This window comes from Leopardus geoffroyi, chromosome D4, assembly GCF_018350155.1.
Source record: "Leopardus geoffroyi isolate Oge1 chromosome D4, O.geoffroyi_Oge1_pat1.0, whole genome shotgun sequence".
Classification (NCBI taxonomy): Eukaryota; Metazoa; Chordata; class Mammalia; order Carnivora; family Felidae; genus Leopardus; species Leopardus geoffroyi.
The window spans coordinates 27,404,702-27,476,790 of record NC_059342.1 but is presented as its reverse complement, the minus strand read 5'-3'; the positions used below and the strand labels follow the sequence as shown (position 1 = coordinate 27,476,790).

Genomic DNA, 72,089 nt, shown 5'->3' with positions numbered 1-72,089 from the left:
GCATAACCTAGGCTGTGCTTTCTATATCCAGTCTTTCCTTTGTTCTTGCTTATTTTCTGAGCCTCATTTTTCAGCCTCCTTGTCAATGACATGAGCCACCCGATACCCCCCAAAAATCAATTCTCCATCTGCTTAGGTTGGTTTCTATTGTTTGCAGCTCAGAACTTCAACAGGTACACACCCTACTAGAAAAACGTGCAAATATGAGTAGGCGAGTCGTAAAGGCAAAATACGAAATAACCAATGAGGACAGCACCTGTCTTGTAGACCACAATGCTGATGGTGTTCATATGTAACACAACAGAAATTAGGAAATAATTGACAATATCCATCCTCACAGTGGGGAGGATGCAGAAAACAGGTACTTGCCAGCATTATTTCTGGGAACGCATGCTACGTGATCTTTGCGCAAAGCAATTTGACATTGTGTATCAAAAGATAAAATTTCAAAAAAAAGACAAAATTTCATGCTCGGCAATTCCACTTCTTGGATTCCCACCTAAGGACGTAGTCAGGAAATAATGTGGAAAGACATATGTATCTGGAGGACCACTGCCCCAATGTGTACCACAGCACAAAAAAAGAAAAACTGAATGTATGGTGTTCCATAAAATAAAACAATACACTGTCACTTAGTAGCTAATTCAAGGTGGCACTATTTGATCTGGCAGGATATCTGAAGACTCCTAGCACACCGAAAACCAGAGAACAGAGCCTCAGGACTGGTGGGATTCCACTTCTGTGCATGAGACTTTCTAGATATGTTGAATTCATTTATGACTTCCTTGAAAAACACCCCAAGACAACCATGATTTTACATATCCTCCAAATACTAATTCATTTCTTATCATTATAGCTCTATGATAGAGGTCCTTGTATTATCTCCATTTTACAGATGAGAACACTGAGGCAAGTTAACTAGTCCAGGGTCCCAAGCTGACAAGCAGGATAAAGAGGGTTCGAATCCAGGAAACCTGGATCCATACCCCGAGCATTTACTAATGAGCCTTTCAAAACCGTACCCCAAAAATTTAGTAGGGCCTATATCTCTGTCTAGTTGGAAGTTGGATGTTTTCTCTTTTGTCTGTTGTATTTTCCTTTATTTATTATCTATTTTTAATCCATTATGTCTTTTTGTTCTGTTTCACAGTTTACGTGTATTAGCTACTTACAGAAAGACCTTCCAATAGGTCTGCTTACACGCAGAACAATCCAACGGCCAGACGATCCCCTTACTACCATCTGAACGTCACTCTTCCACTCAGTGTCACATGCAGCACTGGAGTGGATGTCTACTACCCACTGGAGTGGATGTCTACTAAAATGAAAATGGGGACAACTAAGTTGACTTGAAATCATTCCACCTTGAATGTGCCAGAGAACCTTCTAGGGAAGAAGAACAGGCATGCCAGGAACCTGAAGAGAAAATAAAATATATAAGAAGAGGGGACTTTCTGCTAATCTGGGAGGAACATCATCCAGAGGAGAGAGTGAGTCATGCACTCAAGGCTCTCACCACAGGGTCAACAAGAAGGAGCAGAACACAGGGAGAGCAGCAGGAGTTTATATTCCTCTTAAAGAGCACAAATGCCTAGTCTTACTCTTTGCTTTTGTTGTTGTTAATGGGAACACTTATAATGGTAATGACAACAATGATGTGATGTTGATGAAGTAGGTAACTTCAAAAGGTAATTTGTAATGTAGAACATTAAGCTTTTAAAAATACGTCTGGGGTAATCAACAAACTCATACAGTTTCTTATAGGCATTTTAAATAGCCTTTTTTTTTTTCACTTCTCAGTCCCTTCTCTCTTCTCACTACCCTGTGCCTGAGGCTGTCATACTGGAAGGGCCTTGATGGGCACCTCGAGACAGGAGAGGAAACCAAATGATTTAGTACACCAGGCTGGACAGCTGCGAGGAGGAGATCAGCTGGGTGGTGTGGAAATTCCCAACTCTCTCGCTGATGCTCTTCCCAGAATGGGTCATGGGGAGGGCCACTTACCCCACGTCCTGGACCCCACAGGGAACACAATAGCTGACAACCAGCATCCAGAGAAGAGGAAAAGAAAAATAGGAACTTATCGAGAGAGTGAACACGTAGGAATATTCCATATTGTTGTATTGTTGTATTGTAATTATTCCTATTTCACTGGTAAAAAAAAAAAAAAAAAATTGAAGACTTAGAGAGGTTAAGTATCAAAGGGCCAAGAGGAGGGAAAAGCAAACCGGGGGTCAAAGGGCACAGGTTTCTATATTTACATTTTTGAGGAATTTCCATACTGCTGTCCATGGTGGCTGAGAGAATTGGTATTCCCACCGACAGATTAAAAATGGAAATAGCATATAATCCAGCGATCCCACTTCTGGGTATATATCCAAAGGAGATGGAAACCAGATATCAAAAAGACAGCTGTACTCCCATGTTATTGCAGCATGATTTACAAGAGGCAACAGGTGGCAACAACCTAAGGGTCCGCCAATCGATGAATGAATAAAGAAGCCGGGTAAATGTACAGTGGAATATTATTTAGCCACAGGACTGCCATTTGCAATGACCTGGCTGGGCTTTGAGAACATTGCACTGAGACAAGTCAGCTTGGAGAAAGGCCGAAACTGCATGATATCATTTATACTCACGCGTGGAGTCTGAACAAGCTGACTTCATAGACACAGACCGTAAAATAGTGGTGGCCAGGAGCTGGGGCTCGGGCAACTGAGGAGATGTTGTTTAATGATACAAACGTGCACGTAGCAGATGGGTAAATTCTGGAGACCTAATGCAAAGCGGAGTGATTGCACTCAACAATACTGATTTTATACCTCAAAGTTGCTAGAAGGCTAGATTGTAAACGTTCTCACCACAAAAAAGCAATGGCACAGGTGGTACCAGGTGGTAATCATACCGCACTATGTAAATGTGTCAAACCAACATCTTCGTGCTCCTTAAACTTACACGACATTGTATGCCAATCATACCTCAATAAAAAAGGGAGGGGCGCCTGGGTGGCGCAGTCGGTTGAGCGTCCGACTTCAGCCAGGTCACGATCTCACGGTCCGTGAGTTCGAGCCCCGCGTCGGGCTCTGGCCTGATGGCTCAGAGCCTGGAGCCTGTTTCCGATTCTGTGTCTCCCTCTCTCTCTGCCCCTCCCCCGTTCATGCTCTGTCTCTCTCTGTCCCAAAAATAAATAAACGTTGAAAAAAAAAATTAAAAAAAAAAAAAAAAAAGGGAGCTCTGGTTTCCCTTCTCCTAGGGAAAGGGGGGCCCCTGTGATTCTGGAAGATGCCATCTCCGCCCCGTGGAGAAACTGTGGCCCAATCCAAAAGACTCAGAGAGCGACTCCCTAACCCACATGCCCTTGTATAATCAAATCCTCCCAAGCTCAGTTTCCTTGCTGACGCCTGGAACTAAGAACCCACCCTGTGGTTTGGGGGCCTGAGTGAGATGGTGAGTTTGAGCTGCTGCACATGCTGACGGACAGAGACCCAGTGCTCAAGAAGGAAGATCTGTCATTGTTATGATTATTAGTAGTTATAGGATTGTTATTCCAATTATTTATCTAAAATGTTTTCATAGGTACAGAGTATAGCATTGGATGTATGTACTTGATTGATTTATCTAAACCCCTGTTATGGGGCATGAATCTTGTTCACAAACCCTCTACCGTTAATCCTGTTAATGACCTTGGGGAAAGCAAGCACAAATACAACAATGGGGAAGGAACATGGTTTACTGCACCACCAGGAGTTCCTGGTTCTCTCTTGGGGGCCCCTCTGTTTCAATGATGGAGGGAACGCTCCAGGGCCTTCGCTCAACCTTAAATCAATGCAAAGGGAACCAGGACTCCACGCAGCTCGGGAGGCCTGCCCAGAGCATTTGTAGGCTGGGGAGAGTCCAAATGGAGATGCCACGTAACTACTTAGAAGTTACAAACCAAGCTCACGTATTGCTCAATATGTAATCTCCACCTCTCCTCCTTCCGTCATGCTTCAGAGGCCGGGTTTCAATGCAGGCTTCTCAGATTCCTTGGTGTTCCATGCTAAAACTGGCAATGAGGAGAAGCAAGCCTCAGCTCTCCACCTGCCCTTCCTCTCTTACCACTCGAACTCCATTCCACAGCACGCAGAGCTGAGTGGACTCCCCAGCCTGCACATCTAAGATCTGTCCACACCTAACATCAGACAACTGCCCCTGTGCCACCGCCAGGCATAGGGCCATGCACGCTGGTCTGCCCAAGGAGAACAGACATGGAGAAGAGTCCCATGTAGGCTCTGGAAGTAGGCTCAAGGTCACTGGATAGGGAATTCTGGGGTCTAAAAGAGGGGCATTCTAGAAGGGAATTCTAGAAATGTTATACTCCCTTCTAGACTGCATTCTGGGAGGGCACATCCCCTGAACCTCCTGATGTCTTCATCTTACGAGAAAGAACAAGGCTAGAGGAAGATCAGAGTAGAGCCCTATAAAGCAAGGGTCTTACAACAGAGGTCCCTTGCCCAGGTCTAAGCGAGAGCAGAATTTCTCAGGGGAAGTCCTCTCATCTGGCTGGTAAACTTACAGACTACTATTGGGAATCGAACTCAAGTAGATACTTTCATTCATTTATTCAGCGAGTATTTTTCCAACCATCAACTACATGTCAAGTGCACTTATAAAAGAGAAACAAGGCTAAAAAGACAGTCCTTGCTTTCACGGCACTTATATTCTTTCTCCATGCCATGGTAACTGGACAGGTGATGATAAGCACTGTGAAGCTATTAAAGCAGGGTTTGTGTGATAGAATGGGGATCAGCAGGCTCATTTATGTTGAGTGTTCAGGAAAGACCTCTTTGAGGAGGTGACATTTGAGCTAAGGCCTAAACGTCAAGATGGATCCAGCCTTGTGAAGTCCTGGAGGCAGAGGGGATAACAGGTGCAAAGGACCCAAGGCAGGAGAAAGCTTATGGTATTGGATAACAGAAGGAAAGCCAGTGGGCTTAGCCTAGTGAGCAAAAGGGCAGGAGGTGAGGACAGAGAGGTTGCCAACACTAAATTGAGGAGGGTATAGGTAAATACCCTATAGGTACCGATATTTTATGGTATTTAGATTATTGTTCAAAATGCCACGAAAAACCACTAGGTATCCTAAGCCAGAAGAGATGTGACCTGATTTATGTTTTTAAAGAGCATGCTATACAAAGAATGAAGGGGGAAATAAAGCTGGGAACAGGCACACCAAACAAGAGGCACAGCCCAGGTAAAAGGATGTGGTTTCTGGGACTAGGTCGGTAGCTTTGAAGCTAGGAAGACATGAGATAAGGAATAAGTCAGGATATGTATTTTGGAGCTACCCTTGAAAGAACTTGGTAATAGATTGCATATGGAAGGTAAGGGAGGGAGAGGAGCCCCAGACGACTCTCAGATTAGGATCTGCTCAATTGTTCAGATAGTAGTCCCATTAATGGAGATGTGGCAAAGGGCGGAAAGTGAGAAAATCCAAGGGGGTCTGGGAAGTGCAGGGGCCCATGTGGACTGTTCAGTGAACAGCCACCATCTCTGCCACCGTGGGCCATGTGCACAATAGAAGGGAGGGAATCAATCCTGGAACGCTTCCCACCCAGCCACCCATGTCCCTTTCCCATCCACCTTTCCTCTGCTAACTCAAGCTTCTCCTCTGTCTCATTTCCTCAGGACTCGGCTCTCCATCACTCATCTCTCTCCCTCCCGCTGCTCCTCCCCCACTCGCGCTTTTTCTCTCTCTCTCCCTCTCAAAATAAATAAATAAACTTAAAAAAAAAAAAAAGAATTAATAGAGCCTGAAGGAGACACCGCTTCCTTGGGAATCTGCTTTCATCCACTAACGGACAAAGCAAGTCCATATAATGCTACCATTTCTGGCCCAGGAGCAGGAAGAGGGAGGTGATCACATGCCAATTGTACATTTCTCTTACTTGTGTGACAATAATGGCTTCCTTTTATTGGGTGCTTATTCCATATTGCCACTATTATTTTTGTCATTATTACGATTACTTTGAAAAGTGGCACAGTCAAGTCAAATCCCAAATCTGAGGCTTAGTGACCTCAAGCAAAGTTACTTACCCTCTCAATCCTGTTTCCACGACCATTTAAAATGAGGCTAAAACCACGCCCCTCGTAGCCTTGAGACTCCAACAGTCTCAACAGTCTCGTAACAGAAGAAAGGCTAAGCGTCGTGGTTCCAGGGTGGCAACCCCAGCTGGTACGCGGGCCATTCTTTCCTGAGAGGAAGAGAGAGAAGCTGGTGGAGGAGAAAAAGACCGTGAAGTCATTCTGACCAAAGACTTTGAAGCAGGGCCTGCCCTTATTCCGGGTCTGTGGTGCAGCTGCAAACTGAGCCTGAGCCGCTCGGACCCACACAGAGCAACCAAAGCCCCTCACCAAATGGCCTGTCGACACCCGGTTCCCTCCCAGGACCCCCCACCGCGCCCAATTCCCTACGAATCCATGCTTGGAGACCCGGGAACGTTTAGTGCAAGGGTAAGAGACTGGCGGCGTGTTAGGAATATTGACACAGCAGTGGTTTAATTAAATCTTTGGTGGAAAAACACAGCTAAGAGGTGGGGCCAGCTCACCAGGCATCTGAGTCCCTGCCATCCTCTGGTACCAACACCGGAGTTAATACCATCACTCTTGCCATGATGTCACTCTCAAAGGGGCTGAACTGTCATTTGAAAACACCGCCCGGCTCTTGAAACCAGTCACCTTCTTCAGAGAAACTCCACGGGCAGAAATTCTGGGTGTGACATAAGCCAAAGCAGAGGCCTGGATGAAGTGGCCCGCTGGGGGGGGGCGAGATGTGAGGTAGCAGGAATGGGATGATGGGGACAGATGAGTCCCAGGAGTTGGGGAACTCACATTCCTGTCCTCTCAAGTCGCCCACAGCCTGGCCTCAGATCTCTCCCAGGAGGGCCCATCTCTACCGTCACTTTGAGTTTAAGAATCTGGGACTGTAAATGAGACGGCCATGTGAGGCATGTCAAGGCACAGGGAGGACACCGGCAGACGGGACCGTCGGGCCTTTGGCACAAGCCTCCAAAGCCTCCATCACCTCCCCCCTCCAAACCCAGGCAGAGCATGTTTCTCAATTCACGCCCTTTGTAATAATAATATCTGGCATTTATTCAGCTTTTAAAATATATTAGACTTGCACTGTCCAACGGAGTAGCTACCAGCCCCCCAGGACTGTTCAGTACTTAAAATGTGACTAGTTGAATTGAGATAGTCTTGCTAGAAGTATAAAATATACATCAGATTCTGAAGACTGGTTTAAAAAAATATAATATACTGTATTAGTAAATTTTATAATGATTATATGGTAGAATTCAATATTTTAGGTATATAAAGTTAAATAGGATGTTATTAAAATTAATTTCTTGGGGCGCCTGGGTGGTGCAGTCGGTTAAGCGTCCGACTTCAGCCAGGTCACGATCTCATGGTCCATGAGTTCGAGCCCCGCGTCAGGCTCTGGGTTGATGGCTCAGAGCCTGGAGCCTGTTTCCGATTCTGTGTCTCCCTCTCTCTCTGCCCCTCCCCCGTTCATGCTCTGTCTCTCTCTGTCCCAAAAATAAATAAACGTTGAAAAAAAAATTAAAAAAAAATTAATTTCTTTATTTTTTAAATGTGGCCCCGAGAAAATTTTATACTACATTTGTGGCTTGCATACTTCCCTTAGGAACAGTTGTTATTGGATTCATGATTAGAAAACCACGTTATGATTGGGGATCTTCACTCTACTGGCTTCCAGCCTGCTCCACCCTAAAAGGCTGAACTGAATTGTCTACCCGGGGGAACCTAGCTGGCTCAGTCAGTTAAGCTTCCAACATCAGTTCAGGTCATGATCTCATGGTTCATGAGTTCAAGCCCTGCATTGGGCTCTGTGCTGACAGCTGGGGGCTTGTATCTCCCTCTCTCTCTGCCCCTCCCCTGCTCACACTCTGTCTCTCTCTCCCTCAAAATAAATAAACATTAAAAAAAAAAATAAAGATTTTGAATTGTCTACCCAGATTGGTTCCTGGTTCTTTGACTTCTGGTTGGGTTCACTCAATGGGGAATAAGAGATTGAGGAGGGGATATTGACTCCCCTGGCTCCCTGCCCAAGGAACACAAGCTAGTCTGTCTCTGTGCTGTAGGGGCCTGGCTGGTGGCCCTTCCCACTAAGCTCTCTGTTTCCATGTTTCGATACATATTCCTGCCATGGCACCTAAGCCTTCCCATTCCAAGTCTCCAGGCTGATACACTATCGTTGGTGATTTCTCTACACCATCGTTGGTGATTTCTCTACACCCTGCCCACATCTTTGTAAACAATCTTTTTACTAAACCCTCCCAGATTCCCCATTTGAACGTGCCATGTGTTTCCTCCCTGACTCACACAAGATTCTTTTGTGGACTGCTCCAAGAAACCAGATACCATGTAACATATTGTCCTACAGGAAAACTCATTCCAAGGAGCAAGTCAGATTGCCAGGAACTTACCTACTCCCAATGTTGCCCCAGCTGGAGGAGAGGCTCTCACCCTCCTATGTTGAGTGGATTGGGGGGGGGGGGTGGGGGGGGTGGCGATGAACTGCCTCAAACTCCCAAGGTTCCAACAGTGCCATGGGACCAGATGGGAAGGCTCCAAAGTATCCAGCATGAAAACCAGCAATCGTGCATGGTCAAGGGAAGCAGCTGGATCCCTTCAGTTATTATGTTCATGTACAAGGATTGAGCTCAACTGAGAGTTTAAAACTCACGGTTGGCTTGAGTAATATGCATGTTTATGTGCATAAAAACAACAACGCAGTCATGATGTATTTATTGAGTGACTCTCATGCACTAGGCATTGTACTTATGGGACATTACGCCCATATCTCTTTAATCCTCAAGACGGTCAAGAAACATGTATACTTTTCTTGGTTGATGGATGTATATATATAATATCAAACAATCAGCAATTAAAATTTGATCTTAAAGGTACAATTGGGACACAGCTCAACTCTCTCCACAAACTGAGATCCGGAGAAATTAAGTAGCTTACTTGTAAAGGTACATTGGAAAGCTATGGTGGAACTCAGTGGCTTTCATGCCAGACCCTCATGATCTCCATCTGACTGATGGGCTATCCTTCTTCAAGGTGTGAGCCATTTGATATTTTCTAGCTGAGAATTAAACACATAGATAATATGCCTGTCCATGAAGAAATGCCCCCCACCCCCAGTTCAAGCAATGAATTCATCCCATTTACAGATAACACAAATATGTTATAAAAGGAGCAGAACCCAGGGGATTCTGTCATGCTCACTATGGGAACAGTCACACTGACTGTTGAGAGTCCCTGTAACAAAGAATGCCATTTCTGGCAGGCTGGAGAGAGCAGACCAAGATGGCCAGGGGACAGCAGACATGTTTATGAAGAAGAAAAATGAGCAAGGCAAATGTGCTGTCATATTCAGTTCAATTTCAGCTTCGTCTATGGGGAAACTAGTTTCACTGTCCTCAGATGGCTCAGAGGGATCTCACAGACCTTCAGGAGGAGCCATGGAATGTGCATTCGTGATGGATGCTTCAGGATCTGGCCGTAGTCTCTTCCTTCAGACTATTGTCTATTTCACATGTCCTATCAACTCTTGGGAGACCTGGGGGGATTTCTCTTGCCCCCAAGCCTGATCCCGGATCCCTTTCAGGAATGGCTGGTAAGATCTCTGGAAGGGAGAAACTACCCTTTTGTCCTCTCTTCCCATCCCGCCTCATTCAACACTAAACACTCGTCAACACAGTGTGCTCCCAAGCTCTGATACTCTGGACATGCCAGAAAGAAAGAAGCCAGGAAACACTATCCCTCTTGAGCTCTCTTGCCCTGGTCTCATGGTTTACGCAGCACTGAGATGGTGCCAGAACACTTGCGAATCCTATTAGTGTTCCCTGGAGGCTCCCCACATTTGAGCCAAAAACTGACTCATGGATGATCAGTTTCATGGTACTAAACCCCAATCCCATGACAGCATCATACCTCATCGGCTCTGACGTTCTCCTTTGTAACTGAATCTTTAACAGAATTAGGTTTCTCTCACAACCACTCTCTCAAGCAATATTGGCTGCACTGGGTAATTCGCCTATGAAGGTCATAATTTATAATCTGGGTATTGTACTGAAAAGGACAGACAATACAGCATTACAGATCATGACATGCTGTAGTTAGAAATCCTAGGAAAGTCTAATTGCATATTCATTTATTTTTACCAGGTTAGATTTCTTTTATAAGCAGGAAATTTCCTGAATGTTTGCCGCCACCCCTCCATGGGTGTTATATGTGCTTGTATTTATTTTAAATTTAGAAGAAAAATAAATTAGTATTTCAGGAGGAAATTTATGTTGAGCTTTGCAGCTCATTCTACAATTTTTTTAGTTTCAAGTTCAATGCTAGCCCGGTAATACTGATATTAAGAAAAGACCAATTATGATGGGGAAACTGGGTGGCTCAGTCGGTTAAGTGTCCAACTTTCTGCTCATGATCTCATGGCTCGTGAATTCGAGCCCTGCATCATGCTCACTGCTGTCCGTGCAGAGCCTGTTTCAGATTTTCTGTCTCTCTTTCTCTCTGCCCCTCACTGCTCACAGGCACAGGTACACACACGGGGGCATGTGCTCTCTCTCTCTCTCTCAAAAACAAACAAATTTTTTTTTTCAAAAAGCCCAGTGATGATAATAGAATTATAATTGCTTAACATTTAGCACTTAGTGTTTAAAAGTCCCTGTTCTAAGTACTAAACACCCATTATCTTGATTAACCTTCACAATAATTTTGTAAAAGAGGACTATTATTAAGCCATTTTATTAATGAGGAAACTGGAACTTTAAGAGTTCAAGGTCACCTGGCTGAGTGTGGCAAAGTCAGGATTCAGGTCAGGCCTTGGGCATCAGAACCCTGTTCTTAACCTGTACACAAAAGTGGAGGAGAAGAAAATGAGATTAGATTGAAATGTCCCATGTTTTTGGCTTATGTTTCTTTCCCACTTTTCACCTTTCTGCAATATCTGGAAGTCAGAGATGTACAACTAAAGTCTCAAAGCAATTTTGAGTCAGATGCAGTGGACCTCAAAAGAACTGGGCGGGTTTTTATTTGAAGCTTTATTTGTTAAATCATAGTTCATCTCTGAAGAGAAAGATTACACTGCAAAAAAGAAAAAAAAAATGATAACACCTAACATTCAGCCCAACATAGGCAACGTGGAAATCTCTGGGATTACATAATACCTTCCCACATGAGGGATTTATTTATGCTGCAGAAAGGTGGTGGTGGTGATGTGTGTGTGTATAAAAGAGAGCAGAGGGCGTTTAAGAGAAAGAAATGAAAAACAGAGAGTTTCATTGCTTGTATTTTTGAGAGTTGAACCTATAGAACCAGACTTCCTGTCCCAGGCCAAGTTCACAGTGAGATAAACTGTGTATTTAAATGATGGGTGTGTGTGCATGTGTTGGTTGGCAATGTTTTGGTGACAGAGTCAAGATGAGGTGAACTATCATTCCATTATGAAGAGGTTAGTGTGAATCTCTCAGATTTCCTCTAGTTTAAAATTTGGGGAAGGGTTGTAAGCCCCGCCCCACCAAGGGGAAAATGAACCTACTCACGCATTTGTTCATTAATGTAAAACTTCATTTATTCCTCCTTAAAATACTCACGTTAATCACATTTGAGAGAGTCTGAAATTACATACCACTTAAGTTCAATAGAGTATATACATATATTTTCATACTTTTGTAGAAAAAAATAGTAATATAATGCAATACATTTTATAAAATGTTACATATCACATCATATTAAATACCTCACCAACTATACATATGTAGTATTTAATTTCATCTTACACACAAATATTAATAGTGTAATTTAGGTGATTTTAATTGTGTCCTTGTATTTTTTTGGTTCTTCTAAATTTTCTACAATAAAAATATATGACTTACGTGCTTGGATGACAGAACAATGAGCAAATTGCCCTACTTCCTCATTTCCCAAATGGAAAGCCCATTTGCCAAGTCTGCTGAAGTTCAACCTATGTGAGCTTGTTGAAAACCTCTTCCTCTTTAAACTTCTGTGTCTCCACTTATCAAATACTTTCAGACCAAGTGGAGGAATGGACTCTGAACTCCCCTACACACGCGCACGCGCACACACACACACACACACACGCACACACTCACACTGGAGAATGGAGAAGGTATCATCATGAGTGGCTCATTTTGACAGCCATGGCTTCCCGAAGCCCACTGTGGAAATGGGGTCTCTGAGGACTAGTGGAGCCTGTTCTATCCACGCCCACCCCTGCACCCACCACTCACTTCATATTAATGAAAACTGCAGGAGAGCCCAGGCTGCCTTGCTAACACACGGAGGACACAGCAGACTAACTCAATGTAATGTAATGCATTTTAACCCTTCCACTGAAAAAGACACTCTACAGAGAATCCTAAACTGCTAGGTTGGTGCTGTTTTCTAGAGGATTGGGGCCGTCAGCTACAGCTGGAATGAAAGAAAGGGTGAGGAGGTTGTTACTAATGGGACAGTGTATTTTCTAAAGACACACACCAAACAGAAATCTCTCTAGGCAATCAGGGATGCCGCAGACACTGGGCTGGCTCTTTGGGGTGAGTCAACTGGCTTGTGCCGAGAATGTGCCAAGACACCTGCCATTCTAAATGCAGGGCAGTATTGAGAATCATGTGCCCGCTGTTAGGACTAGCTGAGTGTCCCTCAGCTGCACTATTAGGTTGGTTCTTCTTGTTAAAATAGTTGGGAAATTTAAGAGTCTTTTAGTAATCTTTAATAAGCTTTCAATATGTTGCAAGCATCAAAAGACACACATGTCCACTAAGGCCATAGCATGAGCCTAGGTCCAAGAAATATGCCACAATAAGAAATGATCTTAGTCTCTCTAACAACTTGGCAGAAGTAAGACTAAAGAACACAAAATCATCAGAAAATGCCATAAGAGAGCATATTATATATATATATATATATATATATATATATGTATATGTATATATGTATATTATAGATATATATATGCACACATCTATCTGGCAGGTATATATATAATGAGTGTTAATTTGCCCAACAATGCTTGAGTATAAGAAGTGTACCACTTTCTTATTTCTCCAGAGCAAATAAATCTGGTTGCAGGCTCCTACTTATGTGACTAGCAGAACATCTGATGCCCGTATTTATGGGTTTCCTTCTGTCCCCCATCACATTAGAGAAGAGTCCCTTGTTATCTTGGCCCCTAGTCTATGAGACACCAGGTTCTCTCCCTTCTTTTACTTATAAGCCTGCTGCTGAGTAAGCCCACATTTATCACGAGTCAGTCATAAGCACACAATGGATAGGCAAAAATAATACAACGGTTTTCAAGATGTGGAGGAGTTCAGCCCCAGACTGGGCAATGGGAGACTCTCCCTTCCCCTTTCAAGGCTTGAGTATTGGACATCGGTCCCCAGACAACCACTAGACATTCCCTCAGTGGAACCGACCCCTCCTGGGAGATGTGGGGTGGGCTTGGGTCTTTGACATGCCCAGCCAATGTGAAACAAGGCAAAAAATACCTCGATAGGTAATCCCCAGGTATTTGTGAATATGTGGTAACAAGATGACAGTACCTTGCAAAACACAGGGTCATATTTAAGACAAATGATTTCCCTACATAATGCTAGACTGAACTGAATAGAATTAACAACAGCTTTTCCCAGGTCATAGCACATGCTTGGCTGGAAAGCCCAGGCTGGCCTGCACTACAGGCCTTGGCGACTTCAAGGCCAACTTCCCCTTGGCGAATGAGAAATGCCTCTGGGTCACCAAGCCTTTGTTGAAGCCAGAGTGCACATTTTCAGGGTGCAGCCCTTCCTTCTCTCTCTCTCTCTCTCTAACTCCACCTCCATCTCTAACTCCACTTCCATCTCTATGTCTCTATCTCTATCTACCTCTATCTCTATCATCTCTATCTCTATCTCTATCTCTGACTTCAATAATCTTTCTTCATTGGACCTTTCTCCTAAAGACAGGAATGGAGTAACATCATGCTTCCAGGCCATCCCCAAACTTCCTCCAACGCTTTCCTCTCTGGGATTCTACAAGTCCCTGGTTTCTTGTATTCCTTTATCCAAGGCATGATCTATCTGGCAGATCTTGTGTGTACCTCCTCCTGGGAGAGAGGGCGGTGGTGGTGAGTCTCCCCTCAGACAGACCTGGAATTAAGCATGAATTCCAGTTCCAGTAAGTTCTAGTAAGTTCTAGTAAGTTCCAGTAAGTTCTAGTAAGTAAGAACTTACTAGCTGTGAGATAGTAGACGATTTCTTAGCCCCTTAGATGCCATTTCCTGAGCTGTGCAATGCCAATTCTTCCCTCTGAGCGTGGTTGTGAGTGTGGAATGTGGTGCTCGGTGAATTCCTCAAACATCTCCCCTCCCTGACCAGGCAAAAGGATGTTATAAGAAATGCTCCCTCGTGTTTGAGTGCAGGGAATCCACAGCATCTTACTCATTCTTATTACAAACTTTTGGGGCAGAGGAAAGACTGTATTGTGGTGGTGGGGGTGGGAGGGTGGGGGGGACTGTTTAACTTTCTACAGATGATAGAATCTCCCCTCTAAATTCCACTCAGGCAAGCTCAGCATTCTTTAAAGATAGTTTTATGATGATGTTTTGCCAGCTACTTCACATTCTTAGGCTTTAGGAAGTTACTACCACCTGCAAGAAATGGTTTGGCAATGTGGGCAGCCTCCTGCCAGCACTTAGAGGCAAGTGGTTAATTTTCCAGAAATACATGGTGGTCAGCCAACATAGTGTTCTTCCCCACAGATGAGACAGTTCAAATTCTCCTACTTCTGGGCAAAGAAAGAAATCTTCGAGGATATCATACCATTGGTTAATTCGGGTCAGTCCAGTGTAGCATGGTATTGGGAAATCATTTGTCTCCCACCTCTGGGCAGAGAGAAGTCTTTGAAGATAGCATATCCTTCCTCTGTCCCTTTGAGAGGAGAATTAGAGGACTTCTGCATAGCGTGGGATGGTAGCCTCAGTCCCTCGGGTTTGGGTCACTGGAGATGCGACACAGCTGTCTGGTCGATTTCATAGGGCTACAAAGTCTTTGCAGCTCCTCCCGTTGAAAGTGGCATCTGTTTCCCCATCTCTCCACTATCGGCCGGCATGTGAGTTGACTTGATCAATAGCATGTTAGGGAATTCCTGTTGTGTGAAATCTGGAGCCTTGGAATAAAGAAACATTGTAGCTTCTGCCCTTGCCATTTTGGAAGGATACCTTGTGGCTGCCACGTCAGGAAGCTGGTCTAGCCTCCTGGAGGATGGGAGAGTGCATAGAGGAGAACCCGGGTATTCAGGACAAGAGCCGGTATCACCCACCATCTTGGACCCTCTGGCCCAGCTGACCCCCTACGTGAATGACCTCATACAAAACCAACAGAAGAACTGCTTTGCCAACCACAGAAGCTTTAAAAATAATATCTTATTACTATCTTAAGTCACTAAGTTTGGGGGTGCTTTGTATACAGGAAAGGCTAACAGAAAATGTCCAAGAGGAGCATTTTCCATAAGAATCCAACTCTTCAATCTTGATCCCCATGTATTAAGAATAAAGGCAGAGCAAGTCTCAGGCATAAGTAGATGAGGCCTCCACCCACAGAATGAGATTTGGAGTCCGAGATAAAACTTTCCCCTAATTAATATGACTAACCTGGCTTCATACCTTAAATGGCCACCCTCAAATCTTGTAAGTTCAGCATTGTGTTTCTCCAGAAAGTTCCTGTTGAAATGCAAATATGTCAAAAGGATGACAGGGTAAGATATTAATTTATTTCTAATAATCTAGACCTCAGTTAAAATAGCTTTGTAGTTAAGTAATAATTTTTGACCACAGGGTTAACAAAGGGTACAAAGATTAAAATAACACAACAACGATTACACTCTCATGACAACAGCAGAGTGCAATCTTTTAGGGAAGAGACACGTAGGCTTTTTGTACCTTTGTCAAGGAACTGGGAGAGCAATGGAAATCGGCAGAAAAAGAAACTACTTGTGACTGGTAAAACTGGGAAGTATTCATAGCAAAAGTGACATTTGATCAGGGATATTCAAGTACAGTGAAGATTTAGAAGGACAGAGATAACCCATATAGGGTATCCATCCAAAAGGAATGAAATCCGGATCTCAAAGAGATATCTGCTCCCCTGGATCCATTGCAGCATTATTCAAAATAGCCAACATATGGAAATAACCTAAGTGCCCATCAGTGGATGAATGGATTAAAAAAAAAAAAAAAACAAAAAACAAAAAACCTGGTATACGTATACAGTGGAATATGATTCAGCCACGAAAAAGGAGGATATCCTGTCATTTGCAACATGGATGGACCCTGAGCCCATTATGCTAAGTGAAATAAGTCAGACAGAGAAAGACACATACTATATGCTGGCACTTACACGTGGAATCTAAAAAAGCTGAACTCATGGAAACAGAGAGGAGAGTGGTGATTGCCAGGGGCTGGGGGGGAAGAGGGAGGAGCGGGCCGAATGAGGAGATGTTGGTCAAAGCATGCAAACTTCCAGTTATAAGATGAATACATCCTGGGGTGCAGTGCATAGCATGGTGCCTATAGTTAATTAACAAAACTCCATCGTATACTTGAAAGTTGCATCCTGAGAAACTTAACAGAAACCCATGGGGGAGGGGAAGGAAAAAAAAAAAAAAGAGGTTAGAGTGGAAGAGAGCCAAAGCATAAGAGACTCTTAAAAAACTGAGAACAAACTGAGGGTTGATGGGGGGGTGGGAGGGAGGGGAGGGTGGGTGATGGGTATTGAGGAGGGCACCTTTTGGGATGAGCACTGGGTGTTGTATGGAAACCAATTTGACAATAAACTTCATATATTGAAAAAAAGAAGGGGGGGGAAGAAAGTTGCTAAGAGAGGAGATCGTAAATATTCCCACCACAAAAAGAAATGGTAATTAACTGAGGTAATGGACATGTTAGTTAACTCTACAGCGGTAATCACTTCACAATATATTAAGTGCATCAAATCAATATGTTGCACACTTTAAACTTACACAATGTTGTAGGTCAATTATATCTCAATAAAGCTAGAAAGAAGATAACCAATGTAGCTTGTACAATTAAATATATAAATTAAATGTATAGTGATAGTGTAAGTGTAGGCAATTTTATATATAATTACATCATAATTTATATATAATTATATATTATATGTTGTATATATTAATAATGTATAATGGGATATATTCTATTCATGTATGTAATATACTACATACATATATTATACGTATATATGTATTATATGTATAATAATATATTTATGTAATTATATTCATATACTGTGTATAATACTTGTGTGTGCATATAATTAATAGTGCATAATAATAGTGTGTGTCTGTAATTAATAGTGTATATATAGTTACATATATTATATACATTATTAATACATGCAATATATGTATGTATTGTGTGTATATATACAATATATATTAATATATTATATATTAATACTATATAATGTAACATATACACATGCATAACATATTACATATACATATATTTCATGCATATAACATGTGTATAATTATTATATAATATATGCATAATATATAATTATATGCATATACTGTGTCAAATAATAGTGTGTGTGTGCACAGCAAAGGCCAGAGATGAGGGGTCTTAGACAATTTTATTGACAGGGAGAGACCTGAGCAAGTGGTTTGTCTCTGAGGAGGCGGAGCCCAACTGCCGAGCCTGGAGGGTGGCCCGGGCCTCCGGGCAGCATCGTGAGCACCTTAAGGGAAGGGACGTGCTTGGGAGAAACAACCGGCCCGTGAGGAGGGTAACCTAGAAGCCTGGCATTTAGCACGAGCCTAGTTCAGAGCAAGCGGTCAATACATACCTGTGTAATTGAGTTTAGTAGGGAGGATGCAGGAGCTCCTCCCCCCAGCGCGTGGAGCTACATCGCCCACGTCAGACCCTCGATTACCTGTGCCGCTGCTGCTGGTTGTCTCTGCTCCTCACGGTTCTGAGGTCTTCGGCTGTTTGTTCTTTCCGACCTTCCTATGACCTTGTCCTCTCATCCTCTGCACCAGCTCCGTATAGCATGAAGAATCAGCTCATCTACATTCCTCTAACTCAGCCAACAGTGATGAGTAAGTACACGCACGCACACAAATACGTAGCTGGCAAAATTAAAGGGGCCGTTTTTTATTTGTGAGAAAGTTCTTTAACTTTCTATCTCATACCGGCCCTCCCACTCAATAAAGCCTTTCTTTAAGGCAAATGGTTCTCAACTGGGGACGATCTGCACCCTCCCCCCTGGCGGGGGGGAGGGGATTTGCTAATACTTGTGACATTTGTATCGTCACAACTGGAAGGATGCTATAGGCATCTACTAGGTAGAGGCCAGGGATGCTGCTGACGGATGATGGGATCTTTTAAAATATTTTTAACGTTCATTTATTTTTGAGACAGAGAGAGGCAGGGCACGAGCAGGGGAGGGGCAGAAAGAGGGAGACAAAGAATCTGAAACAGGCTCCAGGCTCCGAGCTGTCTTCACAGAGCCCGATGGGGGGCTTGAACTCATGAACCAGGAGATCATGACCTGAGCCAAAGTCGAATGCTTAACCAATGGAGCCACTCAGGGGCCCCTGAAGGATGATGTTTTAACCAATTTATCCCATAACAATAAGCTTCTCTTTTTGGAACGGCTTTAGATTTACAGAAAAATCATAAAGATAGGATGGGGAGGTCCCATATGATCCACCCTCAATTTCCCTATGATTAACAGCTTTTACCAGCATGGTACATTTATTGTAATTAATGAATTAATATTAGTAGATTATTATTAACTACAGTCCAAACTTAATTCAGATTTCCTTAGTTTTCATCTAGTGCCCTTTTTCTATTTGATCATGGCATCCAGTATAGTACATTATATTTAGTTATATGTATATATCCTTGTTCTTCCTCAGTTCCCCTTGGCTGTGATAGTTTCTCAGACTCGTCTTCGTTTTGATGACTTTGACAGTTGGAGGAGTATTGGGCAGGTGCTTTGCCCAGTGTTTCTCAATTGGGATTTGTCTGATGTTTCTCTCATGACTAGTCTGGGGTTATGCATTTTTAGAGGAAAGACCAATAGAAATAAAGCACCGTTTTCATCACATCATATCAAATACCATCAACCTGACTTAATGACTGTTGATGTTGACCTGATCACCTGGTGGAGGCAGAGATTTTCAAGTTTCTCCATCGGAAAGCTGCTTCCCCCTGCCTCCTTTTTCCATACTGTCCCCTTCGAAGGAAGTCACCACGTGTGGCCCACACTTAAGAAGCAAGGAATTATGCTCCACCTCCTGGATTATCTACATAAATTACTTGGAATGCTTCAGCACATGAAATTTGCCTCTTCCTCTTCACTTACTTAATCATTTGTTTATATCAATCTGGACTCACGGATATTTATTTTATGTTCTGGATATAATGCCATATTATTTTGATGCTCCATTTTTTCCAGTTTTGGCCATTGGGAGTTCTTTCAGTTGGCTCCTGTGTCCCTGTGGCATACCCCCATTATTAGGTTGTTTTGTTTTGTTTGAGTGTTTCCCTACTTTCTGGCACTACAAGATGCTCTTGGCTAATCTTCTGCATTTCAATACCCCGCTCCAAGAATCAACCATTTACCCAAGGAGTCCTGCTTCCTTTCATTGGAGAATGGTATTCGAAACCAAGATTCGGGCATTGGGTGTGCTTGTTACTACCAAGGCCATCTTTACTTTTCATTTAAAAAAAAAAAACCCTCAGGGCGCCTGGGTGGCGCAGTCGGTTAAGCGTCCGACTTCAGCCAGGTCACGATCTCGCGGTCCGTGAGTTCGAGCCCCGCGTCGGGCTCTGGGCTGATGGCTCAGAGCCTGGAGCCTGTTTCCGATTCTGTGTCTCCCTCTCTCTCTGCCCCTCCCCCGTTCATGCTCTGTCTCTCTCTGTCCCAAAAATAAATAAACGTTGAAAAGAAAAATTTTTTTTTAAATTAAAAAAATAAATAAAAAAATAAACCTTAAGAATATAGTGTGCCTTGAGATATTAGCCAGTAAAAGTATACATGTATATAATCTACAAATATATAAATAGAGTGGGAATACATGTCCCATTTTTTAACCCACCCGTAATAAAAACAATATTTGGGAACCACTGTTCCAAAAGGCTGTCATTCATGAGACTCGGCTCTAACAAACCCGAGTCTCTGTGATTCTCAGTATGATTTCATATTCCCAGGAGACAGAATCTATTGCTCCAGAGCTGAGCTGTCTGCTTCTCAGCCCAGGGTGGTAAGACATGGCTTCCACAGCCCCACCCGTCTGAGTCAGGGGCAGGTCCCCAGGAGCTGGTACTGTGAATTGGGCAGCCTCCCCCAGGGATGCCCACTAAAGAGGGACACAAGGGCAGTGTGGTCAGAAGGAGAGGCAGGAGGAAGCCAGGGGTGCTGGGTAGGTGGATCTGAGCCAACACTGACGCAGACTCACTCTGATTCCTTCCTGGCCACATGCCTGGTTCCATGCCATGGTTCCACCATCACCTTGGGCAGCCATCTCCTGGGTATGTGCCCCCTTTCACAAGGAACATCGAGGGAGAGACTGGGGATTGGCTACTGCCTCTCTGGCATGAGAACAAGAAAGAAACTCTACGCGCCCAAAGCACTCTCTAGGCTGAGAGAGTAATTTGTATCCGTGTAAACAAGAAACACGAAACATTACAGAAATGTGAGGACGACTGGCTGGGGGATGGGTCTACTCCCCTCACCACCCTCACCTCTCACTTTCTCCATGAACTTGGTGCATCTCATTTGTCTTTTAAGCAATCGGTAGGAGAAAGGTAAATGCTGGGCCTCTGTTTCTCCTTTTATAAAATACAGTGGGAGCACCTGGCTGGCTCAGTCGGTAGAGTATGCAACTCTTGATCTCAGGGTCCTGAGTTCAAATCCCACCCCTGTGGATTAAGAAGACTGATAAAAGAGCTTGCTAAAAATAGATGACAGATGATGATAGATGGATGATAGATAGATAGATAGATAGATAGATAAAATACACTGAAAGGGGCACCTGGGTGACTCAGTCGGTTGAGCGTCCGACTTTGGCTTAGGTAATGATCTCGCGGTCTGTGAGTTTGAGCCCCCCATTGGGCTCTGTGCTGACAGCTCACAGCCTGGAGCCTGCCTCGGATTCTGTGTCTCCCTCTCTCTCTGCCCCTCCCCCGCTCATGCTCTGTCTCTCTCTCTCTCTCTGTCAAAAATAAACATTTAAAACAATTTAAAAAAAATACACTGAAAAAGTGCCTTCCTCTTGCAGGGAACCTACCTAGAAACCTTATTGCTACCGCTGGCTATAAATACGACAAACAGGAGTTGCTGACTAGTCCAGGAGTTTGACCTTGATTTTTAAGGTCAAACTGGAAATTCACTGGGATCTTGGCAGTGATTTGGGTGGAGGCCATGCGAACCGGAGGGAGAGATCCAGAACATTTTGTTCCACGTAGGACAGGATTGAGTTACCCCAAAGAGCAGCCTTCTGCCTGAGAAGTGGCCTAGGCTTTTTCAACTTTCCTAAAAGGAGGAGGAAAAACAACATCTGGAAATTGTAAGGTGTCACGACCTGAGATGTCACCTCAGGTCTGTTGAAGAAGTATTCGTGAATACTTGACCGTCTGCGCCCTGACCCGGAGTGGCCAGATCCATCTGGCTTCCAAGCTAGAACCTGCCTTCCACTCTTCCCTCTCGCCTCCGCTGGCCTCACTGAGCAGCCCTCGCGTCCCCAAGGTTTGAAGCTGGCATTCCAGCTGAGAAGACTCCCCCGCCCCACTACTCCTGTCCTCAGCGGATGCTGTCCTCACAAAACACTCACTCCCCACAGCCTGGCCAGGGAAACAAATGCGTGTCTGTCAGTGAATCCACAAGACTTCAGTTTGGGGTTAAAAGCATAGAAAATCATCGTATCGGTTATCAGTGTTGTAGCTCTAATGTTACCCTAGTCAAATCACTGCTGATTAAAACCAGCCCTGTTAATAAACCGCAGGCTTTATTTCCCCTCGAATGTCTATAACCACTTTCTTCAACCCCTATTAAAAGGCGAAACCCAAAGAAAAACACAGCTTTGGAGCCCAAGCGTTGCTTACTCCCCGGAGAAAAAAGAAAACAAGAGAGAATAGCTTTCCCCCCCCCCTCACCATTCCCCCCACTTAATGGAGTCAAACTCTTTTCTGAAGTAGAGAGAGAAATCTGTAAACGGCAGGCGGGCATGATCCGTGGCCTGCAACACTGGATCAGCTGCAAACAGTCCCCCTCCACCTCCTAAAACGAAGTCATTTGCCGGCAATTCCGTGAATCTGACTCATATCCTTACCTCCTTCTCCTCTCGCTTTCCCCTTAAGGGACTGATTTTTCCTCCCATCTAAGCCAAAAAGAATTTCTCTGGATTAAGGAGACTGATGAAAGCATTTTTAATATTTGAGTTCAGGTTTGCAAGCTCCATAAAACCAACGTTTCCCGTCGCCTGCTTTGTCTTCCCACCCCCGGCCCGGTCAGTTGTTTTTCTCCTTCATTTGCTCCACAGAAACCAGCTCAGGACCTTCTCCAGATGGGGTCTCCGGCCCCCTGGCAGCTTCCCCTGCAGAGCTGCCTGCTCTCCACCACCTCAGCTCTGCAGGCCCCAGATGCAGGATGTAACATCTTTGGAAAATCTTGGGGGTGGGGGTGGGGGTAACTTACATGACATCTTCCATGCTGATGCCATATGTCTTTCAAGTCAAGACTGGTTTGACAATGTGCTGAGCTGCTCAGAGGGGAACCCGTTTCAAGCCTGGAGGGGAAAGTTTTGACAATTCATTCCAGGGAAAACTGGAACCTTACCCCCCCCCCCCACCGCCTCCCTGCCTTTGACTCGTAGGAGGTAGAAAGGAGGGGAACAGTGTCTTCCCAGGGCAGGAAGATCATGGTCTTTGTTCTTTATTGTTCCCACATTTGCACCACGGATATACTGCTTTTCCCTTGCTTCCTGGATTAATGGTGGCTTTGCCAGTTTCACCTTCAATTCCAGAAACCTTGAACTTACCACATGTAAACAGGCCTTTGCTGAGGTAACCTCACCAGTTGCTGAAATCCAATTGAATTTATTGGTTCTTGGGAAGCATGGGGCCTCGTTCTAAATAAATAAATAAATAAATAAAAATAAAAGTGCCAATTGGGCCACCCTGCTACTGTTCCAAGGCTGGGGGATGAGGTCTAATCACTCCATTGAGCAACAACCTCATACCGGGCAACTGTTTGGCCTCATTGTCATACCCTGGCTTCCGGGGGAAGCATCGTTGTGAAACAGTAAAAACCATCTGCCATCAAATGCCTCATTCTGACATTTTCCATCTCTTTTCATATCCGGTCCCATCACTGTCCACAAGATAATTGTTTTCAGATGATGGGAATGTATTAAATGGCACACTAACTGAAAGAGTGGGGTGTGCGTCCGTGTGTGTTTTATGATCAGCTCTTCGAAAGAGGGTGTGGCAGATGTCATCTCCAGGTACAATGCCCTGAAGAGACTTACTGACACAGAACAACCAATCAGCGCAATGAATCATGGGACAAGATGGTGCCTCTAATGCAGGAGGGACGAATCCTTTTGTCTAGATGAGGAGATTTTAAAATGTGAGTCCCCTGGGTGGCTCAGTCGGTTAAGTGTCTGACTCTTGATTTCAGCTCAGATTTCATGAGATCAAGCCCCGCTTTGGACTCTGTGCTGACAGCACGGAGCCTGCTTGGGATTCCCTCTCTCCCTCTCTTTCTGCCCCTCACGCATGAGAGAGCTCATGCGTGTGCTCTCTCTCTTTCTCTCTCTCTCTCTCTCTCTCAAAGTGAATACATAAACATTTTTCAAAAATAATTTTAAAAGTGAGATTCCCCTATTTTTCTCAGTGGGTGTGCTCTAACAATGTTAGAATTTATGACATTAATCATAGCTACAATTTTCATTGTAAATATGACCTGGTTTTTATTTGAAGTATTTTATAAGCATAATTCCTAATCGTGTCAATAACACTTTAAAGCAGGTTTATTGGATATCACTTCATAAATGAGAAGTTAAGTCCCAGAGATTCATCAACTTGCCCCCAGCAATGCAGTTATTAAGTGGCGGACTTGAGATTCACGTCAATATCAATGAGCTCTGAGGCTCGTAGTGTGTTGGTTTTAAAATATCTCTACATGGGGCGCCTGGATGGCTCAGTCGGTTGAGCATCCGACTTCGGCTCAGGTCACGATCTTGAGGTCCGTGAGTTCGAGCCCCGCGTCGGGCTCTGGGCTGATGGCTCAGAGCCTGGAGCCTGTTTCCGATTCCGTGTCTCCCTCTCTCTCTGCCCCTCCCCCGTTCATGCTCTGTCTCTCTCTGTCTCAAAAATAAATGCTAAAAAAAAACAAATTTTTTTAAATAAAATATCTCTACAAATGCTTCGACACTTCTCTCAGCAAAGGCAGACGCTAATTTTTGCCCCCTTAAAAGTACATTGTGCTTAGCGGCTCGTTTCTAATAAAGAGAATATGGCGGAAGGCGGGTGTGTGACTCCCAAAATTAGGTCAAGCCACTGTGGCTTCCCGCTTGCTCTCCATCTCTCCTCAGTTCACTCTGGGGGAGGCTGGCTGCCATATCATGAGGACACTCAAGCAGCGCCATGCAGAGGCCCATGTGACAAGGAGCAGAGAATTCCTGCGACAGCCCTGTGACAGAGCCACCTTGGAAGCAGATCTTCCAGCCCCAGCCAAGCCCTCAAATGGCCACAACCCCAGCTGACATTGTGACTGCAGCCTCGTGAGACACCATGAGCCAGAACCACCCAGCGTGGCCACCCTAAATTCTGATCCACAGAAACCACGCAATAACTCTTTGTTGTTTTAATCTGCTAAATGTATGCGAAATTAGATCACTGATGCACATGTTTTTCTCCTAAATCATATTCCCTCAAAAGCAATTCCATTTGTCCTTGTGTGTCCAATGGCATACAAAATTAAGTGGGACAGGGACATAAAAGCCCCTTTCCATCCTTCTCTGGATTCGACACATTTAAAAACATTTACCAAGTGCCCTGTCTGATCACCAGGCCTGTACAAAGAATCACAAAGAGCTGAAGTTGACTGTCTGTGTTTGAATTCATTTTCCCATAGTCCAGACCAAAGACACAAAGCAGTGTTGAGTTCTTGAGTGGGAGTTTCAACCTTCCAAAATTTCCAAACAATAAAAGAGAAGGTCTCATCCCACTAGGCCTTGAATGTTATGGCAAGACCCTTTGTACTGGACTGGTACCACTTGACTAAGAGGCTTGGAGACTGACCACTTGTGATCAGTAGAACACTTTCCCCCGGATGGAATAAATGACCCCCGCGTGTCTCTCAAACTCCCACTGAAGGCTGAGGAAATTTGGGGGTATCCAGACATCCCCATGCTCAGGACTCTCTCAGTGCTTTGCTCCTCTGGGGCTGGGCCCAGCCCTTGATAAAAACACCAAAATAGCCTGAGAAATGTACACGCTGCAAGTGAACTTGCTACCACAGACAGAATCCGATATGACACAGCCAAAAAGTTCAAAGAGCCTGGACAAGTTCCCAAACTTTATCAGGATTTCTGAGACATCCAAACTCATTCTTCCTGTGACTGCTTTTCCAGTGCTTAGAAGTTCTTGCACGGAAGATTAAAAATGTGGAGGTTTTGCCTCTTTATAGAACTGCAAATAAAATATCCCCAAGAGAAGGTCTCCTTAATGAATAAACACATGACTTTCATTTGCCTGGCTCTGCAAAAGTGCTTTTAAAGTAATCCAGGCGAAATCTCCGTAGACCACCACTCGCAGGCTGTTGGCTCCCCCCCAGTCTTAGCATGAGGATAACACACACCATGGTTTTTCCCTTTCTTTTTTTAATCAAATGCATTACAACATGCTATTTCTCCTGGGGCTGGGTTTCTCCAGATGGTTTTCCAGCACCACTGTGGACTCCATTCAGAAGGAAATGGAACAGAGTTTCCCAGTGTAGTGCCTTAAATCAGTTTGTTTTTCCCAGGTCTCTGTGCATGCTGACCTCACGTTTCACTGTGCTCTGAGAGAATTGAGTCTCTGTCACACCACACTGGATCACGCATGTCTGGGACTATGCATTAATGCCAAAATGAAAGTAGCTTCCTTTCCTCATGGTGGGACAGGAAGAGGGAGGAGGCGAATAACCTAAGGCCAAAACAATGCCTTGAGCTTCTTTTGTGCTAGATTCAAAGTAGCCATTTAATAGTTAGCTCAAACCATAAAATATATCTAGGTAAGATTTTTTATGATTCCGTCCAGTTTGTGACCGTCTTGCCTTGAAAATCCTATGACAGCACAGGTAACACAGCAACCTGTTCATTCTGCACGCACCCCACACCATACCAACAGCTCCAGACTAGTCCCAGGCAAAGCTCACGCCTCTCTTTCCTCCAGGATGACCATGGGCCCTAAGTGAAAATCTCCCTTCGGCAGCTGAAAGTAACAGGTCCACTGTTTGTTACTTTCGAAATCCATTACGTCAAGCCCAAAGCGCAGAAGAAACCCTTCCTTCTGGTGACATACATACACAATCCCTGACATCTCCAGAAGACAATTCTTATCTGCATCGATATTAGGCTAATAGATAACATCAACAGACAGCACCGTTTATTAGATAGTTACACTGTGCCAGGCATTGTGCTGTAGGTATCGTGTTAACCCCTCATAACAATCTGTGAAATGGGCCCCTGAAGCTGGCGGGGGGGGGGGGGGCGGGGGAGGTTATCTAATGTCTCCAAAGCCACGGAGTTAACAGGAAGTTGAGTGTAAGGTGCAGGGAACCTAAACCTGAACGAGACACGGGTGAAGAGCAAAAGGGTAGACAGCGAAAATTCCGGCGCCCTATGATAGATCCCAGAGTAGAGTCAGGTGGAAACTGCTGTCCCAGAAAAGGGTGTGAATAACTGGGTCGGGTGCATGGATGGGAAAGGAAGAGAGGAGAAGTTCTCAGAAGCCGGGATGCTTGAGCTGGATCGTGAACACTGAGTAGATGTTGACAAGGCTGACATGGAGAAAGGGCATGGCAAGAGGCTGGAGGCGTATTCTACACAATGACACATCATGCCTCGAGGCCCAAAGAACGTAATGGGGTTCAGAACTGCACATGGCTTGGTTCCATGGGAGCACAGTATATCTGAAAAGAGAGAACGGAGTGAAAACACGGTCAGGTGCCCTGAGATCAGATTTCGAAGGCTTTTTTTTTTTTTTTTTTTTTCAACGTTTATTTATTTTGGGGACAGAGAGAGACAGAGCATGAACAGGGGAGGTGCAGAGAGAGAGGGAGACACAGAATCGGAAACAGGCTCCAGGCTCTGAGCCATCAGCCCAGAGCCCGACGCGGGGCTCGAACTCACGGACCGCGAGATCGTGACCTGGTTGAAGTCGGACGCTCAACCGACTGCGCCACCCAGGCGCCCCAGATTTCGAAGGCTTTTTATGCCCTCCTAAGGGTTCTGCACGTACACCGTGGGTGACAAGCATGCTCTCTGAGGCAGTCACTATAAATCTGTGTCTCGAGAAGTAATCTCTGGACACAGCATGAACTTGAGGCAGGGTGACCAGTTGTTTGTTTTAAGGAATCTGTAACTGAGACTGAGAGGAGGGAGAAATACATAATATATTTAGGAGGAGACAAGATAGCACATGCGAGCACGGAGGCAAGGCAATTAGTGGTGGAAAGCAAGTTGGATTCTGGGGTAGCAGCAGTGCTGCGGGGTGGATGGTAGCAACCTAAAGAATGCAAGGGAAAACAGTGCCGTTTTTGTTGGGGGCGGGGGACATGTAGAGTCAAGGTTGTATTACACTGCGTTTGCTGTGAAACACTGACACCTTCCATCTGAACACCATCAGGAGGTCCCTCTGACAGAATCTGGAAGGTACTGGCCGAGACAGAGCAATCAGTCTGATTCTGAAACCCTTCGGGAGGAAAGCTGACATCCGAATCTTTCGCATCCCTTGAGAGCAGAGTAGAAAGGATCCGTGCGAAACCTGCATCATTCGATGGAGGACGGGGAGCGCTTGGAGCAGAAATCCCCTGCTTTCGCAGCCATCTTCACTGTCCTGCTCCTGTCTCAGCCCCTTAGCCAGACGCTGCGGTCAGGAATCCTCGGTGCACTGAGGTAGGACCCACAGCCCCTCTGCCCAGCTGAAGCCTATACTTGGAAGTAGAGACGCTGTAGAAAGGTCTATAGTTCAACTCAGCGTACATGAATTTGGCACCTGTCATGTACCAGTCACTGCACAGAGCATTGCGACTCGGAGCTAAGACCATGATCCCTGACCAAAAGGAGTTCCCAGACTGTGCAGAAGAGGTGAAGGGTGGGAATAAGTGAAAAAGAGGACATGGAGAAAAAGCAGGTCTGGAGGAGCGCATTAGGGGATAGAGTCCTCCTTGTCCAAGCTCAACCTGACCAAATCCTGCCCACAGTCAAAGACACACCCAGGCCTGGAACCCGTGACACAATCAGAAAAACTTTCATCATCATACCAAGGTGGCCAAAACATTTATTGCCGCGTGTTTCTCCTTCATGACGTCCGTGGTATTTATCGCAGGCAAAATCACTTAGCCACTTGGTGACCATTTACCTCATTTGTCTCCCCAAGCTGGCCTGGGTGTATCTTGCTCGTCACCGTATCCCCTTTGCTTGGCCTAGTCCTGGGTACTGAATTGGTGCTTAGGAAAACACTTGTTAAAGGGAAAGCTTCTAAGGGAATTGAGGGAGGAAAGAGACCGCTTCTTAGGCAAATAGAAGAATATCGTGCCCCGTGAAGGCCAGCCAGCCCCCTCCCCGGCAGACAGATGCCAAGGATGTAGCATTTCACAGGTCAGACTGGCTTCTCAAGTCCTTTCTTCTGGCCTGAAATCTCTCACAAAGATTACCACTCTAAGCACTAAAACTTAAGAATCCGCCTTGAAACAAACATACTCTAGTAAATATTATTCCTCTCCCTGGGATGCATTCCCCATTTATTTCTCCTCTTGGATTTTCATTCCTGAGACTGTATCCTCTCAATGCTTTCTGCCCGTAAATCATCTGTGTCCATTTCAAAGGCTCCAGCTATCCATGACCGCTGGAGAATTACAATGGAACGCAGCTCTTGACTCTGGCCCCTCTGATTCTTGCATGCTGTCCTGGTAATGTGGCTCACTGACAGCAACGTAGAGCTCTGTGGATTAGGTTGGAGCCCGGCTTGCACGGGGGTGAGCTCGTGTGCAGGTGGACTTCTAGGACCTGAAGTAAAGCACAGGGGAAGCGAAAAGGCAGAATTAGCTGACATGTGAAACTTGATTCTGGTTTCAGACATGCTCCATGAAGGCGAGGCATGCAAATTGCCCATCTTTGTTGAGACAGGGCCTCACCCAGCACTTGGCATAGAGTAGGCCGTCGGCAAATGTTTGGTGAACTGAACTGAGCATGTACCACTACCTCAAAGGTTCTAGACATCTGTCTATGGGACCAAGATAGCAAATATCTAAGATGAAATGAAAATTTTCATCCCTAAAAAGCTTATACGGTACTACAAGGCCATACTTCAACTGGCAGAGCCAAGAAAGTTAATAAGCTTTCCACCAAATGTCTTTTGGCTCCAAAGAATGTAGAGTGCCCCAACACACACACACACACACACACACACACACACACACACACACACGCTCTTACGTAAGTGCGTGCACACACCCTCAGGGAACGTGAGAGTTCCAGATAAACAAAGTATGTTCAAGGGAAGGTAAAAATCAGTAAGAAAAGTGAGTGCTGCCTATTAGAGGTACTGAGAACGAGCTGACGGCAGCCAGACTCTAGCTCGTGGATTTCCTTTCTCCACTCCCCTTCTCTGCATGACCAGCACATGCTTAGCTTCCACCACAGAGACTCTCTTGACCATTCTCACACTTAGGTGTGCTGCTTTCTTAGAACCACAACAAACGTGAAGTCAGGCGAAGGGCCAAACAAGCAGGCTCTAGAAAGATAATGCTAGTTGGTGAACCCATGAGACAGGCGCTTAATCTTATATGCCTTTCATCTTCAGAACCTACCAGATGCTAAGTGCTTCCTCTCACTTTGTCTAAAATCCAAATGACAGGCCACACGGAGCATTTCCTCCTCCCAGTTGACCTCACTCACCTTCTACCTCTCGTCCGTGCTCACTGTGCTCCACATACACTGATCCTTCTTCAGTCCCTCGAACAAACCACACGTATCCCACCCCAGGGCCTTTGCAAGTGTTGTGCCTCGTGCCCAGCCTCCCTTGCCCACTTCATGTGACTGACTGCTCATCGTTCAGGTGGAAGGTCACTCGTCTCCTCCCCAGAGAGGAGCCTCCCGACCACTCCATCATCCCCTGGACACCGGTTACTCTCTATTATACTGTGCTGATAGCACATAGAGCTCATCATCATCTAGAATAATGGTATTTGTCGATTTACTTATTTATTCTCTGCTTATTTTCCCCCACTAAGTTGTGAATTCCATAGAAGCACCAGCCTTGCCTTTTTCTGTTAACCTCTGTAACTCCAAACTTTGGTAAAGTGTTGGGTACATAATCGACTCTCAGTTAAGGTCTATTGAATGAATAACTTAAGACCAGATATTTGTGTGATGATATTGACAAATGTGTTCTCTAGATGAGTTAATATATGTAAAATACTCAAAAGAGTGCCTGGAGTATAGAAACCACACAACATGCTATATTTTATTACTATGTCTGCACTTGGGATGGGGTGGGGGGTTCTTATTAGTTTCCATTCCCCTCTCAGACACCTAGTTACAGCTTTTTTTCTACCCCCCTCTTATCAATCCTTTCTTCCTATCCCTCCCTCTATGCATGTGGTCGAAGAATTCCTCCTATTAACTGATGGGCTAAGAAGTATACATGGGACCACTACTTTTTTTCTTAGTATTCCACATATCACACTGGGATATTATCACACCTTACAGATCAGGTCTTTCCTTTAAAGTCAGTGCTAAAGACCGAGCTTTGGCAAAAGTCTAATAATTATCTAACTCTCCTATATTCACTAAAACTATGCATCTACAAAAAGAGCAAAATAAGTAACATTTGTCTTGCTCCAGCCCAGTCCAAGCTTACTGTGTGTTATACCCTCTCCACTTTCCTGGGTAGCCTGTGCCCTCATTGCATGATCTTTCCCAGCTATCCCATTGGAATTCACCTTTGAAAATGAATTTTGTATCAGTCATTTACTATTTAGTAAGAACTGTAGTCAAAGTGCTACAACTGTAGAAGTACTTGTCTCTCATATCTCATTTTTAAATGGTAAAATGAAAGGAAGTCACTGAAGAAGAAATTTCAAGAATCTGTGAGCATATAGGGCAGAAAATATTTGGGAGGAGTAAAGGGAAATTTTTGACTTCTAAATGAGTCATCACTGACCCATCCAACAGATATGAAAAGCCAACGTGGGTCCATGTTTCCTCAGGTGTCCTTAGGTTTTTTGATATTTCAGAGACAACACCTTCGGGTAGAATTCTTTCTAAGGGATTGCCAAATTTACTAATTAAAATCATGCTAAGTGTACTCATCAGGTGGGATGGCATCCCATCGTCCATAGCCCTTTTACAAATATGTGAGGGAAAAAATGACTATAAACTCAAAAGGTCCTAAGATACTTTTAGCTTGTCCCAAACACTGCATTTTCTCCCTGCTTATATTCAGAGATAATAATAGTTAAGAAGCGTATTTTGGAGCAGTCTTTCCCTTTCTTCTAGCTATGGGCCCATCTGTTCTGCATATAAATTTGGCCTCTACCTCCACATCATTACATTGTGAAACAGCGCTGTCTGTGACTTCGCTGCAGCACGCAAGAGATTTCATTGTGAAATTCTCTCGTGGGTGTAGTTGTCTGTTTCAACTCTTTAGCACATTCTCTGGCTATATATATAAGCTGAGATGGAATCTAGGGTTTAGACAAAGTTTCTTATAAACTTGGTTTACTCAACAAACACACATAAACCGCCTCTCCTCTCCCCAAATGTTTCATCAGGATGGATGAAGCCCCTTGCTGAATAGGTAGGTCTTGGCCCTCCCCGAGGAGCATTCTAGAACAAATAAGGAGATGCACACCTACCCTATAGTGCTGACCCCTGGAGTAGGTAAACTGTAGAACAAAAATCATTTATATTCACTAGTCAGCCTCCCTCTCCTTTAAATTACAGGATAGAAAGGACCTCAACATAGATTCTTGGGTTCATTAAGAATGTCACACAATCTTGTAACAGGAGCTTGGAGACCATCTAAATCTTCTCAGTCATAGATGCCAGCCGCTCTGTCACTTCTCTGAGATCATCTGCTTTGTAAGTGGCAGGTCTGGACTCCAAACCAGGTTTCTGCCTCCTTGCATTCAGGGTCCTTCAAAAGCCAAGTATTCTTGGGGTTTTTACTGCAGAGAATATATATATAGTTTGTCAATGCCACCTCTACAGAGCAGGAAGTGAAACAGAAAGTTAGATCACTCTCTAGAATGTTCAGGCAATTCAGGCAAGATGAGAGGATTATTTTCCCTCTAACTGATAAAGAAAAGTCAACTCATGCGAACTCCAACCAAGGAAATGTAAGGCTGTGGGCTTTTACGTTATTTATCTCACTATTTATAAGAAAGTTAATACACTTCGAGAAAGGTACTACAAACTGTGAAATCTCCTGAATATAACTGGTCTCACGGTCATCGTTCCAGAAAGAATATTTGCCTTTCTAGCCCTCAGCTCCTTTTTGCATTGCGTTAGTCCTAGCAAAAGGGAACATTTCCAGTTCCCGCTCACAGCGCAGAATGCCTTCCTCGGATGCTTGCACTTCCAAGTAAAATTTAAGGCCCAGAAGCAGACTCCAATGAATATAGAAACCACACACTCGCTGGAAAGTTCTTACTCACCCTCAACAGTGTTTCCTTTTCCTGGGCTGCCCATGCCTTGAGCTGCACATAAGTGCAGGGACTACACCATCTACAGCCAAGGGAAGGTAAGCATGGTTGTCTTCTTCCACTGCCTGCAGGAGAGGTCTTAGGAGGTGCTACCTCAACACTGTGGACTGCAGAAAGTGATTTTCTTCTCTTTCCCATCCTTCTCACCCCTTCTCAGAAGTAGAGCCCCTTCTAAACTAGAGGCGGAAGTGGGGATCACCAGCAGGAACAGGCTGTCTCTGACTTACCGGTGATATTCACTTTGGGGTTTTGAAACAGAAATCCAGAACAAGGCAATTCCTGAGTTCAGCTTTTTCTTCTGAGCAGGTCCCTCCTCTAAAAATTCATAGTCTCTACTTTCAACCAATTCTTCATTCCCTATGTCTAAGTCACCCATCCTTAGGCCAATGGGTGGCATAGCTCTTTGCCTCATCTAGGGAGAACCATAATTTCTAGTGATCACTCACTCACTCAACAACTATTTGTTAACAATCATACTCTTTGTCAAGCACAAAATAGACACAGTCCTTGACCCTACAGTGGCTTCTAGAGACAGACAATAAACAAGGACAAACCCTAATATAGTATGTATTTTATATTGTAGACATATATATTATTAAATATAATATTTCATGTGTAACTCAATTATATATACACATGCGTATTCACCCTCAAAGCCTGTATTATATATGTATGGCTCTCTCTATATAATATTAAATTATGATATGTGCTATAAGAATAATTTTTTAAGTTTTAGGAGAAAGAATAACTGAGGAAATCCACCTTATATTGAGCGGTGAGGAAAAGGAGGGGACTTTTCATCTAAGACTCACAGAGTGAAGCGGATGAGAAGAAGGATGACAAGACCAGGCAGTGGGAGCAAGATGCACACAGATCCTGAGGAAGGAGAAAGTGCTTGAACTACTTTCTGACCCTTATCAAGATCATTCCTCCTTCTTCTGTGGTTCTCCATATTCTTCCCTTCTTTCCCTGTACCTCTCTCAGCATTTTCTCTGGGCTTTCCTTGGCTATTGATCTAGATCTCTTAGCTCCTTTGAGTCTAAGGACTCTTGAAGATGTCTTCCAGCCATGAGCTCCTTATTCCAGCCTTTCCCTATGAAAAGTCATCTCAAGGGTATTGAATACCCAGCTCAAGGATATTCAAGAAAACATATTTTGCAGAGAAGCTTTTCTTAGAAGTCTTCTGGATGTGAAACAGGTAAATGGCCTGGTCTTGTCTGAGGACAAAGCTTCTTTACACACATGATTGTGTGCAAGGGAAACCCATTTCAAAGGGCCATGAAAGACAGCTCTTTGGAACTGCCTACATATGGAGATATGGAGAAAACCCAAACACGTGAGTATAGACAGATGGTGGCTTTCTTTCTTTCTTTTTTTTTTTTTTTTTCCTTTCTTAAGTAAAAGAAAACTTCAACTAAGAAAGATTTCCTCAAAGGTTCTTAATCTGGGAACCTATAGAATAAAGATCCAAAAAGATCATCAGAATCTATGAACACCCTAAAAATTACATGCGAAAATTTTCTCTACGTCTTGTATGTGAATTTTTCTGGAGAATAGGGGTCCGAAAGTTTCACTGTGTTTCAAAGAGGTCCAGTGGTTTGTGTGAAAACCTGACACTTAAAGAAAAAGATGTTCTGCATGAAGACGTTCTAGCCCTTGTCACTTCCTTCATGCATACCTCTCCTGAAATCCCCAATGGGATTCCATGAAGCCCCCAGGACTCTGCAGAGCACGGTTTTTAAGCTCTTGCTATAAGAACCACCTAAATAAAATCCTAAAATCAAGAGTTTTGAGCTGTTTTTTGTCCATAGACATTCCCTTCAACATCTTTGGATGGCATATTGCAGGCGTGCCAAAATAAGGAACTTATAAAGCAGTTAGGGGAGACTAATGTTTGCTAGTAGCTTGGGGACTTTCGCTCAATCCTTTGTCTAGAAGCAGGCTAGTTCATTCATGAAAATAGGTTAAATATATACCCAGACACATCTCTTAGTTAACTACGATAGCAGGAATTAATGCATCTTCTGAGTCAATAATACCTAAATATTTTAACCTCTCTTAGAGTTATTTTTTTTTAAAAAAAGCTGTTTTATAGTCAAATAAAAATTTTACTTCAGTCCTAAATATACAGAAGATAAAACATGAGGATGAGGGGGAAACATAGGATAGTGTTGATCAAGTTGATACTACCCAAATGATAAGAAAGACCATCATGATCACTTTGATGATTTTAAGCATTCAAAATATTTATCTAAAAAGATTTTGAGATACGAGGCATATGCAAAATGTTGGTAGCAGTCTGGGTTCTTGATGGCAAACAATAGAAATAGGCATTGATTGACTCAAGCAAAACAAGGGATTCATCAAATGGGTGTTAGGTATCTCAAGGAACCTAGGAGAAGCCCAGAGAACAAGAGTTGGAGAGAACCTAGGAAGGCAAAGGACAGCCACAATCTAGCCACCAGAACTATCTCCTTACTGCATGCCCAATGGCACCAGGGACAATGGACACTTGCTGTCATCACCACTCCACCAAAAACCCCTCCAGTCCATGGTGCTGGACACTAGTCCCTGCAGCTGCACCCAGGACTAGTCTCCAACAACCCTGATCACAAAGACCCTCTGGAGATTCAATATCTGACTCAACTTCCACCCATCCTGGAATTCCTTCCAAAACAGGAAACCATTGGGATAGTGGGCAGTTAAATTTTTTTCTTCCAAAAGTCCTTAGCAATATTACACTAGAAGATGTGAGTGAGGGGGCGTTTGGGTGGCTCAGTTGGTTGAGCTTCTGATTTAGGCTCAAGTCATGATCTCATGAGTTGAAGCCCCATATCAAGCTCACTACTGCCAGCCCACAGAGCCCCACTTCAAATCCTCTGTCTCCGCCTCTCTTTCTGCCCCTCCCCCACTCATGTTCTCTCTCTCTCTCTCTCTCTCTCTCTGTCAAAAATAAGTAAGCATAAAAAAAGAAAATGTGAGTGAGGATATAGATGTGGTAAGAAAAAGAACATTTTATGATCTTCACATGGCACTAGGATCTCTTCTAGGAAGCAGCCATAAGTTGAGTTCAATACCTTGTTAATTGCCAAGGTGGAAGGTAAGGCTTGTAAACCTCTCTGGGCCTGAGCCAGGCCTTACAGGAGAGGGGTCATCATGCTGCATAAAGAAAGGAGGCCAGCTGGAGCTGGGACCATCTTTTATTTATGATTTCTATTCCCAAAATACCTAGCTCAAAAGAGATATTTGTACATCTTTAATTGATTTTATTAGTAGTAGAATAAGCTACTTCTGGTCAAATAGCAACTAATTTTCTTCTTTCTCCATCATCTCCTTACAGAAGATTATATCCATTTACATCATTTGTGGGATTTCTCTTTCTTGTAAGTATTGTAAATCAAACCTCAAACCACTAAGGTGGATAGGTCAGGGATCGAGAGCTCCATTTTCCAATAAATGCACCCAAGAATTAAGCAATGGAACCCGCGAAATTTAAAAATCATGGAATTCTATTCAGCTCTACAAGAGAAAAAAATTCTGCCATTTGCAACAACATGGATGAATCTGGAGGACATTTGGCTAAGTAAAAAAAAGCAAAACGAAGAAAAACAAGTACCACGTGGTTTTACTTATATATGGAATCTAAAAGAATCAAACTCATAGAAGCAGAGAGTAGAATGGTGATTGCCAGGGGTGTAGGGGGAGGTGGTAAGGGGTACAAAATTTCATTTCTGAAGATCTAATGTACAGCAATGTGACTATACTTAACAATACTGTATGGTATACTTGAGATTTACTAGGAGAGTAAATCTTAAGTGTTCTTACTACAAGAAAAAAAGAAAAAGAAAATCTATGTGATGTAATGGATTCGTTAATTAGCTTGATTGTGGCCATCATCTCCCGCAACCCACAACCTATACGTATATCAAAACATCAAGTGGCACACTTCAAGGACATACAATTTTATTTGTCAATTATACATCAATAGGAATGGGAGAAAATCACACACACACACACACACACACACACACACAATCACACCAAACATAAAACTGGGAAGGCAAAACTCACTGGGTAATTAGCAGAGAAACCTCACGGAGAGCATGACATTTTGTTGTTAGATGATTCACACGACGCACATTAAGGGCTTGAAGTGGAAAAATATTAAACCACCGGGTCAGTCAGTCCTTCCACACTTGCTGCCAATGTTTACTTCAGTTCCGGTAACACAGTAGACTTGGGTATTTTTCTTTTCAGTAGATTGAAGAATATGAATAACATCTGTGTGTGTGTTGAATACTTGTGGAACAAAAGCTCAGAAATGTGACACTAAAATGAACAAGACTTGGAGGAGCGTGGCTGTTGGACAATCTCAGTTTCCAACTCTTCTGAGATTCAGCACAGAGAAGAAGCAGAGGCCATGACCTGCCCCTCCTAATTTTCAGAGAATGGACAAGGCATCTAGTGTAACATCACACTCCTGGCTATCAAGGCACAGAAAAAAGTATTTCATTTTTCTGGGGAGGAGAGAGAAACTCCTGAAAACAGTTAATGGAAGAACGTATTCTCTGAAGGCTGGAGGCGGCTACAATTGCTTCCGTGTTTTTACTTCTGCATCATGGAGCCATGCTTGGAGGAGAGGGGCTCAGATTCAAACGAGAGGAGTAGAGTTATTTCTGGCAGCAGCCACGAGGGGTTTTGCTGTCCTTGAGGACGGGATGGTAGAGGAGGAAATGATGCCCTCAGAAAGACTCTGCTGCCCAAGATGGGGAAATAGGTGATCAGGTAGCTAGGGAGGAGGAGGGAGGCAACAAGTTCTCTCTGAATATTCTCCAAAAGTGACATCTTTAAAACAAGTTTGTTTGGGTACCACACTGCTATGGTTGTTGTTGGAGCTATGATAAAAAGATAGCTCTTTTATCACTGTGCGAAAGACATTGATAGAAGATTCTGAGACCCACAGATTAGGTAGAGATAAGGTCCCTTATCTCTGAACCTATTTCTACCAGCCCCAGATCTCCCTAGCTCTCCCCCTGCTCACAATATAGCAAAAGAGAAAAACCCAAAGTAGATCATTATAATACAAGGTGGCCACCCCGGTCATCAGGAGCGGAGCACCTGAGGCGGAGAAATGAGTAAGAATCGGGGATTAGGAGAAGACCTTTATTATCAGGGATAACATAAATAAGACTTATATGATGGGTAACATTTAGGACTTTCAGATTCTATTAATCAAGCAGATCCCTACAAGCAGGCTGGAATTAGGCTCTGGGCCAAAGAGATTTGCATGTGTTGGACTGTTCTGTGGTTATTTCCCATCCTTGAGAAGGCCAGATGAAAATACATTCGTAGAAGCAGAAACCAATTCTTTCTTTCCTGGGACATCAGAACAAATGGACTCAGAATGGCACCATTATATTTCTGTTGATTTAAAGAATGGCTTTGTAGGGAACTGTCTCTGAGTTTTCTGCCTTCCTGGGAAATATCACAGATGTGAACCATCTTAAAGAAGGACAGGGATCAAAGTGTTTTTGGATATGCTGCAGAAAACATGAATTTACTGAGGCAACAGAGGGTGAAGGTGTTCGAAAAACTTGTAGCTTTAGCCATAGGCTGCAAGACTCAACACTGATAATGTGGTGTTGGCACGATCTTAACAGAATCCATGGGCAACATGGTTAAAAGACCAAATCATGAATGTCGAAGCTGAATCTGGTTTGTTCAGAAGGTCCCCAGGATGGTGGCCCTAAGTAAACTCTGGTTTCATCAAAGTATTTCTGAGATTATTAACAAAAAATTCCAGAAACTGTTACCAATTTTTCCAGGCCAATCTGATTTCAAATTTTTATTGGAGTCTGCCTTCAGCCAATCATTTCATGTCTCTGAGCCCCAATTTCCTTGCCATAAAATGAAAAGTATTAACTAAATTAACATTTTGCAAATACACCATCCCTCTTTTAATATGCCGTACGGTCTATAATGCATCTTTCAGACACATTGCCTTTATTTTTCTACAGCAAAAAATATGAATTACATGGGTAATACATGAAGATATTTTCTTTGTAAAAGAAATAAAACATCATAAATTAAACTCAACTTCACCACGTACAATCCCACTTTTCTTCTCATCTCTTGTAATTGCCAGTATTAGCTTGTCAACTTTGTAAATATTTTTACTTACACATATTTGCTCATGGGAAATAGATAGCCCTGTTCTGTTTGTGTATTTTCACAGGAGTTGTACTCTATGAAACATATCATTCTGTGATTTCCTTTTTTTTTTTTTTTTTTTTTTAAACTTTTTTTTTTTTTTTTCAACGTTTATTTATTTTTGGGACAGAGAGAGACAGAGCATGAACGGGGGAGGGGCAGAGAGAGAGGGAGACACAGAATCGGAAACAGGCTCCAGGCTCCGAGCCACCAGCCCAGAGCCCGACGCGGGGCTCGAACTCACGGACCGCGAGATCGTGACCTGGCTGAAGTCGGACGCTCAACCGACTGCGCCACCCAGGCGCCCCTGTGATTTCCTTTTTATTTATTCCACAATATACGTGAAGCTCTTCAGTGCCTACAGATCTACCTCATTCCATACTGTGGATGTACCACCATGCTTTTGGGTCACACTCACATTAATGAACATGGACTTGTTCTACTGAACATCTTTGAAAATGCCTCCTTGGGCACACACGAAAACGTATGCTGGAGTAGACAGTGCAAATGAATTTTCTGGGTCATGGACATGAATCCTTTAGATTTGGGGAAATACCAAATCATCCTCCAAAGTTGCTAGACCAGTGAATACCAGCCATTCATGAGAGTTCCCTTTTTCATGGAGAATATTCTTGCTGATACTAAACCTTAAAACCTTTTGCCACCCAGGTGGATGGAAAGTAGCATCTTATTGCGTGACCCTGATTACCAGTGACATGGGACACCTTTTCACACACACCTCTTTGATTTCCGTTTACATGTAGTGCCTGCTCACAGCTCACTGGGTACGGTCTCAGAAACGTCTGAGTTCAAATGTCATCTCTGGTATTTTCTGCTGTGTCAAGTCACTGAATCTCTACGCTCACACTTCCTTCGGCTGTTCAAAAAAGAAAAGAAAGAAGCCTTAACTGTCTTCCTCAGCAAAGAAAACTGAATTCTTCTTGAACACTCTCATAGGGTTTAGCTTGTCAACAGCTATGCAACTGTACCAAGTAGAGTATGATCAGAGGAGCAGAATCACTAACACCAAGAGTGATATAAAATAAGGGATTTATTATGGGGATTTGATCTTACACAATTCTGGGTGATGATTAAACAGTCCATGTAAGGCTGTGCTGTGTGGCGATGACCCTATAGTCAGCAGCGCGGGCAGCTGGGAAAGAAAGGTGGAGGAGAAGGGGGGTGTGGCAAGGACAAACTGGAACCCCTGATACTGAGCTGGAACCCATGAAGGCAAACCGAAATCCACACCGGTCTCTCCAAAATGTCGAATTACATTATGTGACTCCGGTGCCTTTCATCAGAGGGCGAAATGTACTTGGCCCAGAAGTTGAAGAAGCTGAAGGATAACCCAGTGGATCTGGAGAAGCTACTGACAAGGAAGATGAGCGGCCACGTGTGTGAGAGCAACAGCAGCACCAGAGCTCCGCCCCCAGCTTCCAGGGTTAAAAAGAACACTGCCAAACATCGCTTCGTCTTCCCACGCCTTGCAGCCCCGCCAGCCCGGAACTATGCAGGTGGGGAAATCTGGGAAGCACCTGAGCGGAGCACACATGCCACCAACCCAGGACAAATGACAAGCGTGAAATTTGTCGGTTGCGGACCCATTGTCGAAATGTTTGATCTGCGCACATCCTGGTCATTCCATTTGCCAGACTGTGTCCTTCTACGCTTGTCCATGAGGAGTAAGATCAAGGGAGAGAGGTGGTCAAGTTTCTACGTCTTAGCAGGTCAACGAAAAAACTTAAGATTTTGTAAGGGAAGAGGCTGGTGACAAAGGCGGAAATAAAATCCGGGGATCTGCGTGCCATTTTGCAGAGAGTCCGAAGAAGACAGAATTCCCTTCCCTGTGGATCCCAGCCACACATGACCACCTGAAGAATCCCAACCGCATGGATTTCCCCTACTGCCGAGTGAAGTGCACCTTTGTCTTTTGGAACAGACCTATCTTACAGGAAAAGAACTAAAAGTAAGGGCCATAGAAGTACTACACTAATTACGAGCCGGAATGTGTCAGCCAGAAATGAGTTACAAGCTGGCCAGGGCCTGCAAACTATAGTTAGATATTTAATAACGTTCAGGCATGCAGCTGCGAGGACTTCTGGAAGCTTGCCACCTTTTATTATGGTGGCGCCTGGCAACACCCTTGTAGTTTAGAGTCTGTCAGTCTTTCCAGTAGAAACTCCATTTTTTTTTTCAGAACTCTCTAAATCTCCTTTTTCGGTTACATAAATTAGAAACTTGCATGTAGCACGGCCAAAAGGAGGATGTTTTGTGCTGGTTCTCACTGTTATTGTTTTGCTCTGCAGATTGGAATAACCTCAATCCGGATCTACAATTTACTGTACCAAAAAAGAAAGAAAGAAAGAGGAAGGAAGGAGGGAAGGAAGGAGGGAAGGAAGGAAATAAGGAAGGAAGGAAGGAAGGAAGGAAGGAAGGAAAGAAGGGAGGAAGGAAGGAAAGAAGGGAGGAAGGAAGGAAGGAAGGAAGGAAGGAAGGAAGGAAGGAAGGAAAGAAGGGAGAGAGGGAGGGAGGGAGAAAAAGGCAGAGTTAACAGATAGGCTCTCAGCTTGGTTCCAATTTTTCCTACAGAAATGACCTGTTCTTTCCTTTCCCTATCTGGGGCCATATTGAAAAAGGAAAATACACTATAGGCAACGTGTTTTGCCTAAAAAATGGTATCTGTCTTTAGATAAGATAAAAGAAAGCTAAAGATGGGGAAATGTGCCTTCTCATTTCTTAGTTTGGTATAAAATTATTGACCTGGCAACAAAAAAGAAATCAAGGAAGAGCTTTATGCTTCAATATACATGCTTAAGAAGCAATTTTTCATTAGGAAAATTGCATACATAGTTCAGGAATCCTGGATGAAACAGAAAAAACTGCAGTAATTTCTCAGTTCTGGTTATAAGATACATTATAGATTTAATAGCAGCTATTCAGAAGAAATGTGGGGGGGGGGGGGAGAAAGAAGGAAGAAAGATACCACCTCCATAAATGTACACTGGGGTTAAGATGCATCCCAATTTCAGAAGAATAAATATATATATGTATACACACACACACACACACACATATGTGTGTATGTATGTATATATATACATATTTTATATATGTATAATATATATATAATATGAAGAAAGAAATGTCTTAGAATAAAGGAATAGGGCATATAGCTCATTATCATTTACAAACTGCTTTCAATCAAATTTTGCTATATCATTCTTCTCTGCTCTAGGTGAAATACCAGGCAGATTCGATAACTTTTCTAGTGATTTTTCAGGTATCAAAAAGCCAGTTAAGGAATATCTAGGTGACTCAGTTGGTTAAGCATCTGACTCTCGATTTCAGCTCAGGTCATGATTTCACGGTTTGTGAGTTTGAGCCCCACATCAGGCTCCACACGGACAGTGCGCAGCCTGCTTGGGATTCTCTCTGTCTCTGTCTCTCTCTCTCTCTCTCTCTCTCCCCCTCTCTTTCTCTCTCAAAAATAAACTTTTTTTAAAAAGTCAGTTAAACGTAAAGTCAAACTGCCACAGTCTTACGCCATTTAAAATCGCATACCTCTGCTTGTGTCTGAACCAGCTTGGATGTCGACAAAGGTGGAAGGGATAGGATGACTTTTTCTGTGATTTTTTTTTTTTAACCTTGCTCTTTCTCTTCTCCTCCTCCCATCCTCTACTTCCTCTGGCTTCTCCAAGTTTGGAGTGAGGTAAGGATTAAGAGAGAGAGAAAGGTCTTATCAGGCTGATCTTACAGCCAGTTCATTCAAGACAGTCCCAGCTTACTTTGGGAGCTCCCAGTCATGGCTGTTGTCTGCGATATTTCTATGAGGTGTTTGTTACGAACAGTTACACGAAATTCATGAGAAGGGGTCTGGTGGACCTCTGACCTCTATCTACTTCCAGTTCCTGCCATGGTTTTATCTGATAGCATGAGAGAAATACATGGCTAAATCTGAATGGGGACCTGACCTTTTTCGGACACAAAGTGACACTCCCTCTATGGGGACAGCATGAAGTGCATAGTTAGGGATGACCCTACCGGCATCTTGGTTTACCAGGTAGCTATGCTGTGGCCCATGACATAAATTATACTAACAGCCTTCAACATACTGAAAGCCATTAGGCTACCAAATGGAAGGATCAGTGGAAACGCTGAAAATTATAGGCTGCGTGCATGTGAACTATGCATGAGAAACAGGGGCTAAGAAATCTTGATGTGTAGAGAGTAGCGTGAAAGCTAATGTTTCCTCTGTATTATATAGTACAAATCAGCCACTATTTATGTTATTCCTGTATTGTAAATAACAAGAGCCAGATTTCTCACTGTTGTGGACAGAAGTAAAAGTTAAGGAAAGGGAGAAACTAGAATGAACTTATTTGTTGGATTGGAATCAAGTTATGAACGCGTGTACTCAGTATGAACTCATATATATACAAATAGGTATAGAAATGTGTATCTGTTTGCTTATATATACGTTTCCTAGTTCTGTCTACTGGGAGAGCCTAGAAACACTATCTTCCAGCAGTCTGAGCATACCCGGTGCCAGATCTTGGTTTCTATATTCCATTCTCCAATAAAAGGAATCAGAGCTCCCTGGGGGAAAGAATTGATTCTAGAGGTGGGCCAGGAAAAACACAAGAGCCTGGACGATCTTGTGGTGCCAGAAAATAAGGAAGTGTTTGAGAAAGGAGAGGGGCACATCAAAAGGCAAGGACACATTCCAGCGTGTGTGTGTGTGTGTGTGTGTGTGTGTGTGTGAGAGAGAGAGAGAGACATCTTCCTTATCCATTTGTCTATCTATAGACACTTAGGTTGCTTCCATATCTTGGTTATTGTATATGCCATACAATGTAACTCATATTTGGAATCTAACAAACAAAACAAATGAATAAAGAAAGAAACAAAAATTAGAATCAGAGAATAAATACAGAGAACAACTTGATGCTTGCCAGAGGAGAGGGAAGTAGGGCGGTGGGCAAAATGGCGGAGCAGTGTGGGAGATGCAGGTTTCCAGTTATGAAATGAATCAGTCACAAGAATAAAAAGCACAGCATAGAGAATATAGTCAATGATATTATAGTCGCCTTGTACGATGACAGATGGTGGCTACATTTATGGTGAACATGGCATAACGTATAGAGAAATTGAATCACTGTGTTGCACACCTGAATGTAAAATAACATGGTGTGCCAACTATACTCAAAAAAAAAAAAAAAAATTAAGGGGAAGGACACAACCTAGGGGACTCCCCATGGTCAGAGCTGCAACAATTTGATTTAAAAAAATAACTATAGTACTGGGTTATAACCCATAGAATAAAATAATTATCTATAAATGCACAATAATATTAAGGAATTATTGCATCAATAAAGGGGAGGGGGGTGGGGAGTTCTTCTTTACAGAAGAATCCCAATTTATAAATGTAGAAGGAACCAGGGGGAAAAAAAATCACCACTAAGGGGGCACCTGGGTGGCTCAGTCCTTTAAGCATCCAACTCTCGGTTTTGGCTCAGGTCATGATCTCACAGTTTATGAGTTCGAGCCCTGCATCAGGCTTTGAGTTGACAGCTGCTTAGGACCTGACCTGCTTGGGAATCTCTCTCTCTCTCCCTCTCCGTCTCTGCTCCTCCCCTGCTCCCTCACATGCTCGCTCTCTCTCTCTCTCTCTCTCTCTCTCTCTCAAAATAAATAAACTCTTCAAAAAATCACCATTAGGCAAATGCCGCAGTAATAATTGTCGCAGGCAAGAGGTATCAGTGTATGATGCAAAAAACATTGAGCAAAATTTGAGGAGATTCAAGATACCAACATTGTTTCAAAGTATCTCACCCAAGATATTTATCAGTTATATACGGGAAAATAGTAACTTTACAATAGACAAACCCAACAGACACCCTAACCAACTGATTGAGGTTAATATCTGGAGTAACAAAAAAAAAAAAAATGTTAATATCATGCATGCCCTGACAGGCTGCCCTAAGAAGGACACACAACACTTCTGAGATATTCCTGCCCAAAATGCACATCTTCAATATGATCACGAGAAAACATCAGACGAACTCAAACTGAGAGTCATTCTACCAAACAAGTGACCTGTACTCGTCAAGAGTGGGAAGATCATGAAAGACCAAGAATGTACGGCTGTCACGACTGGGGGAGGCCGAGATGACACAGCAAATGAAGGTCATGGGGTTTCATCCTGGAACAGGAAAGGGGGTGAAAGGGCTCTCTCCTGAAATTTGCATGGAGTCTGCAGTTTAGTTACCAACATTGTACAAATGTTCGTATCTTGGTTTGGACCACAGTACTGTGGTTACCAAAGGTGTTAACATTAGGGGAAGCGAACTCTGAACAATTTTTTCAACTTGCAGTTTTGCAATTTGAAAATTATTTCAAAATAAAAACTTTCTTTAAAAATCCCACCGATCAGAAGGATATTTTGTCTTGGTTGTAGGGCACGCACAATTTAATGGCATCCAACATGTTACCATCAATATAGAAGCTAGAGTTACAAAAATTTACAAAGATATATTTCCAGCCAGACAAACTGAATCTTAACATTTTTGTGACAAAGTCGATGCTGAATTCAAAAGAAAAAAAACAAAAATGCAGCATGATGGTGCACACTTTTTTTCTTTGCTGCTCAGTTTTATAAATGTTTGAAATTTTGAAGGGTTATTTTGCAAACTGACATAAATGTCCAACATTTGTATTGAGCTTCTATGTAAATAAGTTAAGTTTTGGTTGGATTTATTTAAGGTCAGGTGGGGAGGGATGCTCGGGTGGCTGAGCGGGTTGAGCATCCAGCCTTTGATTTCGGCTCTGGTCATGATCCCAGGCTGGTGGGATTGAGCCCTGCATCGGGTTCCGCGCTGAGCATGCAGCCTGGTTGAGATTTTCTCTCTCTCGCCCTTTGCCCCCCTCCCCAGCTAGCAAATTCTCTCTCTTCTCTCAAATAAAAAATAAATAAATGAGAAAACAGGTGAGGATCTTTCTTCAAACTATTCAATAAGTATAAGGCCAAAAGCTTCAGCATTTAAAGTTTTTAAGAAATTATAATCATTGAAAAAAAATGTGCAAACAGGCAGTCGGTAACATTTATCACTGTAAAGGCAAAAAAGCAACTAAACAGGGACACCTGGGTGGCTCCGCCAGTTAAGTGTCCAACTTCAGCTCAGGTCATGATCTCATTGTTCTTGAGTTCGGGCCCCGCGTCGGGCTCTGTGCTGACAGCTCGGAGCCTGGAACCTGCTTCAGATTCTGTGTCTCCCTCTCTCTCTGCCCCTCCCCTGCTCGTGCTCTGTTTCTCTCTATCTCAAAAATAAATAAACATTAAACATAAAAAAAAATTTAAATGAAAATAAAAAAGCAACTAAACATATTAAAAGAGCTCAGGTAGCATACAAATTGAGCGATTTCTAGAATTGTATTTTGGACTTCTCAACACGTAAGAAGTACATTTTGAGGAAGCTTCTATTTTTAAATAGATGAATTTCTATTCTTTATCAGAATAAAAAGAAACCGAGAATGCCCCAAATTTTCACATCTCTAAGTTGGTGAAACATTTACATGAATCATAAGTAGAAGCCATTCATTTTATGAGTTTTGTCCTATAAAATATTAATTGAAGAAATGTATTACTCTGAAAATAGTTTGAGAATTTGCAAATATTCTCAAATTTAAATATTTTAAAAGCTAGAATTCAGACTATCTTCCATTTAACTGAATTTTTTGTGCGCTTTCCACTTCCTGCCTGATGTAGTCAGAGCATCTTCTCAATCAAAAAGATCATGGTGTCATAAAAGTACCACTTGAAAGTGTTTCAACACTTCCAATTTTTAACTTCAGCCTTGAGAAAGATTGCAGGCAGTACTATTAAAAAAAATTTAAATAATGAGACTATTTCGAAAACTTCATTCTTCAGAAAAATACAAATGATATAGTATTAGAAACAGAAACAGTTAAAAAGCTGATAAAATTAGGTACACATGTATCCAGATAAATTATCCTGCTTTTGTTTTCTTTAATCTGCAGAGAAGTGATATAAACATGGCTATCTTACATTTACTTTTCTGTGAAAAGAAGTTTTATATTTAAAATAGTTTTTTTAATAGAACTTGAGGTCTACCAAGATGATAAAACTAATTTGTACTGTTGATCGATAAGGAAAATGTCTCCAAAAATTATGCAATTTCAATTATTTTTACCACCACTTTCACTCTGAAAAGCACTCTGGTTTGGGTGATGTGGTGGTCAGTTTCATGTGTCAGCTTGGCTAGACTACAGTCCTCAGTTAGTCAATCAAACATTAATCGAAGTGTTGCTGTGCAGATATTTTGTAGATGTGACTAAAAGGCCATAATCGGTTGACTTTAACTAAGAGAGATTATCCTAGACAGTCTGGGTGGGCCTGGCTCAATCAGTTGAAAGCTTGACGAGCAGCACTGAAGCTTTTCAGCAAAGAAATTGCACCTGTCATCTGCAGTTTTAGCCCCTACCTACCCTTCCTGATGGCCTGCCTTTCAGGGGCTCCAACTTGCCCAGCCAGTCCCCATAATCAGTAAACCAATTCCTTACAATAAGTCTCTTACTCTCTATCTCCTGCTGGTACTGTTTTTCTGGTGAAACCTTGATTGATTCAGATGTTAGATTCTATGGTCACCTTCATCTTTCCCTCACAGGGACATCTGGTATCTGGCACGAGGTCCTCTAGGGAGCCCAAATACTGACTCTTACCCACCGAGATCACCCAGTGGGAACCCCCAATTTGTAATTCTCTAATCTCTGAAATGCCTTTCCTAACTTGCTAGGTACACCTAGAGTAGCTGTTATATAAATTATCTTGACTTGGGGACATTCATCTTTGAGAGTGAAAGAGATGCTATTCACTGGCTGGGGGCCAGAACATGAGCATAACCCAAGCAAATTGCATCTCCTATATGCCTCTCTTAGCCTGTGGCATCCAGCCAGCCATGCTGGCTTCCTCGGGGCAAGTACTTTCAACAGGCTCCTCCACTGGCCCAGGGAAAGCATATACATTTGCACTTTCAGCGGGAGTGCAGATCCCTCCCACTGCAGCCCTGCCTCCTTTCTCTGCCATTATGGCAGCTTCAGCCACAGCCCGTCCATTTTTTTCCAGGGATAAATCAAGTAATAGTCCCAAACTTTCAAACTACAAAGAGCAGGAGGCAAGCTTTCTAGTTGGTGCTCTTGAGTAAATCATGTGATAGTCCCAAACCCCCAAACTCTAAAGAGTAGAAGTCAAGCTTTCTAGATGGTTCTCTTGAGTAAATCAAATAATAGTACCAAACCCCACACTCCAAAAGGTAGAAATCAAGTTCTCTAGAGGTTCTCTTGAGGAAATCAATTAATAGTCTCAAACCTCCAAACTCTAAAGGGTAGACATCAAGCTTTCTAGATGGTTCTCTTGAGTGTCTCCTCACTTGGAGGACTTCCTGCTTTCACCATGGTAGGTATTCAACAACTCTCACCAAAGAACTCCTCCCTGTTGAGTTCTTCCTTCAGTCCTCTAGCCTTCCCTTTTGCATTCTGAAGCTGCCTGCCCAATCTGCTAGCATGCTCCATAAAGCTGGTTTGGTCCTAATTGCTTTTGGCTTGAGGGGCCTTTGAAGACATTGAATCAGCAAGATAAGTTTCCCTTAACACCACCACCTCTATCAGTTAAGCCCTACCACAATCACATCAGACAGGTAGGTAAGTCCTAAGTCTTGTTTAAAAGTGAGAAAATGTGTGTCTTATAAAAAATCACACACAAAAAAAAATCATACAGCTGGTAAGAGACAAAGCCAAAATGAGGAATCAAATCTTCTGACACATAGTCTAACAAACTTCTTATACACCACATTTCTTCTCACTGACAAAACAATTGAAATACCCAGTCTCATAAATATGAAAGATGGGGTCAATCAGCTGTTGATGAAATGGACAAGAAAGAAACAACCTGCATTCAAGTATAATTAAGTATACATTCAAAATGTGCAGATTGATGATGCAATTTCTCCCACACTAACAATTGCCCTATCATTCAGAACATTTCCAGTCTAACTATCCAACAACCAAACCAATATACCTACCAGGGCGGCAACTTCAACTATGAATCAAAGAAAAACAAATAGAAAACAATCTGCTGTCCCTCTCTCTCAATCCAAATAATTAAGCCCCACATACTATTGCTGTCCATTCCAACCCCCTATTTTTATTAGTGTGGGTCACCTTCAATGTTCGAAGAGAATTCTAGACCGAAGGTAAGATGGCAATGGTGTCATTTCGTCATCCACACCTCAACACAGGCAGGACCCCTGAGAAGTTGCCATAATGTCCCCTCCCATGGCATGAGGATGGGCACCCATTCCTAGGATAGAACTGAACTAGTTCAGAGTGAACTTCCCTCTGGGCTTGGGAAAAAAACGAACTCTGACCAGTTGTCTCAGGGAGTCTTCTCATGGGCCATTGATCTAGACCATGACACAAAATGGGGCAGGATCTGTGAGGTATGGGTGTGAGAGACAGGGACAGCCATTCCTCTCTACAAAATCAGAACAGTGGAGCGCTGAAGATTCTCTGGAGAATTACCTTCTCAGCCTTCAAGCTGAGGTGAGGACCAAATACAGCATTCTAAGAAGGAAGGCTGACACATTGAAGGAAAGCGTAGAGAGAGCAAAGCTGACCCTGTCTGTGTAACAGTGTCTTCTTCTCAGAAGGATGGTCCAGGATCCTCTACCTTCTCTCCACAGCTTCTCTTTTGCAAGAGTTGTCACCTGTATTTCCTCAAAACCTTCCCCTTTCTGCCCCCTTTCCATGCTCCGAGGTATCACCTAACTAATTCAGATTCTCCTCACCTCTACTATACTATACATTCTCAATAGGCTCACCTTGAGGGGGGTGACAATTGGGTTTGGGGGCGATGGGAGCATCTTTTTTTTAAGTCTCTTTTTATGTTTAAAGTACAAATATAGATACACTATATAAACATACATACAGTATATCTGAATTTAAAACGTCATGGAGTTGGCAATTAGAAGGAAGGATGTCTAAAAGACTTCTTAGGGAAGTGATAATGAAAAAAAGGATGAGAGACACTAAAGCGGAAGTATCCTGACTGGCCTCCACTTCATTCTCCCCCTCAGCTGCCCAACCCTCCCTCCCTCCACCATTCCAGTGCATCCTAAACTTCCTGACCAGGGGTGCTTCTGGAAGCACCAGTCAAGCCTCGAATAACAAGGCTTACATCTTCCTCAGGCTTACATCTTCCTACTTCAGAACTTGACGCTCATGTCCAGTCAACCCGGAGGACTTCTGATTCCTCCCATACTTTGGATCATGTTGTTCCTTTTTAAAATTTTTTTAAATGTTTATTTATTTTGGAGAGAGAAAGGGAGACAGGGCATGAGCAGGGGAGAGGCAGAGAGAGGGGAGGAGGACACAGAATCGGACACCTCTGCCCTTGAAAGAACTATAATGCTATCAGTGTTCATTTCAAGTACTAACTCCCTTATGCAATCTCTCCGGGACCACCCCAATAAAACTGGTCTTTCCTCTGTCAGACACTCCAGAGCACTTTGTACATTTCTACCACAATCGTTGATGGCATTATGTGAGTCTATTATGTATTTGTTTTAGCCACACACCCCCCGAAGCCACTCCATGTAAAGCTAGGCTTCCTGAGGACAGAAATGATGAATTGATTATCCCTGAAACTGCTACTGCAGCAAGAATGACCACCTATCCATTTGACTTACTCAACACTTAGGAATAGAAGTAATGAAATCCAAACCACACGCTAACCTTTAAGCAAGAGTCATAGGTTCGAAAACACAAAATGATCAGGCGGAAGAACTGGACTGTTGTGGTGACTTTAAAACAATGACATAAATAATCACAGAGAGTTAATAACTTTGTGCTCAAGAAAGTATGAATTGTGACCATCAACCAAGTTGGTGATCATGTTGAAGGTGGTACACATCAGCTGCAATTCATACAACAGTCTGATTGGGGTGAGGGGTGGTTGAGGGGGCGTCATTTGAATTTTAAGGAAGAAGACACTCAACCTCAAACTAATGAAAAGCAGAAAACTGAGTAGAACTGACTCTAAAAGGCCAGGTTCTTCCGTCCATGACATAAGTCCTCTGTAGAGAAGCTAGTTCTGTACAGCAGTTCAGAGGAACAAGATATCTTTGGTAGATGTCACTTTAGTGAAGAGCCTCAACGCGCAGGCTCTAGAATCAAGTGGGTTGAGCTTAACTCCTGGCTCTGTCACACCTCAGCTGCAGGACTTTGGAAACTGAACCTTGTTTTTCTCATCCACAAAATAGGGGAAATGGATAAAGTGGCTCTGGAAGCTTTAGGGGAGAATCCATTTCCTTGCCTTTCCCAGTTTCTAGAGACTGCCTGTATTTCTTGGCTTATGGCCCCTTCTTCATCCTTCAAAGCCAGCAAAAATTGGGAATCCTGGCTCATATGAGATCACTCTAACCTCTTCATTGTCACATGTCCTTCTCTGACTCTCTTCTGCTTCTCTTTTCCACATTTAAGCATCCTGGTTGTCACATTGGGTTTGCCCAAATAATCCAGGATAATCTCCCTATTCTAAGGTCAGCTGACTAACAACCTTAATTCTATCCTCTGCATAACCTAACATAATCACAGGTTCTAGGGATTAAGATATGGGTATCTTCATGGGCCATTATTCTGCCTACCAGACTGTTCCACTAATTAAAAAGAAGAGTAGTTAGTAGTAAGGAGTTGTAGGCAGAGTTGAAGGAGCTAAAGGGAAGGAAAGTCTTTCCTTGACAATTACATATGGAGAAAGGCTAGTGCTCTGGTTAACATAGAGTATATATAATGCAATTATCTCAAGTCAATGGGTCTTTTGAATGGAAAATAGTCAACCAGAGTTCTGAGTTATGGGTTACCGTGCTAATCGTGTTAACTTCAGCATAGCATATGCCCTTTCTGGGGCTTGGTTTTCTCATTTGTCAAATGGAGATGGGACACTCACGGGGAGATTGTGTGGAACAAATAGTACAACGTATCACTTTTTAAGGCAGCGACAGCAATAATAAAAACAAGGATATATGGTGTACTTAACACCAAGTGCTATGGTGAGAGCTTTAACATTAGTCCTGAATCTTCACAACAACCCAATGAGATAGTACTTATTAATTTATCCACTTTACAGGAAAGGAAACTGAGGCTCAGAAAGGCTAAGTAATTTGCCCAGTTTATGTATAGGAGAGCCAGGACTGGAACACCGTTCCATGTTACCCCGAAAATCTCTACTTTTAACAGTTATGATATAGAATAGAATATAAATCTAAGCTATAAAAATTAGTTCAGGAGTACTTCATTCTCTCACTAAAAAAAAAAAAAGAAAAAAGAAAAGAGAAGAGAAGAGAAGAGAAGAGAAACTGAAGTCTTGCACCTGTCCCCCTGTGACATAATTACTGGAAACCCATTATTCCAACCAACCCCCCAGCCAGGGAGAGATTCATTTGTTAACCACCTTTACGGTTCTGCACAGAATGAGGTAACGTGAGGCCTGAGTGTTGTTTGCTTCTGAAAGGGCCGTGAACTGAGACTCCACGTTTCCATCTCAGGGAGCTCTTGCCTCAGTCACATTGCCCTCTCGCATGTAGTTTTCTACCCAGAACAGACGTGTGATTTCCTTTCTAGCCTGAGTCTGTCTTGCCTCCTCCCAGGAAAGCCCGCCATATTGTTTTCCAGAACATTCTTTTCGAACAACAAACAAGCCAAAAATTGTTTCTGTTCTTCACTTCAGCAGAAATTATAAAGCTTCCCCTGCATGCACAATGTCTTTCTTCATGTCTCTGGTAAATTATTTGCACGTGTTGCTACCAGACCAACTGACTCTGCTGAAAGCCCACCCTTCCTCATGCCTGGGATGACCTCTCACCCAAGAGGTCAGTGCCCAAAAGGCAGCATGTGCCAACTGTGCTGTGTGCTCCATTACCCATGAGATTCTGAATAATTGTGGGTAATTACTGAAGCAAATGAGTTATAGCTAATTACTAATGTGGTCTTAATCCCAGCAACAAGCGAATGCAAAAATGCTCACTGACATTTCACTCTCTACTATAATGAATACAGTTTGCAGTTTGAGTTGATTCCAAAATATTCACTGTTATGAACGGTGCCTGAAATCCCAAGGGAATTAGGTAGCTGAGTGTTTAAACATGCAGGATTTTGCTTTCCCCACTTCTAATTTGCTATCAGACATTTTTAAGGGCAACTTCCTTTCTGTGGTACACAACTGCGTGGGCTTTCTGCTGTAGTTTGCAAATGTTATTAAGAGTTACCTGACTCTAGAGCCTGCTGAAAATGCCATATTATAAGAATTTAAGGCATCACTCGGAAGGATAAAATGAACTAATAGATTTTAAAGTCCTTTGGGAAGATAAAAGCACAATACAATTATAAGGTATCATTATTATCCCCCCATAACTATGATCTATAATGCCCCATAAAAAATAGAATTTGCTAATTGTTGCATCTAATGTTGTCAGTGATAATCAGTACATGCCTGGATAACTGTAAAATGTAGCCTTTTTTGAACAAGTAATCCAAGAGTATTTCCTCTCATTCCCTAAATCCATATTTTAATTGCTCTGATTTGGGGATGCTTCCAACTTTTTAGGAGAGAGTTAACTTTGAGACTGAACACAGTGGAGATAAGAGCATGGAACATGATATATAGCAAAGCCAAGACTAAAACCCAGGTCTTCCGATAAGTAGCTAAATGCCCCTGGGCAAAGCATGTATTCATTCTGAGTTATAGTTTTCATATCTTCTAAAAATGGGACTGATAACTGACACCTAAGAATACTGCAGGGATGAAATGAAATATAAAGGAAAAAGCACTTTGGAATGTTAAATGTACATGAAATCAAGACTTCTATGAACAGAATATGGTACTCCTAACAACACTAAAAGCTTCATCATGAAATGAGGACAATTAGCTTCCTTTCCTGTCAAAACTGCTTTAACACCACGTTTCTGCATGTCAGGGTTTAGGCAAGAGTGAAAATTTTGTTTGAGCTGCAAAACCAAACGGAAGAAATGACATTGTTAGCAAATCTCTCTGATTTGAGACCAAAGGAAGAATGCCTGTTTAGGGACTTGCACATCTCCAAAGTTTGTTGAATTTGGTTTGCAGCCTATGCCACCTTTTACATCCAGAAGTTTCTCTAGATTGTGAAATAAGCGCTATTCTGTAGAGACGCTGGCTTCCATCAAACGAGAGACTTCCAAAAAGAATCCCTCCATCTTAATCTTTTTCAAGGCCCATATAAATTTACAGGGGGAAAAATGGGGAATATAAATGCAATTGCTAACGTGTCCTTACTTGCGTTTCCTATCTTGCCAGAATCCAGATGTTAGTGAACTCTCTTTTTCCTAATGTACATAAATAAAAACAAAGCTGGGCTCAGGCAAATTTGCAAAGTATACACTCACTCAGACAATGAATATTAATGGAGTACCTGTGTGTGCAGGGCACATTCTAGGTTCTGGAGACTCAGCAGTGGACGAGACAGACATTTGTCTTTTATTCCAGCAAAGCATGCTCAATAGGAAATAAATCAATAAACAAGAAAATGTCAGATTGTAACAAACTCCTTTCAAATCATTGGAATAAGGCCATGTGATGGGAGTAACTGGCTGACCAGGCAAGTCCGTTCTGAGATGACGTTTTAAACTGAAATCTCAATGACAGGAGGGCTCAGGAAGATGAACACCCCATCTGGGTGAGTCTTCCCCACCTATACACGGCTCCTTTCCTTCTCTGCTTCCTCTGTTACAGATCAAGGTTCCCATGTTAAAGCAGCCTGCCCAGACCAGGCCTTCTATCAAGCTGGCCAGCTTCGTGGCTTCTTCATTCATTCATTTAACAGACTCTAAAAGGGTTCTATGCTTAGGTCATGACCTCGATCCTAAGTGTTGAACAACCTCAGACCTTTGCCACAATGTCAGTTTTATGAAATCTGTTTTGCTAATGGGGCTCATAAATAACAACCACAACAACAACCAACATTTACTAGATGCTTACTACGTGTCAAAATCCAACAGACCAAAGCAAAGGAACAATGGCCACAGCCATCACCAGAGACCTAGGACCAGGGGCCTTTGTCATTTTTCTGGGCTACAGAATCTGCAGGGATTCTGTGCACCCAAGGGAAAGTGAAAAAATGCCACAATCAACTGATAGCTGCCTTATGTCAACTGTGGCAGTGAGGGATTGATCCAGATTCATTAAAATATATATATATATATATATATATATATATATATATATACACACACACATATATATATATACATACACATACATATAATCACTTATATGCATATATTTATATAAAGTTATATAATATATAATTTATGTAAATATATATTATAATTACATGTATGAAATAATATACATAAAATATTACTGGATCTGGAGTGCTTTGAATCGGACCAGTGTGATCAAATCATTCTCCAGTTCAATAAACTTTCAGTGACTTCCCACTTCCCCTGGGAAGAGCAAACAGGTGACCAACAGGCCTGCCAGTGTTTCAGTGGGCGGTCAGGGAGAACCCACACAGTGCTGTAAAGATCAGAAAGCCCTCATTAAAAATACCAGGTTCCCGGGATCCTCTGAAAAGACTCAGAAGTTCTGGCATCTTTGGGACGCCATTTCTATATGGCATCACCAGCTGGCATTGAATATCAACTGTCCACCAATTTCCAAGAACAGCAGTTTCATTAACCGTCAGTTTCACATAATTTCTAATTTCCATCTTGGTTGCTTCTTTGATTCATGAGAGGTTTCAGAGTGCATTTTTAAATTCTCAGCCTATGCTGTGTCTTCAAGTTGTCTTTTGTGTTACAATTTCTAACTGTTTGCATTCTGTTTACACAATGTGGTCTCAAATGACACTCATTTTAATTTTTGTTGAGGATTGCCTTATGTCTAAAAACTAGGTTAATGCTTATAGATCCTCGGTATATTCTCCAATTGCTGGGGGAAGTGTTCCATATATGTCTGTTAGATGCTGTTAATACTCTATATACCTAATGAATGTTTATCTGGCTTATCTATAAATATCTGATGGAGTAGTCTGAAAGTCTCCCACTAGGATCGTTGTTGTTTTGTCTACTTTGTAATTTCATCAACTTGTGAATCTTTTCTCAGTAGGCATTATATAATGATCTCCCAAATGCCTTTTGTCTTAAAACCAGCTTTTATCTAATATTAACCTGGCTATTCCAGTTATCTGGAGTTTGTACATGTCTGTTATAATTTTTTCCATTCTTTTATATTCAACCTTCAGTATCTTTTTATGAGGACTTATAAATAGTCCATATCTGAATCATCTGCTGCACTGATATGTATTTGTTATCAACAGTCCATATCTGGGGCACCTCAGTGGCTGAGTTGGTTAAGCGTCTGACTTCAGCCTAGGTCATGATCTCACGGCTCGTGAGTTCTAGTCCCTCGGAGGGCTCTGTGCGGACAGCTCGGGGCCTGGAGCCTGCTTCCAATTCTGTGTCTGCCTCTCTCTTTCTGCCCCTCCCCTGCTCATGTTCTGACTCTCTGACTCTCAAAAATAAATAAACGTTTAAAAAAAAAAGTTCATATCTGAATCTACTGCATTGATGCTTATTGTTGGCTTGTTCATCCAGTGTGACAGTATTTGTCTTTTTTTTTTTTAATTTTTTTTAATGTTTTTATTTATTTTTGAGACAGAGAGAGACAGAGCATGAGCAGAGGAGGGGCAGAGAGAGAGGGAGACACAGAATCCAAAGCAGGCTCCAGGCTCTGAGCTATCAGCACAGAGCCTGACAAGGGACTCGAACTCAAGAACTGTGAGATAATGACCTGAAGTTGGATGCTTAACCGACTGAGCCACCCAGGCACTCCGGTATTTGCCTTTTAACTACATATTATAGTCTACTAATATTCGTTTTGATTAATGATATATTTGGATTGATTTTTACCACCTTGTTTTGTGTTTTCTCCTTGTCCAGAGCTTTTTAGTTTTTGCCCCTCTGTCTTGCCTCTTTTTAGCTTTGCTGTTTTTTTCTCTCTCTCTCATTTTTTGCCTCTTCTGATTTGAAAATTACATTTTGGTTGTCTATTCTGTTAGTGGTGTCCTATAAATGACCAACATGCATCTGTAACTTTAAAAACTAGAAGTTAATCAATATTTTTACCTTCATTTTGAGCACCATATGAACCTTAGAGCACTTCAACATTGATCACATGCTTTGTGACTTACATGTTATGTATTTGAGGGTTTTATTTCTACACTGATGTTATACACTGTAAATTAGATTTTAATTGCTTATGCAGTCAGTGTTTGTTTACATTTACCAAGACGTACACCATATTATTTATTCCGGTTCCTTCTTGCATCTCAGGTGCTCCCTCTGGGGTCATTTTATTTTTTCCTGAAATATATTTTTTAGCCTTTCATGAGTGAAGACCTATTGGTAGGAGTCTCCTGCAGGGTCTTGGGGTTTTATTTTATTTGCTTGTCTTTGTCTAAAAATGTCTTTATTTTGGCCTCATTCTTGAAAAAATAGTTTCACTGGACGTTCGGTTTTATCTTTAATTTAACTTGTTATCTAAAGTGACTCATCGGATGGGGGCTGATGTCAAGACTCGCAGACTTGAGAAATCTTTGTATTGTAAAACGCATAGACAGACAACTAATTGGGCATCCTTTTTTTTTTTCCACTCACAATTTTGGCTACAGGAGTAAAACACACTTAAGCCCCTTTATGTCAGCAAACACAGCACAATAGCATCTTCTCAACGACATTGTATTCAAATAGAACCACTGGACACTACAGTAATCTTGAACCTTCTCTACAGCCCCTTAACGCCCCCCAGTAACACTCCCCAGAGTCAGTTGCCTTCCAGCTGCTTTAGATTAACACCCTTCCTCCCACATTGAAATTGTTCTAGAATGAAGGTACAATGTCCTCACTCTTACTAACACAGAATTCCCTTTGTACACCTTCTTGCCCACCCCGCGGTAAGCTTTACCTTTGGTAGATGCTCAGTGAGTATTGGCTGAGCTTAAAAAAAAAAAAAAAAAGAAGACTCAGCCTTGTCCTGAGAGAGATTTCAATCTAACATAGAAATAGGTCAGGAAATAGTTACCTACCTGTAACTACCTGCAATACGGACAGCTTTGATAGTGACCTAAATAATTTGTTTACAGAGAAATGAACTATTGCATCGATCTATTCCCTTTATCTTTGAGTGCTTATGGCTAGAAACTGAAATGGAGTTCTAGATTATGAGCCCTAGGTGCTGAGAGCACAATATTTTGATGGAAAAATGTTGTATATGGGAATTGATGCAGAGAACAATAATCAGGAAATAACTGCATGTTGAATATGTGTCAAGCATGGTATAGACCACTTTCTCTATATTATTACACTTACTCTTTACAACAACGCAAAATAAATACTATTATCTGGATTCTATAGTTTGGGGAACTGAAATTTAGAGACAATCTAACTAATAGCTACCTTCCCCACCACCACTATTCTCCACCACCACCAAAAAAATAAAAAATTAAAAATTAAAGGCTGGAGTGAGGTTGACACCCCTTATTTGAGACCACTGGGCATTCTGCCACTCAATATGATTCTGGAGGATTTCAGTGACAAGACCCACCCTCCTGACTCCATGGGTGGCCCATCAGATTTGCTCTCCGAGACCCTCCAATGTCTTGTGAAGTCATAGAAGCAACAGTGCTGGGGGTGAGTCATGAAAGCAACATCTTGAAATGAGCTCTGTGCTCTGCAATTCACACAACTTCCCTGGCTCCTTCTTAAGGCCTGGTAGGCAGCTCTTTATTTTTTCCCTTTAGTTTGGTTTGCCACGCAGCATCCTTCCAACAAGTGTTCTTTTACCAGACTGAATTTCTGTTGTGTTGAAACAAATAACCGTAAGGGATAACTTAATACTGAATAACACTGGGAAAGAAGCATGATTATCATCCTGAAATGGACACAGGAAGTGAGATTCCCATCTGTGATGCTGGAAGGTCGACAAGCACTGATGAACCTGATCAAATCAGTGCCTGTGGCCCTGGACACAGCACTCCTACGGTGGGTGGGCTCTCAGGAACTGGGCAGTTCACTGCTCAGGGGGAAGAATGCCAAGACCACAGGCCCAGAGGGTTGCTTCTGAATGCACAAGCTGAATTAAAACTACAGAATACATGCTCAAACCTTGGAATTCCCACCTCCAGGCAACAAAGAAAAAAACATGGTTTTTCTGTGAGTGCTAAAAGTATTCCTTTATCAGGTTAGAGTTGACCTGATAGAAAACCAAACCCAAATGATTGACAGGCTGTTATGCGACGAATCCGAATACCAGTTAAGTCCACAACATAGCAAAGTCTCTTAGTGAACATTTGGGACTTGATCAGGAAGGAGTGGAATTCTCCCAACTGGAACAGTGACATCTAGAGGGAATGAGGAACCCAGAGAAGCCCATTTAGTTCTTTTCACACAAGAAAACAATGAAGAAGACCATCTTTTACAGACCAGAAAATACTTTATAGACAAGAAAAACGTACAGGTTTCACACAGTGAGAGGCAGAGCCAGAATTCAAGCCAAGAAAGTCTGTTCCAAACCCCAAGCTCTAAACCAGGGTTCAGCAAGCTCTTTCTGTGAAGGACTTTCCAGGCCTTTGCTTGCGAAGGTCTAAGCTCCACCAGGGTAAGCAAAAGCAACTTCAGGTAACACATCAGCAAATGGGTGTGGCTCTGAGCCAACAAAACTTTATTTGTGGACACTGAAATTTGAATTTGATGCAATTTCCACAGATCACTAAATATTCTTCTTTTGGTTTTTTGAAAGAATTTTCAAATATTGAAATCATTCTTAGCTCATGAGCCATACAAAAGCAAACGTTGCTGTCATTTGCCAACACTCACTCTTAACCATATTATGGCAACAGAGGTGACACAGATTCAAGCTGTGCTACAAAGCTGTAATCATTAAGACAGTATGGTATTGGCACAAAAACAACCACTCAGATCAATGGAACAGAATAGAGAACCCAGAAATGGACCCGCAAACGTATGGCCAACTAATCTTTGACAAAGCAGGAAAGAATATCCGATGGAATAAAGACAGTCTCTTCGGCAAATGATGCTGGGAAAACTGGACAACGACATGTAGAAGAATGACCCTGGACCACTTTCCTACACCATACACAAAAGTAAACTCGAAATGGATGAAAGACCTAAATGTAAGATAGGAAGCCATCAAAATCCCCGAGGAGAAAGCAGGCAAAAACCTCTTTGACTTTGGCCACAGCAACTTTTTACTCAACACGTCTCCGGAGGCAAGGGAAACAAAGGCAAAAATGAACTATTGGGACCTCATCAAAATAAAAAGCTTCTGCACAGCGAAGAAAACAATCAGCAAAACTAAAAGGCAACCGACAGAATGGGAGAAGATATTTGCAAATGACATGTCGGATAAAGGGTTAGTATACAAAATCTGTAAAGAACTTATCAAACTCAACACCCATAAAAACAAATAATCCAGTGAAGAAATGGGCAAAAGACATAAATAGACACTTCTCCAAGGAAGACATCCAGATGGCAAACAAACACATGAAAAAATGCTCCACATCACTCATCATCAGGGAAATACAAATCAAAACCACAATGAGATACCACCTCACACCTGTCAGAATGGCTAACATGAACAACTCAGGCAACAACAGATGTTGGCAAGGATACGGAGAAAGAGGATCTCTTTTGCATTGTTGGTGGGAATGCAAGCTGGTGCAGCCACTCTGGAAAACAGTATGGAGGTTCCTCAAAAATTTAAAAAAAGTTGGGGTGCCTGGGTGGCTCAGTCGTTTAAGTGTCCGACTTTGGCTCAAGTTATGATCTCGCAGTCTATAAGTTCAAGCCCCGCATCGGGCTCTGTGCTGACAGCTCAGAGCCTGGAGCCTGCTTCAGATTCTGTGTCCCTCTCTCGCTCTGCCGCTCACCTGCTCCTGCTCTGTCTCTCTCTCTCTCTCTTAAGAATAAATAAGACATTTAAAAAAAATTAAGTTTAAAAAAAAATAAAAATAGAACTACCTACAGCCCAGCAATTTCACCACTAGGTATTTACAAGGGATACAGGTGGGCTGTTTCAAAGGGGCACATGCACCCCAATGTTTATAGCAGCCCTATCAACAATAGCCAAAGTATGGAAAGAGCTCAAATGTCCATCCATGGATGAATCGATAAAGAAGATGTGGTATACACACGCAATGGAGTATTACTCGGCAATCAAAAGAATGAAATCTTGCCATTTGCAACTACATGGATGAACTGGAGGGTATTATGCTAAGCGAAATTAGTCAGTCAGAGAAAGACAAATATCATATGACTTTACTCATATGAGAACTTTAAGATACAAAACAGATGAATATAAAAGAAAGGAAGCAAAAATAATATAAAAACGGGGGGAGGGGACAAAACTTAAGAGACTCTTAAATATGGAGAACAAACAGGGTTGCTGGAGGGGTTGTGGGAGGGGGAATGGGCTAAATGGGGAAGGGGCATTAAGGAATCTACTCCTGAAATCACTGTTGCACTAGAGGCTAACTAATTTGTATGTAAATTAAAAAAATAAATTAAACTAAATGAAAAAAAAAAAAAGAAGTGCCACAGGTTTCCATGATTTCTTGCAACTGTGTCCAGGAAAGGCCCAGTGTAGATAAATATAGCACATGCTTACTCTTTGGCTTACGAGCAGTAGGACATCACACTGTCAGGAATGGCAGCCTGCATTTTGGAACTGCCCGTATGGGCCACATGGTTGGCTGTTTAGAGGACGGAAAGTCAAGTATTCATTTCAAAAAAATAAAATAAAATAAAATAAAATAAAATATCACATTAGAAGGAGGAGTTTGAATGTTTGAGGAAAATACTCATGCTGACGTGAGGCCAGCTGAAACGCGTGTTATGCCAAGGAAGTAAAATACAAAGAGCCAGGCATGTTTACTTTGCATCTCATAAATGATTTATGAGAACTTTAATACGGCTACTGAGTATACTTTAGGCTTGTTAGACGTTTTATTTTTTGACCAGGGAAAACTTTGTAAATGAAGACCCTGATATGTTAGCTTGGATTCCAGAGCCAAAGATATGTTTAAGTACGTCGGGGCACCTTTCTCTCTGACCAGTCCACTCCCTGCTGCCATTCTGATCTATGTACATTTCTCCATGGTCACTACAACTCTGACATTAATCACATAAAGAAAGACTCCTTGTCTACTATGAATTCCACATCTGCTTTCAAGAAAGGCAGGGAAAGCAGATCTAGGGTGGAGGTGGGGGATCAGAGCAACATTAGACTCAGTCACAGATGTAAGATACATTCAACCAAAGCACAAGCAGAATCTTATTGTCATCTTCATATAAGTGGCTGTGAGTGTTGAACACTTTAGAAAGCCCACACAAATCCACCATGTTGAGGTTCATCCCAGGACAGCAGGTGAACACATTTGTGCCCTGCATTCCCAGGGAGAGCAGCCTTGGGATTTGGGGAAAGAAATGAAACTATGTCTAGAGAGGTAGATATAGCTTCCATCCATCATATCCCATTTTTTTCTTGGTTTCCAAGAAAGTCTATGTAAAGGAATTTTGAAGACATGTTCTGGTTGCTTTCTATTTGCTAATTTATAGAGAGAATAGTAGAAAGGAGTAGAAATGGATAGAATGTGGATAAAGAGTGTTGGTTGAGAAATAAAGTGTTGATAGGAATTCTTACGATCAGTTCCTTTCAAAAGATTTGAGGACTGAATTTGTACCAGACATTTGGATAGATGATGCAGAGACACTAGGGTTTTAAAAGCCCTTATTTTCAGGAAACTAATTATATGGAGTCAAGTAGAAGAAAATATGTACAATAAACAATGATGCTTTAAATCAAGACTGGAAGGAAATAGTCCTTTAATGTTGTAAGAAAAACACAGAAGAGCAGAAAGATCAGAAGTTCTAATCTTGCTTTTTGTTTGTTGCATCTGAGATACTTACCTGAAGGCCAGAACATTGTGAGAGCCCTTCTGCTTTCCCTCTTCAGACCCCAGAATCTGAAGATCCATGCCCCAGCTCCACCCATTATAAGGCAAATAGAAAATTGCTGGCAACTTCATCAGGAGCCAGATACAAAAGGATGTGAAGTTTGGGGGAGGGCAGGGGTTGGTACCTATGTTCCTTAGGCCAAACTGGACCACTGCCTAATTTTGTATGGCTCACAGGCTAAGAACAGGTTTCACATTGTCGAATGGGGAAAAAGATAAAAGGAATCAAATTCAAGTTTCAGTGTCTGTAAGTAAGGCTTATTGGAAGACAGACACCCCCATTCATTTACACATTGCCTCCGCTGCTTTTGGGGTGAACAGTTCAACAGAGACTCCATGGCCCACAAAGCCTAACACGTTTACATTCTGGCCTTTCACAGACAAGGTTCTCCAAGCCCTAGGTGAAGAATAAAAAGCCAAAGAACTGAGGAGGGAGAGAAAGATGGTTAGGAACCGGTCCCAGCAGCACTGTTATCTACAATTGTAAGAATCTGCGGGGGGGGGGGGGAGGTGGCCCCAGGAGAGCCCACAGAGAAAGCCTTGTGCCCTCAAAAAGGTAGAAGCGAGGTGGAGAGACTAGGAAACCCATGCACAAATTTATCTATGGGTTGCACTGTTGTTTAAATCCAAATTAAAGGACAGACTGAACCTTCTTTGAAATTCTACACGTGCTGGAGCAGCTGAAAGGAAGCCTACTTTGTTATGGATCAAAACTACCCCCCAAAAGCACAATAAGTCTGTGTGTGTTTAGGAGGAAGGGGTGGATATGTGGAGACATACATATTGCAAATACCTTTTGAAAGGTCTATAGTGGGGAGTGAAACTTACATGAAGGACTGAGGTTTCACTTCTGACCATATCTATTTCAGTAGCGCTTAAGTATTGTCATAAGCATTCTAAGTAAGTGAATAAAGCAATAAAAATGGAAGAAAGCAAGAAAAAAAGAGAAGGAAAGAAAAGAGAAGGCAAGGCAAGGCAAAGCAAAGCAAAGCAAAGCAAGGCAAAGGAAAGAAAAAAGAAAAGATGCTCCATTAAAGAATTGTAACCACGAGTATTGTGGGTTCAAAGGTAATGGCAGTCAGAGTTGACTATTCAGGAAAAGGGATATGGAAGAGGCAAATCAGGAAATGGTTTAGGAGGACATGACATTTGTAATAAGCCTTTAAGGATCAATAAGATTTGACAGGGTGACGAGGGCATGGTCAGCCAAAGAAACATTCAAAACCAACAAGAGTAGGAGTTCTCTGGCCCCAGTGAAGAAAGGGTCTTCCCAAATGGTCTCCAAGCTTACTGATATGGGAAATATAGTTTCAAGGCTGATTTGGTTGTATGCACAGGGACACATTCCACAAAATAATCAGCTGTGAAGAAAGGCTTGGCTACTTATTAGCACAGCTTGCAGCTTATAAGAAAATAACGAAAGAAGAGAAGGACGAATATTTCTATCACAGTAAGATAAATGCTGAACATACCGGGCCATCCTGAATTCCAGCCACACTTGCTCAGTGCTTCACAGTAAAATGACCAAAAGTGGATCGATCCGGTTTCCGAGGTAATTAGCAGCCATGCCTTTCTCGGCTGCAAATGAACTTAAAACAGAGCCAGCTTGCAGGTTTAATGGTGGTCACTTTGACCTTCCTATCAGTACAGTCTACCAGCAATTCTCACCTGATAATAAATGTCCTGAATTAGTATCTCTGCGGGTGGAGACTGAAAGTCTCTAGTTCTGTCACACTTCCAGGTGGTATTTACGGATGAAAATGTGAGAGCCTCAATTCTAGAATGTGCACGGCATTGCTCCATGGCATCTGTTGTTGATGACCCTACTAAAGACAAGTTGAAACGTTTAAAGACGTAGCTTCCAATTAGACCTTTCCAATCTAGCAGCTTCGAATTGAGGAATTTGAAACCATGTTCTTTCTGGCTCATCTGTGCTCCGTTGAGGACTTCTTAGACTTAACGTCCACATTTCTTCCGCTTCTTTCCCCAAACGTCTTCCTCCAGTTTCTGAGGGAGGTAAGAGGAATAACCCTCATAAAGCATTTAGCACGAGGCCTGATACCTAGAAAAGGTCAAAAATGTTGATTGCTCCCCGCGGTTGGATTCATCTCTTAAATCTCGTGGGTGGTTTGTCGTAAGACTTCTCAGAAGAAACGGGAGAATGATCGCAGGTCCTTAAAGTGCAGCTGTGGTGAACCTCGTGGGCACTTGTGCTCCAGGCCATTGGCTGAAGACAGGGCACTCAATGGTGCTGACTTTCGGTGGCTCTTTGCCCATTTCCAGGCAGTCAGCCTGCAGCTGCTCTCTGGAGCAGTGGTTCTCAGCCTTTGCTCAACTGTGGAACCCCGGACTCTGACAGAATCTGACCCCAAGGGTAGCTCCGGAGCAGTGCCAAGTCCCTGTGGTCGAAGCAGGGGTGTGAGCGCCCGGAGTCTGCCCTCACCCCCCCCCCAGGACCAGCTTCCCCACTAGGGGTCCATTTGGAAGCCAACCTTAAGCCTCAGAGTCTCTCAGAGTCTGCGATGGAATAAATGCGGTGTGAATGTTATAAAAGTGTCAAGAAAAGATTCTTGATCACTGGAAAGAGCAGAGTCCTGCAGTGAAGGCAAAAACCACTCTGAAACACTGCTTCCGTTATAAAATGAATGTTTAAAATAAAGCTAACCTGCCCAGAAACGTGACAGCTTTGCGAAGAGTTCCTGCTAATTCCACGGCCCTAACGCAGTGCCATTACCTACTTGGTACTTTTGGAAAGTTGGTAAGTGGAGAGAGAACAGGGGTGGAATCATAACAATGTTCAATAAGGCCCTGGGCATAGTGACACAGCAGAGTTACACTACGGGGTCGACTCGGAGCTGCTTTGCCATACAACGTGAAGAACTGGACCTTTCTCCCAAACCATGGGACCTGAGGTTCTGGCTCTTCCACTCCAGGTGGAGCCAGGGCCCTGGGGGGAGAACAGAGGGGTAAGAAAAGCTGAGGGATGGAGAGAAGAAGAAGAGGGAGAACACAGCAAGCCCACACAGAGAAGGAAACCTCAAGAGGCCCATCAGAGGGGGGACTCAGCCGGGGATCAGGGCATATTCGTTATCAGCTCATTGCAAGGCCTGTTTTCCAGCGAAGAAGCATGCTTTCATACTTGGTCACACTCCCAGCACATGACTGAGAGGCTACAGGACCACACTGCCGTTAGCAGCCCCTGAGGACGTTTGGGATGAAGCCCGAATTGCTGAACGTGACTGACGAGGCTCCTGTTGACTTCTCCAGACATGTCCCTCACCCCCCACCCCTTCCCCGCCCTCACCACCCTCCTAGTCACTCCCCACAGCCACACTGTCTTCTCCAGTCACACTTCGTTCCCTTCTTCATTGATTTACCCAAGTGTCGACTGAGCACCTGCTACGTGTCATGTACGTAGACTCTGTGCTAAATACCAAGGAGTCGCCAAATGTCCACCTGGAATCATCCGTTCTCTGTCCCTTCCCTCCTGTTGTCGCACTCCCCCCCTGCCTGGACACTCCTTTCCCCTCTGCTGACCACCTCCTGCACCTCCTTCAGATGGAAGCATCCAGAGGCTTTCCTTCACCCTCCTACCCTCCCTGAGCAAGCTGGCTCTTCATCCGTGTGCTCCCACAGCACGCACCCCTTCTCCTCATCTTTGTCACACCCCCGTGACACATCACTGCCAGAACCCATGGTCTTTGTCACCTTTACATGCCACATCATTGCCGGGCCAGCTGCCAGTCCCTCTGGGCTATGGCAGGGCGGGTGGGGGAACAGCACTGTGCCCGTGGTCCGGCCTTCACCGGGGATGTTACCTGAGAAATTAAGCCCTACAGAAAAAGAGTCGACGTGTTCTCAATCCTCCCAGGGAGGGCACGTTGCATAGGAAACGAGCTCATTCCCGAGCCACTGCGGACACCCCGGACATCCACGCTCAGTTCTCTCAGGGAACCCCCCCGGGAGGGCCTACTGTCCATCCAAGCACCGAGCCCAGCACCCAGCATCTCTCAACAAATGTTCATTCAACTATAAGCGAGCGAGGTGTCCAGGTGTGGGGACAAGGGGAAGAATTCACTGTGTTCTCAGTCGCCTCTAAGTAAGGTCAATATCAACAATATCCCTTGCCCACCTCTTGGACTAAAACTCGCGGGGAAGATCGGAGCTAGTTTGAAGAAGCCGGAGAAACCATAAGATCTGGAACACTTTCAGCACCAGAGGAGCATTGTTCCCGTGGGTTCCAAGGAGGAGAACGACTTCTCACCTTGCCTTCCTTCACTGTCAGCCTTTACTCCTTTACTCGCTGGCTGCTTTTATTACATTCCCTTGCAGGTGCCTCTGTTTCTAATTAGAGCCCGGGGCCTGACCCCCTGAGAGCTGATAACAATTTTGCCCCGAGACATACCTGACCGGCTAACTGGAAAAGGCAGGTTAATGGTGTCTGCGCGGAAGGTATATTATTAGCAGTGAGTCTGTGAAGCAAATTCCCCGTGACTCTAATCTTCGGAATGCTGACTCCTGAGGTCAGTAATTGGGCCCCGCAGAATTCACCAGAGCAGCAGGCCTCAGCCTGTCTTCAGACCTCTTTGAAATTCAGTTCCTGAGGTCAGGGAAATAATTGCTTCATTTGAAGGGGGTGAAAAGAGACGAAGGGAGAAGAAACAGCCTTCGTTAATTCTTCAGTTTATCAATGCACCATGTTCTCAATATCCCGGTCTAATTAAAATAACACAGGCTGCTTGAGAAACTCAATCATCTCCACGGTGATGCTTGTCAGTTTGATCCTCCTGCCCGCTCAGAGATGCCTAATGGCAGATAAGCCTGGCGTCTGGGACTCCCTCACTTAGTCATTAATTCAGCAACCAGGGTGCCACGATGCTCATTAACGTCCTTTGCCCCTGCTCTATTAAAACCTTTCATTAGCGGGGAGGATATTTTAATGTCACTGCTTTGCAACTTTCCAAAGAAAAATGCCAATGTAATCAACTTGAACTCTTGACCACCACGCCTAACGCAAATCTGCCTTCTTCTCAACCAGCCTGACTCTGGGCTCGGTTCACATTCCAGATACACTGACCATGATAATCCGGGCACCTGGTACCGCCTCGCCCGGAAGCGCTTGAACCTGGAATCATTCAGAGGATCTCTCTGAAGTTTGGCCCCTGGTGTTGCGACCCTGGCCACCTGAGAAAAAAGTTCCAGGCAAGATCCAGAGATCCACTTTTTCAGTTCATGATAAAAGAAAGAGGGGTGAAGAGGAATGGGGTGGGGGGGGGGGTTGTTGTTCTTTTGACTAAATCCCCATAACTCCCATGGGTCAGACTTAACTCCATCCAGTTCACCATCAAGAGAAAACTGGGCACAAAAGAAATGTGAAAGGAGTAGACCAAAATTTACACTCCAGGCAAGAAAGGAGTCGGGGGAATCAGTGGCAAGTTCCTTGGCCAAGTGAGGCACCCACGCTGACAGAGATCCCAACACGTATCCAGTCCGGCCCGGCGTCTGTATCGAGGACCCACTGCAGACATGAGGAGGCAACCATTGGCCTGCTTACTGTGGAGACCTGAGGCATGGATCTCTAATCCCCATGGCCTTGGGGCTTTGGGTCTGGTCCTTCAATACCCACACGAGCCTCCGCATCTGATTTGGCACCTGGGCTCAGGACTCTTCCTCTCCCCACACCATTACTGCGAAAGCCAGGGCCAAACTGGCCCCTGGGCCTCAGTTTCCTGCCAGTATCCGACCTAGAATCTGCCAGCTTGGCCACTGAAATGGCCCTTTTGACCTGTCTTGTTGACAAGCTGTTAGCCTTGGCGAGGGCATACGATCTCGACAGCTTTCAAAGGCAGTCAGCATGCCTAAGTGGTGGGGGTGACATGACATGGTGACAAGACAGGGTAGTGGGTATACACCAACTCCACTTGAAACAAGAAAATGTTTTAAAAACCAGATTACCGCTTCCCTCCCTGTGCCCTAAAAGGCCAACATTTTACATGGGACTATAATAATTGTAAAGACCCTTTAAAAGTTTCCCCTTCTGGTAATTGCAACGCAGATGCAAATATTCCTTTCGCTTCTCAGGCCACAGCAGAAAAGCACTAGAAAGGAAATATATCAAAGCTCAGAGGCTGGAATTTTAAAAATGAGATTCCGATGTGTCTATAAATCTGACAGAAAGATGCAAAGAGACCCTTCAAGCCGGTGTGGGCAAAACATGCCTGGAATCTGGTCTGTGACCTCACCTGGCCACTTGCTTCATTAAATCTGCTGCTTTGGGGCACGCACAGGTCTGGGGTCAGCTGGGATGTTTTCGTCCCACGTATACCACGCAATATTGTTTGCTCGCCTTGGGGCTGCCCAGCGTCCTGCCTCCTGCTCAAGTGTCGTGACTCGGCCAAACTCAAGAGGCAGGAAACTGAGCTGGACGGATCACTGGTTTGATCTCCAGTGACAAATCCCTTGTTGTGACGTCTTTCAGAGACAGGAGATTGCCCAGGGGTGGGGGAGGCAGGGAGAAGGCTGAAGCGGGAAAAGGGCAGGAAATGAGCCTTCACCAAGATGGCTCCTGTTCCCCCAAACCACCTGCACGTGGGCACATCTGTCCTGCTTTCGATGCTACCTCATGCAAATCCATCCAGAGAGAAGGTGGAAAAAAGTGCCCGGGAGTGAAGCACAGGGAGAGACCCTGAAAGAAATTTGCAGGTGTTCAGGAGCCAAATAATTCTAGGCTCAATGCTCTCATTCCCAAGATCAGGCAAGAGACTTAGCCTTCTGTGTCTTCGTTTTCACATCAGTGAAATGGGGATACTAACACTCATGCGTCACGGTTGTCAAGAGGAATGAATTCAATAACATACGCAAAACGCCTCTCATAGACAACTGATCCTTTATTAATAAATGCCGGATCCTTTCGCTTTCCTTTTCCAGATTATCTGCTACAGGTTTGCCAATTTAGTAGGGCAAGTAAAGGGAAGACCTGAGAAACGTAATTCTGTTCTCTTAACAAGGGGGGAAACACAGACAAGATGAAATCAAGGCTCTTGAACCTGAGAATCATTCCCAGCGAGAAGACGTATTTGTGATGAGAAGATTCATGAGGCACCAGCCCTTTTACTTTAAAAACCATTAGATACTTTTCCAACCCAGTCACCCAGATGAGTGACTGACATGATCACAATCCGTTGGATTCATTTTCCCAAAAGGCCAGCTAGTCATGGAAGTACCATATGGATGACCTTGTTCAACGGGTGTATTTGCTTAATAGTCTAGCCCACGTGCTTACCCTACTCGGGCCCTAGGAATTCCCTTTCCTGGCTCCTACTTTGCCACCATGTCTCAAAGTCCAGCTCTCCTGCTTTCTTTCTGGAGTGCAGACTTTTGCCAGGAGGACCTGAGAGAAGGCAGAGACAGAAAGAGAGAGAGCCCTCCTCCTATGGCCCAGCGCACCATCCCATGACAAAGAGCAATTTCTCCCAAGGGGATTGACATTGAGAACCTCCATTCCCTTACTGCTTGCTCCCTTGCAAATCAATGACGCCTAGTGATTGCTGATAATATTTGTTCAACTTCAATATGTAAAGGAACGGTCATATTTACATATAGCTACATGTAGACCAGTTTGTTGTTAGAGATCCTTCTGCTGCACAAAGTGAAGGATGCACGCCTTAACTCCATAAGCTTCCAGAAGTCCTCACCATATCAGGTCTGAGTCTTTTGGAACACAATCACTCCACAAAAAACACCCACAATTTTATAAGAACAGACAACAGTTTGTAACACACACACACACACACACACACACCAATTCTCCCAAAGATACCCAGCTAAAATATAAAATATGCAATAGATGTTGCCCAAAACAAAACAAATATGATTAAAACCTCATTCTGGTTATTCCCAAGTTTTTTGCAACAGTGGTTGGGTATTTGCTTATTGACTCATTGCTTATTTACTCATTCATTCAACAGATGCTATTTAGAGACAGGCACTGTTCTACAAAACAGGGACATGGCCTGTCCTCACAGGGTTTAAAATTCATAGTTCATTGTGATCCTTTCCCAGAACTAAATGCATGTGTATATGTATGCATACATTTAAAGAAAACAAAAAAGCAAGCTTGTTTCAAAGACTTGAATCGAAGTCTTAGATTCTGTTCACGTAATTCTTTTTCCATGTATGCCCATTTAGGCTTAAAAAAACACATGAGGGACTGGGCACTGGATATATATTGCCTTATCTGGCACTTGCCCATTCTTCTAACACTGCTTCCTCTTCTGTGTCCTCACAGACCACCCATTTAATGATCGATTGCATTCTTAGCCAGAATTTACCTTTTTTATTTTAAAATAAATATGTTCACCATTTCTAATCTAATGCACTTCCCAGCCTCACAGAATATGTCTGTGTCTGTATATTAAAATGTTCATAAGAGCAGGGCTCCTGGGTGGCTCAGTTGGTTAAGTGTCCGACTTCGGCTCAGGTCATAAACTCGTGGTTTGCGGGTTTGAGCCCCGCATCGGGGCTGACAGCTCTGAGCCTGGAGCCTGCTTCAGATGCTGTGTCTCTCTCCCTCTCTGCCCCACCCCCACTCACGCTCTGTCTCTCTCTGTCTCTCAAAAATGAATAAACATTTAAAAAAATTAAAATG

At 43.2% G+C, this 72,089-nt stretch overlaps 2 long non-coding RNA genes across 2 annotated transcripts; one reads left to right on the top strand and one right to left on the bottom strand.

Moving 5' to 3' along the window:
* Positions 1 to 29,196: 29,196 nt before the first annotated feature.
* On the bottom strand, positions 29,197 to 65,874 carry LOC123592595. The gene is made up of 2 exons (XR_006709856.1): positions 64,915 to 65,874; positions 29,197 to 29,385 (listed from the first exon to the last, which is right to left on the bottom strand). It is a non-coding gene; the product is annotated as an uncharacterized LOC123592595 (long non-coding RNA).
* On the top strand, positions 37,084 to 45,496 carry LOC123592597. The gene is made up of 2 exons (XR_006709861.1): positions 37,084 to 37,590; positions 45,273 to 45,496. It is a non-coding gene; the product is annotated as an uncharacterized LOC123592597 (long non-coding RNA).
* Positions 65,875 to 72,089: the final 6,215 nt, after the last annotated feature.